The sequence below is a fragment of the Muscardinus avellanarius genome, assembly GCF_963383645.1.
Source record: "Muscardinus avellanarius genome assembly, chromosome: 12".
Lineage (NCBI taxonomy): Eukaryota > Metazoa > Chordata > Mammalia > Rodentia > Gliridae > Muscardinus > Muscardinus avellanarius.
In genome coordinates, this window is record NC_137798.1 from 84,127,103 (window position 1) to 84,199,191 (window position 72,089).

Here is a 72,089-nt window from a genome sequence, read left to right on the forward strand (position 1 = left end):
TTTCATTTAACTGCCACTACTCATCTGACCTCCATCTTGGATGAGGCCCAGGGAAGCTGTGCATCCTGAGATTTTCACTTCTTGTTGAGCTTCTAGCTTCAGCCTCCTGAGGCAGCTGGCCAGTCAGGTACTAAGAAGGCTTCAGGCAACCCTGAGCCCCTTTATTAATATGTATTATTTTGATATTTTTGTGGTACTGAGGTTCCTGGAAGCCGTTCTACCTCCGGGCTACACTCCCAGACCTATTTTATATTTTTTATTTATTTGGAAACAGGATCTCTTAAGCCAGCGAGGCTGACTACCAATCTGTGTGATCCTCCTGTCTCTACCTCCCAAGCATGGGTATTACAAGCGTGTGCCACCATGCCTGGCATTGATTTTGTTTTTGATTTGACTTTTTGTTATGGATGTGTTTTAAAATATTGACCAAAGTAAATATATTAGTAGAACAAAGCCCCATTTTCTATTATTTAAATTCAAAATTTATAATATTTTGATTATCTTATTTATCTCTTTCTATCTTCCAATGAAAGACTATCTTTTAATACTACATGATTTAAAAAAAAAAAGAAGTACTCAGAAAATAATACATGTTGAGACTCTAGACCTTGGTCTTGGTTCACTGTGTTTTGGGATAACTATATCTAAGTTTCTTTCTAATGGACAATTAATGGCACGATTCCAGTTCTTTATTCAATGACAAAATAAAAGAGGAGATTAACCGCTAAGTAGACTGTTCATCATTTAATGAGATTGCCTGAAAACTGAAAGGACTTTTCAGCTTGTCCATATTTCAATTTAACTGTGTTCAATCACCTTTTGAAATGAATAAAAAGCAGTCTAGAGATTATATACAGCTGCTATGTCTTTTATAAAATGTGACATTGTGGAATAGAATCTATGTGCTCCTTCAAGAGTAGGTAGGGAGGAATATGACTAATTTGCATCTGTGGAAGCTAAGACGTACTCACTTTTACCTCTAGAAATGTGATTGCAAATCTACTAGCATATTTCAGTAGAGTTGTATTAATATATTTGTGACAGCCATAACTAAGTAGAATTTACATGAGTCCACATAGGAGAAATATTCATTAAGCACATTTTCAAGTTACAGTTTTATTACTACTCCGTTGTCTGTTGACACCAGTGATTTTATTCTCTTTGTTCTCACTCACATCCCATTATTGACCTAGAATTCTTATTGTAATAGTGTTATAAGAGAGAGTCGAAGCAGAGAAAAGGAGTTCCATACAGACTATTTGATAGCACAGACTTCTTTATTAGAGTCAAAGTATCTAAGGTAAGTGTTGGGAAGAATGGATAACTAAAAATTTATTCTATTTGGTTTTAGGAAACAGAGCCCTACCTGATGAAAAACATAGAATGAAAAGTATAATAGTTGGTTTCAACAAGTTAGTAATTTTTCTATTAAATGTATAGAATTAAAAGCACCATAGTTGTTTTCAACAAGTTAGTATTTTTCTACTTATACACTGTGCTTAGTTTGTTCCATTTTATCTTTTTTATTTGGAAATATAGCAGAATACAAATAAACACTTTTAAAGAAGTATGTCTGGGTTTGCAAGAAAAGGGAGTAGGTAGAATGAGGTGTGGGGTCAGAAGATAAATAAAATTAGAAGTGAAGTGTCATTAAAGTTGAAAATCTAAAACAGAATTACAATACAGGTTTTCATTGTTCAAACATCACCCAGAAAAATGTGTTTATGTGCATGCATGCGTTTGAGTAGCCAGATAGTCTTATACCATAATGTAGTTTGATAGTGACATCCATGCACATAGCACTTGGTGGGTGTTCCTCCAGCTCCCTCCCCACTCCCCCTTCCCCTTACAGGATGTTGAGATTGACTTTGGTATTCTCAATGGAAGTGATTTCTTCATTGATTCTCCCTCCCTCGTCCCTTTCTTCTTCTACTCCACCTCCCTGGCTCCACTAAAATTTCTTCCTCATTATCTGAAGTCCCTCTGGTATCCTGATAACTCACTAGCCTCTACATATGAAAGAAAACATAGGCCCCTTTACTTTCTGTGACTGGCTAATCAACAATAGATGCTGGTGAGGAGGTAGGGAACTCTTTTACACTGTACATGGGATAGAAAATTAGTATAACCACTATGAAGATGGGTGTGGAGATTCCTCTGGAAATTGAGAATGGATCCACTATATGATTCAGTTATACCACTCATGGGTTTCTCTCCAAACGGATTGAACTCATAATATTATAGTAATATATGTATACACATGTTTATAGCAGCACAATTCACAATAGCCAAATTACAGAACCAACTTAGGTATCCATCAACAGATGAATTGATTAAAAACTATGGATGGAATTATATTCAATCAGATTTGTTTTGATGCCAAACTTGAAATGAGAAGGCGAAGGTACTTCTCCTCATCATCCAAACAAGAAAAATGAAAAGGTGGGCAAAGGTAGGAGAACATATATAAAAGAGCTGCTCCTAAGCTCCCAAGTGGTCTGGAATTAAAGCATCTAGAATAATAATGTAATAATGAGATATCTCTCTCCTTTCCTCTCCTCTCCTCTCCTCTCCTCTCCTCTCCTCTCCTCTCCACTCTCATTTCAGAAGTAACACCATACACACAATTTATATTGGAAGAAAGAAAAAAATTGAGGTGTTTGTATAGTTATTAACTATTAGTATAATGCTTTAGCTATTTTGCTTTTTGTAGTTTTGTGGTATCTTTTTCCATTTCTTGTTTTAAATTTAAAGCTAATTTAGGCACTGGAATTGTAAATACCACTTTCCTTATACTTTTTATGTGTGGTGCTGGGGATTAAATCCAGAACATCGTACCACTGAGATACAGCCCAGCCCTTTCTGTTTTGAAACAAGGTGCTACTAAGTTGTCCAAACTGGCCTTGAAACTGCAATCCTCCTGCTTCTATCTCCCAAGTACTGGTATTACAGGTATGTACCATCAAGCCTATCTCCCTAAAATACTTAAAGAAACGTTCATGTGTCTGCTTAGGTGAACAGAACCACCTTGCCTTCCTCTAAATATTGATAACATAGATATATAGGAGGACAATCACCTTTATAACGAAGGAGGTTGGTGTTATGTACCAATATCTGGCAAGTGCTTATCATTCAGAACATCAGGTATTAGGAAGTTAATGAGCTTTAAAATAGAAATAGAGGCCGGGTATGGTGGCACACACTTGAAATCCCCACGCTTGGGAGACAGAGACAGGAGGATCACACAGGTTCGTAGTCAGCCTTGCTGGCTTAAGAGACCCTGTTTCCAAATAAATAAAAAATATAAAATAGGTCTGGGCTACACAGCCCAGAGGTAGAAGGGCTTCCAGGAATCCCAGTACCACCACCAAAAAAAAAAAAAAAAAAAAAAATAGAAATAGAGGAAAGATTAAAGAAAAAAGGAAATTTTACTACACTTTAATCATGGTTAACGCTAAAAACAGTAACTGTTTCTTTTTTTAGCTCAAGGCTTTTATGGGCCAACCATATGTTGACATGTGACTTTGCTATTTTCATTACATTAATCCATTGAAATGGAGCCGTCATTGCAGTCAACCTCATACCAAGAGGCCCTCTTTCTGTGCAAATGAGCAAGGGAAAGTTTTCAAAGCTCAAAATTTTCAAAGCCTGTCAGACAATGTTCAGATGAAACGGTGGACTACAAGCGCCTCTGTTAATGAGGCTCGATGTTCCTGGCCAGTGGGCATCCAAGTGCGGACGTTGGCAGGCACATGCTAGAGATGACACTCAGAAGGGCTGTTTCCCCTCATGCCTCCTCAAAGAAGTTCAAATTTTTAATTTATTTTTGAAAGCAGATACACAGTAAACAGGGGAATGTGAGTTTTATGCTAAATACATTTTGGTTTCAGAGCAGTTATCTCACGCTGCCAGAATAGCCCTGAGGATTAAGATGTTTATTGGGTTCAAATGCCTAGGAGATTTATTATAGTGCATACTGTTTACTCGTTTCCATTAAAATGCTGATTATGCTTATTTCCTTGCCACTCTCCCACCTCCTTACTTCTTTTCATAACCCAGATTATGTTTTTTTATTTCCTTGCTTTCAGATGAATCTTCTTACATTTTTAAACTTTATTAAAATTGAGTCCACGGAAGCTCTCTGACTTTACAGTTGCAAGGAGTGGCAAGGACATTACATAGCTCATTGACATTTGGGAATGCTGAGTCCCTGGTTACCAAGCCAGATCTATAGAAAAAGCATTTTCCAGGACTGTCTCTAATGATCAGGGAGATGGATGTATGCTTGGAATCACTCTTCTTGAAGGATCACAAATACCTTGGGGGTCATTATAATATTAGAGCTATGTAAGAGCAAAAGTAATTTTCTTTCAGGTACATGCCTTCCTTGGATCAAGAGGGAGATTATCTATTTTATAGCCGAATTCTATGTAAACAATTCAACAGAGCAGATAAGTTTTCACACAATATATCAGCTTTTGGGAAAATAGACATGAGACAGAAAATATAATCATTTAAATAAGAAAGACAGAGACTAGGAAAAAATCCTGGAGGGCTTAGTACTATAACCGCATATATAAGAAAGCCAATCACTGAGTCTATTAGGCTGATCAGAATGATTTTATGAAAATCGTGGTAGACGAAGCAAATGTTCGCTAGACCCAGATAAATTCATTTTGAATCCTTAGTTACTATGACAGTGTCTGGCATGGAGGAGGTTCCCAGGAAACATTAGTGGAAGGAACAATTGAATAAAGCTGAGCTGCTACTTATAGGATGTACAAACAAATCTCAATATTTTAATTTTTTTCCCTTTTCTTCCTTTCTTTCTTTTTTTTTTTTTTTTTTTTTGTCTGCTATTATCTTTGAAAAAACTAGAAAAGTCATTGTCAAACTTTAGCATGTATAAGTCACCCAGAAGAGGGCTCTTTCCAACTCAGGTGCTGATCCCTGACACTAGAGTTCCTAACCGAGTAGGACTGCAGTGAGGTCTGAGGATTTCTATGTCTAACATATAAAGGTGATAATGTACTACCGATCCATAGGCCACAGTTTAAGAACCACTGTAGTCTCTAAAGTCACATAACAGTAATTCTGCAGTTTAGGTCTGAGAAGAATTCAAAACCTATCGTCCCCTAAGACTCCGACCCGCAGGGGCTTAGTGAACGACACAGACACCTCTTCAGCTGAAATATGAATTCTTCTTTAATGGATCCTTAATATGTCTCAATAATATGTCTCTTCTTCTTCTTTCTTTATGTGTACAGCAAGCACAATATATATCAGCATCAAAATCCCTCCCTCTATTCCCTACCAACCCCAAGCTTCCCACAGCTAGGGCATGCACACTTCTGACTCTCTCATAGGCAGACTGGTGGTAGCATGAGGCTTTGCGTCACTGATCATTCTGCAGGCACGTAGCATGGCACACTGCGCATGCTCAAGGAGACATCCATCTTGTGAGTCTCGTGACTTGGCTGCAAGCCTAGGCGCCATCTTGAATCCACGCTGGCAACAAGCCTGGGTGCCATCTCGGTCCAGCCGAGTGGGCCCCGACATCTCCCCCTTTTTGTTTTATTAAAATAAGGCTCGGGATCGTGCCTGTCTTAGGTTGTCAACCCTCAAGGACCATTCTTACCCGTCATTGGGAGAACAATAGCATGATTGTTTCTCTGTCTTAGGTTGATATGGTCCCGGGGACGATCTTACCCGTCACTGACTACCGATCCAGCATACTGAGCCATACATGGGGAGATGAGCCAGCTTCAAGGGCTGCCATAGCTTGCACCAATATGTGCTGTTGTTGCAGTGTGCGTTGTCGAGTTTGCCTGATATATCCAACCAGGAAACAGCATGCTACCACCAGCAAGAATGCCCAGAATGCCATGCCACCCCAATCTTTTAAGAAACCCAATGTTCCATGTATCAAGTCCATCCATTGTTATACTGTGGCGACTTCTACACGGGTAGAATTAATTGCAACGATGGATGCTCGAAGCTCAATCATGGTGTGTTCAAATTCACGGCTCCAAGTCCCTAGAAGCATCTTGCTTAATTGCCGAGACAAATTACCTGCATGGGAGAAATTCTGATACTGCACATACGTTATACATAATCCAGATAATTTATTAAAACATGGTACCATCGCCATTTTTCCTAGAATGTCAACCTGTTCTTGTAACAGGTCTACTCTTTGATTTACCATTAATATGCCAGCTTTAAGTTGTCCATTTATTTGAGCTTGCTGAGCCATGGCAGTAGCCGCATGTGAGGATAGGGCATTCATAGTGGCTGCAGTATTTATAGACGTCGCCAAAGCGGCAGCAGCTGTAACTGCCGCGGTCACAGAGGCCAAAATTACAGCAATAAGAGCAGAAATTCCAAAATCTCTCTTTTCTCGGTTCAGCAAAACTGGAAGGGAATTTACATCCACTCTTACTGGCCAAGGAACTGCTATAGGCAGTCGCATTACTACTGCCCAAGGGTGCATAGAAGCATTCCAGCAGAAAGTTAGAAAACAGGTATCAATAAAAGCATCAGACAAATGAAACTGTTATGCGAGATTATCATTTTTAATTTTGGATAAATTGCTATAATACTAGATGTCAACCACTAAGCCAAGCATGGGAAGGAGGGATGGGGAGGGAATGGGGTGGGGATCGGGTGGGGGCTGACTGGGCGATGTGTGCATGTATGTCTACAAAAGTTTGTATCCCACTATGATGTATGAATACAGTGCACCAATAAAATAAAAAAAATAAATTTATAAAAAAAAAAAAAAAACAACCTAGACTATCATTAACCAAGGAACTATTAGAAACAAGCCAAAAAAAAAATGGAGTGGTTACACAAACAGGAGTGGGTCCAAACGGGAGTTGTGGTCCCATTGAACAATTTACTTTGACGCTCTCCTCAAAAGTATTGGAAAAATTCTGAGAATAGCTGCAATTTTTTATAGTTCCCCCTAAAATCATAGACATAGCTGTTATATCAGTACAGCCTCCTGCTATCCCACAGAGAAGCCAAATATTAAAAGGATTGGGTGGCTTATACTGTATAGGATTTTGATATGTATAATTATATTCTGCCCAAGTATGATTGCGCATAGTAGATATGTCTGGAGAAAAACTTAAATCATAGCGTGAAGAGGCCAAGACTACCTTGGAGTCTTGGCAGTCAGTCCATTTAAATGGCCAGCTACATGGGCTATAACATTTTGGAGCCCACCGCGGCTGCAAAGGAGCTGTTTTATTTTCGGGATGTTCATATCTAGAAAATGCTAAAGGAGCATATTCTTCTAAAACAGTAACATTTCCTATGGGACTGGAATCATTAAATGGCTGAAATTTTAACATAGTCTGATTATATAACTGTACACATGGATTAGGACTATCATAGGTATCATTCAAAATTTTATTAGCATAAAAACATAATCTGCCACTTAAAGTTATATAAAAAAATGCATAAGGCCTAATTTCTTCATCAAAGGGAATCCATGGCAAATTTAAGGAACTATTGGTCATAAAGAACCGAGGAAAAATGGTGGCAGTGGTGGACACAGGTAAAGGAAGAGGGAAAGCAGAAATAATTCCCCAAAGATCTTTTTCACCCATTCCAATGTTGAACATTACCAACAGAGTTAGCCATATCCATTCATTGCTTGGCATCTTCCATTGGTTCCTGTGCATGGTGCACCAATCTTTCAGGAACCCAAATTGGCGAGTCTTTGTCCTGTGGGAAAACACACACCGACCCTCGAGCCCACGTTAGCACTGGATCCAGACCATTCCATGCTCCTGTAAGAATATCTTTCCACATTGCTTGCCCTGCATAGCGCTCATGAGGCCTGTAATGTCTTTCTGCTGCTGTTCGTCCATTGGCATCCAACGTTAAAAAATTTAGAATAAATAATATAAGATTTAGTTTATCTTTTGGTGTGGTCCATTGAGCCCCTATTCCCCCTTTTTGTTTTATTAAAATAGACTTAATAGTGGCATGGGCTCGTTCTACTATGCCTTGGCCCTGTGGATTATATGGTAATCCATGATTTAATTGTATAGCCATTTGGGCACAAAAATGAGAAAATCTTTGAGAAACATAAGCAGGTCCATTATCAGTTTTAATTTGGTGAGGGATGCCCCAGGCAGCAAAAGCTTGCAGACAATGGGAAATTACATGTTGGGCCTTTTTTTCAGTATGAGCAGAGGCAAAGATAACTCCAGAACATGTATCCACGAAAACATGTACATATTTAAGAGAGCCAAATTCAAGAATATGTGTGACATCCATTTGCCATAGGTGAAGAGGTCACAAACCTCGAGGATTTACTCCTATAGTAGGCTGTGGCAGTAATGTCAAACAATTTTTGCATTGCAATACAATGGGTCGAGCTTGTTCTTTAGTGATTTTAAATTTTAGACTCAGTGTTTGGGAATTTACATGAAATTTATTGTGAAATTCTTGAGCCTGTAACACTTTGTCTTCATTTGAAAAAATAAGTACAGTTCGAGTATGAAAATCTGCAATAGCATTGCCTTCAGCAAGCGGTCCAGGAAGTCCTGAATGAGCTCGTATGTGGGTTGCATAGAAGGAACATTTTCGGTTCCAAATATTTTGTTGTAACTTAGCCAATAATAAAAGAATAGTAGATTGTCCCTTAATATGTCCTACACATTCAAGGCTATTAAGTGCCTGTACCACATATAAGCTATCTGAAATTAAGTTGAATGGAGTGGAATCATAGAGCATAAATACTTGAATCACTGTCAAAATCTCTACTGCCTGTGCTGATGAATGGGGAAAAAGAAAAGTTTGTGGATCTGAGTCTTCTTTGAATATCACTCCCATACCTCCTTTGGATCCATCTGTAAAAATATTTGGCGCTCCAGCAATCGGTGCAGATCGAGTGATTTTAGGAAAAATAATAGGATGAGCCAAAACAAACCTGAGCCATGGATGTTGTGGATAATGATTATCAAATTGTCCTGTGGCCATTACATGGACAATGGCCCAGTCAGAATTGGTGGCAGCTAGAGTGGCAAGCTGTTCTTTAGTATATGGAGTGATGATAAGATCAGGCTGCATCCCAAATGCAGTCAGAGTTGCCTTTAATGCCTTAATAATTATTTGTGCAACACAGGCTGGATACCATGGCAACACTTTTTTGGGAGAATGAGGGAGGTGTACCCACATTATGGGACCCTCTTGCAACAACACTCCAGTGGGTGTGAGATCTGTGGTAAGAATACATAAGAGCAGTTTTTTCTGATAATCTATACGATCTACTTGTGCTTCAGATAATCTTTCCTCTACGAGTTGAATACATGCTCGTGCCTCAGGTGTTAATGATCGTGAAGAAAATAAATCTGAATCCCCTTTTAGCAAATCAAACAAAGGTTTAAGGTCAGCATTACTAAGCCTACAATATGGTCGAATCCAATTTATATCCCCTAAAAGTTTTTGGAAATCATTTAAAGTTTGTAAATTGTCCACCCTCAAGCTAACCTTAAGAGGATGAATAATAGTATCTTCTAATTTGGTGCCAAGGTATTGTTTAACATTTCTTTGTTGTATTTTTTCTGGAGCTATAATTAAATTCCATTGTTTAAGACATAGTATAGTTTTTATAAGCATATCATCCAAAATTTCTGGGGTTTTAGCACATAATAAAATATCAACCATATAATGACAAATCATTGAAGAAGCAAATTCTCTTCTAATAGATTATAGGGCTTTATCTACATATATTTGGCACAATGTGGGACTATTAGCCATACCCTGTGGTAGTACTGTCCATTCATATCTTTGATCCACCTGCTGATGATTAATGGATGGTATTGTAAAAGCAATCGAGGGGTATCTGCAGGATTCAGTGGAATAGAGAAGAAGCAGTCTTTGATGTCCAACACAACAGTGGGCCAATTGGCAGGGAGGGCCGATATAACTGGTAGCCCCAATTGCACTGGTCCCATGATCTCCATACTATTATTTACTGCTCGGAGATCATGTAACAATCTCCATTTACCTGATTTCTTTTTGATAACAAAAATAGGTGTATTCCATGGAGATGTGGAGGACTGTAAATGTCCTCCCAATAACTGCTCCTGTACCAGTTTGTGGGCTGCTATAACTTTTTCTTTAGGAAGGGGCCACTGAGAGACCCACACTGGCACATCTGTTTTCCATTTAATCTTTATTTGTTCAGTGGCCCCATAGAAAAACCCAGTCCTCTTTTATCTTTGGGATTATTTTTTCCCATCATGGGAACAGGGGACTTTTGACCTTGTTCAAATCGGCCAAGCCCACCTGTCCCTGAATAGCCTGCATTATGCATAAGTTGTTGACTTTGAGAGCTATATACAGATTCAGTAGTCAATTTTACTCCCATTTGTTGCAGTATATCTCGTCCCCACAAGGATACAGGAAGCTCCAGAACAAAAGGTTGGAATGTCCCTGAATGACCTTCTTGATCTGCCCAATTAAGGTGAACAGCACTGCAGCTTGGACTATTTGCATATCCTAACCCCTTAAGTAATTGATCTCTCTGTTGTAATCCCCAATCTTTTGGCCATTCAGATAATCTAATGATACTATGGTCTGCACCTGAGTCCAAGAGACCCCAAAAAGAGACTCCCTGTATGGTGAGCTGACACATGGAATGTGACCCCATGTCCATAGTGAGCCATGCTCCAGGAGGACCTGTAGAACCAAAGCCCTTATCTTTTCTTGCCTGTCTTTGGCTAGGAAAAAGAGAATGTTTACTAGGCAACAGAATTATCTGAGCAATTCGGTCTCCATCATTTATGACAGAAATCCCACGAGGGGAAGAAACTAATATTTTCACATTGCCCATATAGTCCTGGTCAATAACTCCTGGATGCACCACTAGACCCGATAAGGTAGTGGAACTTCAGCCTAAAAGCAGTCCTACAGTATTAGAAGGAAGGGGTCCATGAAAATCTGAATCTACTTTTTGAACTCCCATTTCAGGGGTTAATAAGAGCCGGGAGGTGGCACAGACGTCCAATCCTGCACTCCCTGGGGTTGCTCTCCGTATGGTAGGAGAGGCTGCTGAAATCGAGGCACCTGCCTCATCTGTGGTCCTGCATTCCCTGTCTCCTGTTGAATTGCCCCATACATTTGAGAGCCCTGAGGCACAGGGCCCCTCTGCCCGTTTTTTGGCCTAGCATTTGATTGTGGTGGAGGAAGAGGCTTTCCATCTACATCCCATCGAGATCTGCACTCTACAGCCCAATGGTTGCCTTTTCTACATCGAGGACACAAATTGGGAATCCTCTGGGCCTGTTTAGAACATGCTTCAGAATTAGTCTGTATACAATCTCTTTTTAAGTGTCCTGGTTGACCACATCAGAAAGAATTCCCTGAACTGCCTCTCTGCTTTTGATTATAAGGCTTGCCCTGCAACCCAGCAACAATGGCAGCAGCTATGGCTTGTCCTTGTATGACAGAGTCAGTTATGTCTCTGCATACCTTGAGCCATATTTCTAGGCCCTTATTTTTATAGGGACGTATTGCATCCCGACAAGGCTTATTGGCTTGCTCATAAGCTAGCTGTTTAATCAATGGCATGGCAGCGTCCACATCAGGGAAAACCCGAGAAGCAGTTTCCACAAGCCGTGATAAAAAATCAGCAAAAGGCTCATTGGGTCCTTGAGTAACTTTTGACAGACTGGCTCCTAAATCACCTGTCCCTGATAACATCCTCCATGCCCTTAATGCTGCTTGATTAATCTGCCCATACACCTGCTGTGGGTACCCATTTTGATTATTAGCAAATGGTCCTTGTCCCATTAGCATATCCAAATTCCAAGCAGGTTGCCCTGTCTGAGCATTAACACGAGCTTGATCAGAGCAATATTCTATATAGGCTGACTTCCAATTAAGATAGGCTCCACCAGACAACACAGCCCCGCACAAATTTGTCCAATCACTTGGAGTCATGGAGTATCTTTCAAAGGATTCTACCAGTGACAAGGTAAATAAAGCCTGCACTCCATATGTGGACACAGCTTCTTTTAATCTTTGAACAACCTTCCAATCTAATGGCTCATGATACCTTTGCTGATTCTGGTCAAGAAACACAGGAAATGCTCCTGGTGTAGGCAAAATCTCTCCCCACGGACTAGCCTCAGATGTCTTCCACCTATCAGACTTTCCTTTCTCAGTAAGATATGGCGGCGGACTAGGAGAGGAAGGGGGAGGAGCGGAAGGTTCAGGATGTTTCTTTTTACTGTTATAAGACATTTGGAACCTGCGCCAAGATTCTAACAAAGCTTCTTCCTCCTTATCTCTTTCTGGTGGAATAGGCCATGTCTCTTGTTCCTCGGAGGAATCGGAGGAGTTGCTCTCAGAGGACTCCTCGTCCCTGTGAGAATCTGCCTGTTGACCTTGCTCCGAAATCTCTTCTTTTGCTTCCTCTAAAGCATTAGAGCCTTCAGCCAGAACTTGACGATACCTTCCTGTTTTATCTGCCAGGCATGCTTTAATTAAACTCCAGATAGCCAATGTCCCAGGTGGGAGAGCCCCTTCGGCATCGGCCTTAAGAAGATCCTGACCAAGACGTTTCCACTGAGAAATATTAACATATCCTTCTTCCAAAAACCATGGAGCTACTGCTTTAACTGTGCTAAGAAAATTTTCTAAAGTGGCTGCTTTCACTTTCACTTCTTCCTTAGACAGAATGTTACAAAGAGCCTCTTTGACCTTCATGGTAGCAACCTTAGACCCCATGATAAGTTTTACTTTGTCACAAACTCCTACACACCTATCGTCGCAATCACCTGCAAGCCTATCGTCGCAATCACCTGCGAGCCTATCATCGCAATTACCTGCGAACTTTCACAGCTGTCCCTCGCTTATCCGCGAGCCTTATCTTATTTTGTCCCTTACCTGTGAACTTTTTGCTACATTGTTTTTCCCGGGTTTCCGCGCCACTTATCGTCCCCTAAGACTCCGACCCGCAGGGGCTTAGTGAACGACACAGACACCTCTTCAGCTGAAATATGAATTCTTCTTTAATGGATCCTTAATATGTCTCAATAATATGTCTCTTCTTCTTCTTTCTTTATGCGTACAGCAAGCACAATATATATCAGCATCAAAATCCCTCCCTCTATTCCCTACCAACCCCAAGCTTCCCACAGCTAGGGCATGCACACTTCTGACTCTCTCATAGGCAGACTGGTGGTAGCATGAGGCTTTGCGTCACTGATCATTCTGCAGGCACGTAGCATGGCACACTGCGCATGCTCAAGGAGACATCCATCTTGTGAGTCTCGTGACTTGGCTGCAAGCCTAGGCGCCATCTTGAATCCACGCTGGCAACAAGCCTGGGTGCCATCTCAGTCCAGCCGAGTGGGCCCCGACAAAAACCACCCAAGTACAAACATTTACTGGAGATCTTTATTTGTCTAATGGCTGAAATGCCTTATGACTTAAAAAAAAAATTCCTCGAGTTTCTGAGAAATTATTTGGATAGTACTGATCTGGCACAGAAGAAAGCTGATTCAATGGGGCAAGTGATAAAATAGAAAATGAAGAATACAGAGGACTGAACAATCAATACTTATTAAACTCTCTGCTAAATACTTTATCTGAAATTACATAGCTAGCAAGATATAAACTGAGGATTGTGGATTCGAAAACCTACATTGTTTATACAACACCATCAGTACATTTTATCAAGCAGTACCTCTCCTAGACCCTTTAGAGTCAATCCACATATTTGAGAAAACCATTACAGCACTCTTGCTCTCAGGTTCTACAAAGCAAAAGTTCTCCATTGAGGACAGCTGTGGTGAGCTGTTATCAGATTTTTATATCCACATGAAGGTTGACTGGATCCAAGCATATGTTTGTTTTTATACTTTCATTGTATTTTTATCAAAGCAATGCATGCACAGAGATTAACAGGAAGTCTAAAAACTTCATAACCTCAGGGCATGGTGATGCAAGTTTGTAATCTCAGCATTCTGGAGGCAGAGACCAGAGGATTGTGGTTCATGGACAGCCTCAGCTACTTAGCGAGGCCCTTCACAATTCAGTGAGACCCTGTTTCAAAGAATAAAAAGACTAAAAATTAGGGCTAGGGGTGTAGCTCAGAGGTACAATACCCAGGGTTTCATCCCAATAGAAAAAATAAATAAATAAATAAATAAAATTAAAAAAAGGACATGACCTGGAACCCTGGGACCTGTGAATGTTACTATATTTGGAAAAATAATTTTTGCTGATATAATTTGGTTAAGATTTTTGTGGTATCCTCTTGGATTGCCAGATTATTAGATGGGCTCTATTTCCAACAACAACAGAGAGACCCAACAATAGAAAAGAAAGAAAATGAAACAGGAGCACAGTGGTAGTAATTTGTGACCGAAAGATCACAGTTTGCAGATAGCATCAGCTACTTAGCAAGGCCCTGTGTAACTCAATGAGACCCTGCTTCAAAAATAAAAAAGGTTGAGGGGCCAAGATGGCAGCGGCCAAATAGGACAGGTATCCCTCTGAGAAACCCTGGACATTAGATTTTGGTTTAATAACTGATGGGGACAATAGAGAGAGACATTTATAGCCATGACTTCCTAACTAAAATATAAGAAGAGACAGACCAAGATGGCGGAGATGGTGAGGACGGCAGCAGCCAGTATTCAGGAGAGGTAGATAAAACCAATCCAACCCACCTTGAACTGTTGGATAAATCTCCCCCCAAAAATGACTGCTCCTGCCCACATGCTCAGGAATTCTGGACAACATACTATGTAATAAAAATTCTTGGGAAGAGGGCCAAGATGGTGGGGGAGGCAGTGGTCAGTATCTGGGAGAGGCAGGTAGATTCATTCTAATCCACCCTGAACTTTTGAGGAAATCTCCCAGTAGAAAGTAGACTGCACCTGCCCCACAAGCTTAGGAACTCTGGACAACATACTATGTAAGAAAAATGTTCAGCGTTAGTCAGATGGAGATCCCCATAGTCGGGTCAGCTGGCACCGCACTTCCCGGGAGCCAAGGTCGATCCTGGCTTCCAGCTCCTCTGTGCAGCACTGGAGCTGGGTGTGCTCAGAGCAGCCAAACCTGTTCTCCGTGGTGAAGCTGTGAGCCTCCGCTCTTGGCGGGGAGATAAAACACATTGCTACTAAGTACTTGGGCCCCCAATCCAGCAAAAGACATGTACTGTTTTTTTTTTTTTAATTAAAAAATATTGAAGAGGGAGGAAGATGGTGGCGGCTGCATTTGTAGCTGCAGCAACAACCATGGCCACAGCAGTGACCGTTAGCAGTGGCCAAATAGGACATGCATCCCTCTGAGAAACCGTGGACAACGGATTTTAATTTAATAGCTGATTGGTATAACACACAAAAACATTTCCAGTCATGACTTCCTATCTGAAATATAGGAGAGAAAGTGGAAAATGGCGGAATTAGAGGCAAGATGACAGCGCTGTGCCTGCCACTGCAAGAAAAGTGATTTTTGGCCGGGCGTGGTGGCGCACGCTTGTAATCCCCGCGCTTGGGAGGCAGAGACAGGAGGATCGCGCAGGTTCGAAGCTAGCCGCGCGCGCTGGCTTAGGAGACCCTGTTTCCAAATAAAAAAAATGTAAAAATAGGTCTGGGAGTGTAGCCCGGAGATATAAGGGCTTCCAGGAACCCCAGTACCACCAAAAAAAAAAAAGAAAGAAAAGAAAAGTGATTTTTGGAGGGTTATTCCTGAAGAGATCTGAAAGCAGAATGCTCCTGCCACCCATGCATAGGAATACTTAACAACAACAACAACATACTCTAGGAGAGACCAAGAAGGCAGTGGTGGCAGCCAGTATTCAGGAGAGACAGACAGATCCAACCAAATCCATTATGAATTTTTGAAGAAATCTTTCCAAAAGTAGTCTGTTCCTGCCCCACATGCTCAGGAACTCTAAACAACATACTGTGTAAGAAAAAGTTTCATGGAGACAGACCAAGATGGTGGTAGCAGAGGTGGCCAGTATTCAGGAGAGGCAGACATATCCAATCCAAACCACCTTGAATTTTTGAAAATATCTCCCCAAAAGTAGACTGCTCTTGCCTCACATGTGCAGAAATTCTGAACAACATACTATGTAAGAAAAATGTCCGGGCAAGTTGGAGGGATCCCCGCTCATATTGCTGGGCTGATTCACTATGCCAGGGGTCCCAGGAGACCTCAGCTCATGGCCGCTGCACTTCTCTGCCCTGCGCTGGGGGCCATGGTATGCTTGGAACAGCGGATCACACTCTCCATGGTGAAGCTGTGAGCCTCTACTTTCAGTGAGGAGATAAAATCCATTGCTGCTAGGGAATTGGGCTCTCAGTTTCCATATATATATATATATATATGAACCTCTGTAAATGTGCTGCCCACAGTGACAGGAACCAGAACTGGGCCCGCAGCCTGTCATGGGGCAAGGCCAGGTCTGGAGCCAGCGAGGCTGGGCCCGGAGCCTATTGCACAACAGGCCTGGAACCGGGGCCTGCTTCACAGCAAAGTGTCAGTGGGTTTCTTCAACTGTGTGGCCAGGAAGCAATAGAAGCTGCCACTTCCTCACCTAATCTCTCAGCAGATTTCCAGATCCAAGTGACCTCTATTTAAAAAAAAGTTGGTTGTGAGTGGATCTTCTTGTCAAAGGTACGCACCTTCTAGCTTTCAGGTTTTCAGTAAGAGGAAATAAGTGTGGAGAAACAGAAGTTCTAATACATTGTTGGTGGGATTGCAAGTTGGTGCAACCACTTTGGAGAACAGTATAGAAGATCCTCAGAAGAAGGAAAATGAACTTACCATATGATCCAGCAATACCACCTCTGGTATCTACCAAAAAGAATAAAAACCAAAACACCAAGCTAATGTATGAACAACCATGTTCATAGCTGCACAGTTCACCATTGCCAAACTGTGGGACCAGCCAAGATGTCCTTCAACGAATGAGTGGATTTCAAAACTATGGGATATGTACATAATGGAATTTTGCCCCATTCACAAGAGAGAACAAAATTTTGACATTTACAGTAAAATGTCACAAAAAATAAGAAATCAGATACTTTTCTTAATGTGCAAAATATTAGGGAGAAATGGGTAACAGGAGGAACTGTAGATAAAGAAGGGACCCTATAGAGGAGCAATGAAGGTGACATATCTGAGGGGATAAGAAGGAGGATAAAGGAAACTCTTTAAAGCACATGATGTACTTAAACATATCAAAGTCAGTCAGGAAGCCAAGCATGGGGGCAGGAAGGGGTTAGAGATTGGGTAGGAGCTGATTGGGTGATGTGTGCATGTATATCTCCACAAGTTTTTTTTTTTTTTTTTTATCTCATTGAGATGTATGACTACAATGCACCAATTAAAATTTATTTAAAAAAAAACACAAAAATAAAAAAGACTGAAAAATGGGACTGAGGGTATAGCTGAGAGGTACAATGCCAGTGGGTTCTACCCCAGTGCTGCAAATAAATAAATAAATAATAAATACATAAATAAATAAATATATAAAAATTTTATAACAACAGCCCACTCTTCTCCTTTTCCTTCCCTCTCTCATTCTGCTTGCCAGAGGTAGACACATACTCCCAGATATTACCTATGGTAATTACTCTGCATCCTGCCCTTTCTCAGTAAAACATATACCTATCCTTTGAATTACTGATTTAAAATATTAACTAACTTCCTGTTGATTCACACTAGGATTTTGCTCTTATACCTTCCTTTTTATTTCTGACTCTTCCAATGGAGTATATTACACATTATGATTAAAAATATTGTTAACTGAGCAGGATGTAGTGGTGTATGCCTCTAATCCAAGTACTTGGGAGGCTGAGACAGGACGATCCCAGGTTTGAGGCCAGCTTCAGCAACTTAGCGAAGCCCTCTGTAGCTTAATGAGACCCTGTTTCAAAATTTAAAAAAATTAAAAATAGGTCTTGGGGATGTAGCTCAGAGATAGAATGTTCCTAGGTCCAATCTGAAGAAGGAGGAAGAGGAGGAGGAGGAGGAGGAGGAGGAGGAGGAGGAGGAGGAGGAGGAGGAAAGATAATGAAGAAGAAATTACTACTAGAGTTCTAGACCAGAGGTGTGACTCTGGGGATTACACAAATGAGGTCCGCCCACCCATCTCATAAACCAAAACAGAAAGGCAATAGCAAAAATTATTAAAGAAACTCTACTCAGTGTAGCTACTCCAAGAAGATCAGGAAATCTGTTTTTAGCCCTGGATTTGAGTGAATTGCAATGACTTTGAGCTTTAGGAGAAAGGGAATGAAGTAAGGCTTGGGAGTTTGCTTAGCTGGGGGTTCTGCACAGCTGCCAAAGCAGGTGATCTTGAGCAAATGTGGTCTGGTACATTATTACCTGAGGATTGTTTAGAAAAGGTCTTGCCAGCTATAAAAATTTGCTGTTAGTGGGGCAAAGTGATACATGCTTGTAATCCCAGTACTTGGGAAACTGAGACAGGAGGATTACAGGTTCAAGGCCAGCCTTAGCAACTTAGTGAGCCCTCCACAACTTAGTGAGACCTCGTTTCCCAATAAAAGTAATTAAATAGGTCTAGGGGTATCACTCAGAAGTAGAATGGCCCTGGGTTCAGTTCCCAGTACCACCTGAAATAAAAAGGTTGCTGTTGCCTGGGGCAGGGTATAGCTTCCCTCATCCCAAGATGCTTTTCCATCAAACTTGTTCCTGGAATCCAAGATGACTCAGAGCAAAGGAGACAGATACAGAATGGAGGCAGAAATGCCACATTTTTAATCCTGATTTTAGCCACCCACTGGACATTTACAGGCAAAAGTGAAGAGTCTAGATAATAATCCCCCTTTTTAAAAAATCTTCTATTTTCTTGGATTCATTTGGACTTGTGACAAAGCCTGATCACTCCCATTAATGGCTTTGAAAAATGACTCTCAAGATTTTATATTGCTAAATATGTCTGATAAGCCATTAGTTTCCTTTGTTAATCCTTCAGACTCCCCTCCCAGGGCTCTCAAACGTTAACTAACTGCTCTTTTACCCTCCCTCACAGCCATATCTTTTTCAGCAACCTGGTATTTTTTTCACTCTTTCCTGCAATGGATTTTACTTTATTCCTTGTTGTGTAACATGCTCTCTCCAGTAACTTTCTACAAGAGGAAACATGGTATATACTTTTTGAGATTTTTGCATGCCTGAGAATGTCTCCACTCAGATTATTGACAGTTATATTTGAGTACAGACTCTAGGTACAAGAGCCTTTGTTCTGTTTGTTGTGCTCTTTTATGGTCATCCAGATTCTAATGTTGTTGTTGAGTGGGCCATTGCCATGTTGGTTCTCTGTCTTCTGTGTGTAACCTGGATTTGTCAGGGTATTCTCTCTCCCTGATGACTGAAATACCAGGGTGCCATGCTTTAGTGGCTGCTGCTGATTCAGCTACTATATGAACCTTACAATTTTTTCAGAGAGCAGAAATGAGATTATATTCTTGCCGGGCGTGGTGGCGCACGCTTGTAATCCCCGCGCTTGGGAGGCAGAGACAGGAGGATCGCGCTGGTTCGGAGCCAGCCTCGCTGGTTTAAGAGACCCTGTTTCCACATAAAGTTAAAAACTAGGTCTGGGAGTGTAGCCCGTGGGAGTGTAGCCCGGAGGTAGAAGGGCTTCCAGGAACCCTAGTACCACTAAAAAAATAAATAAATAAATAAATGAGATTATATTCTTCAGAGTTTATCAAAGGATTTGTTTGGACTATAGACAATGCAGAAAAGAAAAGAGGAGGAGGAGGAGTTTGGCTGAGACTGATAATCAGAAGGCTAAGCCTACCTACAGACCCTCACTTAGATCCCCTCCCTATGGGAAAGAATCGGAGACCATGCAGTTACTAAGGTGCTACGTGAAAAGAGTCCAAATATAATACACATTAGGAATCAGGTATCCAGAAGAAATATAAGACCCAACACATGGAAAGCTCCATGCTGTTTTCCTATTCCTGGGAATGGGCCACCCCAAACCATGTCTCAGTAGAGTAATTTTTGTCTTAGGTAATTTTTCAACCCCAGAAAATGTCCCCTCCCAGCTGCGTTCCTCTGGAGTTTGAGCCCTCCTCACATGGCAGCACTGCTTTTCTAAATAAACCTCCTGTGTTCTCCATTGGTGATTTCTGTTTTCCATGGTGATGAATGTTTTCCATGCAAAAGAGCAAGAATTGAGGTGAATGGAATAAGATTAAAATTTCCACTCAGTAGCACTGCTACTTGCTTCTTCTTTGAAAGACTCTGTACAAGGCATGGATCCTCCTTCCAGGGTGCTTGGAAGCGTAGGGCAGATGGGATAGGAAACGGAATAATAACAGGAAATAGGATTTATAATAGTGCATTCAAATCTTATAACAGTGTTTCAAAAAAAGAAGAGAAAGGAAACATGCTAAAAATGAGGGAGTAATGGGTGAGTTGGGAATGTGAGGAGACTGGCAGAAGACAGGAAGGAAGTTAACATTTGAGGACTCCTGCAGTCTGGGTGGTTAGTACTAGAAGAAGAGGCCACCCAGCATAGGCAACCACTCTGAAGGCATGACGATGGGTAAGTGAAAAACATGCCCACAGTCCTGTGCCCAGTGAATCCAATACAGATTCATAGGATGTGTGAATACCTAAATGAATATGCCATGTTCTTTCTTGCCTTTTTATTTTATTTTATTTTTTATACTTGATTACATGTTAATCTGTTATTTCCTTATTAGGTTTATTCCTATATATTTTATTCAGTTGTGATGGATTATTTTCATAAATTCCTTATCAGTTCTTTATTAATGCACAGAAATGAAACTATTGTGTTTTGATTTTGTTTCTTGCAAATATACTGACTTCATTAGGTCTGATGGGGAATGTTCTTAGGGAATAACTTATAAAGTAAAAAGGTAATCTATCAAAAAGGGAAAATATCAGCAAAACAGAGATGGTAAGGAGTTAATTTTAAAAACTGTGTGTAAGGAACTGTTACAATTTAATAGCCAAACTTTAATAACCCAAATGTCACAAAAAAGGCTTAAAGCCTTGAGTAGACAATTTTCTAAAGAATTATATATACAAATGCCAACAGGTATATGAGAAGATGCTTAATGTCACTTATCATCAGGGAAATGCAAATTAAATAAGATATCACCTCACCTTTGTGAGGATAACTGTTATTTTATTTTCGGGGGGGGGGCGGACTGGGGCTCAAACCCAGGCCATTCTACCACAGAGCTATGCCTCTATCTCTAGTTTTTGTTCTTTATTTGGAAACAGGTGTCACCAAGTTGCAGAGGGCCTCACAAGTATCTAAGGCTGGCTGTAAACTCGAATTCTCCTGTCTCAGCCTCCCAAGTACTGGGATGACAAGCATGGGTCACCATGTCACCATGCCCAGCTACAACTGTTATTTTATTTTATTTTATTTATTTTTATTGGTGCATTGTAATAATATATCACATTGGAATACAAGACTTGAGAGGATATATAAGCACACATCATCCAATTAGCACTCATCCACTCCTCATCCCATTCCCTCCCCTCCCTCAATCCCATGCTTGTTTGGTGATTAACTTTGATACATTTGTTTATGTACCTCCTGAGGTTTTTTTTTAAATTTTTTTATTGGTGCATTATATTCATACAACATATTGGGATAAAAAACTTGTGTGTACACACATGTACTCATAGCTGATTTAACCCCACCTCCTGAGTTTTAAAGAGGCTTCATCTTCCCCTATCCCATACCCTCTGATTGGTCACCTTAATTGCTTCACCATAGGGCCCTTTCTGTAACTCAACCCCTTCCTGTTGTCCCTTTCCTCCTAGTTATCGCTGATTAGGGGAAGCATCTGTTTTTTATTTTCTGCGATATTTCTCTGTGCATGCCGCGTTGCAAGTACTGATCCCACTCTTGACGGCCCCAGTAGTGGCCTGGCTACCCAGTGGACTGATCCAGACCTCACTGGCTCAAGCAGCGGCCTTGCCTCAAGGCAGGCTCCGATGCCGGCCACTGGCCCCATCACCGGCCTACCCCTCAGCAGGCTCCAATCCCAGCCTCGGAGGTGCCAGTACCAGCCTTGCCTCATGGCAGGCTCCGATTCCGACCTTGCTGATGCCAGCACCAGGCTAACCCTTCGGCAGCATCCAATCCCGGCCTCGGAGGCTTCAGCACCGGCCTTGCCTCATGGGAGGCTCTGATCCCGGCCTCATTGGCCCTGACACCGGCCTACCCTCTCAGCAGGCTCCAATCCCAGCCTCGGAGGCCTAAGTAGCGCCCGTGCCTCACGGCAGACTGCAATCCCGGCCTCACTGGCCCCACCACCAGCCTTACCCCTCGGCAGGCTCCAATCAAGGCCTTGGAAGCCTCACTAACAACCTTGCCTCAAGGCAGGCTCCGATGCTGGCCGCTGGCCCCAGCACCGGCCTAACCCCTTGGCAGGCTTCAATCCAGGCCTCGGAGGCCCCAGCACCGGACTTGCCTCATCGGAGGCTCCGATCCTGGCCTCGCAGGCCCCAGCACCAACCTAACCCCTCGGTAGGTTCTGATCCCAGCCTCAGAGGCCTCAGTAGTGGCCTTGCCTCACAGCAGGCTCAGATGCCAGCCACTGGCCCTGGCACTGGCCTAACCCCTCAGTAGGCTCTGATCCTGGCCTCGGAGGCCTCAGTAGCGCCCTTGCCTCATGGAAGGCTCCAATGCTGGCCACCGGCCCCGGCACCAGCCTATCCCCTCAGCAGGATCTGAACCCGGCCTCGGAGGCCCCAGCACTGGCCTTGCCTCTAAACGGCCTCCAGTGCTGGCCGGGGTCCCCGGCACCAGCCTGCCCCCCAGCAGGCTCTGATCCCGGCCTCTGAGGCCCCAGCACTGGCCGTGCTTCACAACAGGCTCTGCTCCCGGACTCACTGACCCCGGCACTGGCCTAACCCCTCTGCAGTCTCTGATCCCGGCCTCGGATGCCCCAGCATCGGCCTTGCCTCACAACAGACTCTGCTCCCAGACTTTCTGCCCCCGACACCGGCCTAACCCCGTGGCAGGCTCCAATCCCGGCCTCAGAGGCCCCAGCACCGGCCTTGTCTCACGGCAGGCTCCGATCATGGACATGCTGGCACCAACACCGTCCTAAACTCTCAACAGGCTCCAATCCCGGCCTCGGAGGCCTAAGTAGCGGCCAAGATCCATGGCAGGCTGCTATCCCGGCCTCACTGGCCCCGGCACTGGCCTTTCCCCTCGGCAGGCTCCAATCCAGGCCTCGGAGGCCTCAGTAGCGACCTTGCCTCAAGGCAGGCTCCCATGCTGGCCACTGGCCCAGGAACCAGCCTAACCCCTTGGCAGGCTCCAATCCAGACCTCGGAGGTCCCAGCACCGGCCTTGCCTCATGGCAGGCTCTGATCCTGGCCTCGTGGGCCCAGGCACCGGCCTAACCCCTCAGCATGTTCTGATCCCTGCCTCGGAGGCCTCAGTAGTGGCCTTGCCTCATGGCAGGCTCAGATGCCGGCCACTGGCCCCGGCACCAGCCTAACCCCTCAGCAGGCTTCTATCCAGGCCTTGGAGGCTTCAGTAGAGGCCTTGCCTCATGAAAGGCTCCGATGGTGGCCACTGGCCCTGGCACTGGCCTATCCCCTCAGCATGCTCTGATCCCGGCCTTGGAGGCCCAGCACTGGCCGTGCCTCTAGACAGGCTCTGGTGCTGACTGCTGGCCCTGGCACCGGCCTACCCCTCGGCAGGCTCCAATCCTGGCCTCGGAGGCCCCAGCACCAGCCGTGCCTCACGGCAGGCTCCAATCCCGGCCTTGCTGGCCCAGACACTGGCCTAACCCCTTGTCAGGCTCTGATTCCAATCTCGGAGTCCTCAGTAGTGACCTTTCTCATGGCAGGCTCCAATGCTGGCCGCTGGCCCCAGCACTGGCCTAACCCCTCAACAGGCTCAGATCCTGGCCTCGGAGGTCCTGGTAGCAGCCTTGCCTCACGGCAGGCTTTTATCCCAGCCTTGATGACCCCGGCACCGATCTAATCCTGCGGCAGGTTCTGATCCCGGCCTTGGAGGCCTCAGTAGCAGCCTTGCTTCACGGCAGGCTCAGATGCTAGATGCTGGCCCTGGCACTGGCCTATCCCCTCGGCAGGCTCTGATCCCGGCCTCGGAGGCACCAGCACCGGCCTTGCCTCATGGCAATCTCCGCTTGCAGACTTGCTGGCCTCGGCACCTGCCTAACCCCTTGGCAGGCTCCGATCCCGGCCTTGGACGGCCCAGCATCAGCCTTGCCTCGTGGGAAGCTTCGCTCCCAGCCTCTCTGGCCCCGGCCCCGGCCTACCCCTTGGCAGGCTCTGATCACGGTCTCGGAGGCCCCCGCACTAGCCTTGCCTCTAGACAGGCTCCAATCCCGGCCTCACTGGCCCCGGCACCGGCCTAACCCCTCGGCAGGCTGCGATCGCAGCCTCGGAGGCTCCAGCACCGGCCGTGCCTCACAGCAGGCTCCAATCCCAGCCTCGCTGGCCCAGACACTGGCCTAAAACCTCGTCAGGCTCTGATTCCAGTCTCGGAGTCCTCAGTAGTGGCCTTTCTCATGGCAGGCTCCAATGCTGGCCGCTGGCCCCAGCACTGGCCTAACCCTTCGGCAGGCTCCGATCCCGGCCTCGGAGGCCCCAGTAGTGGCCTTGCCTCATGGAAGGCTCCGATGGTGGCCACTGGCCCTGGCACCGGCCTATCCCCTCAGCATGCTCTGATCCCGGCCTTGGAGGCCCAGCACTGGCCGTGCCTCTAGACAGGCTCTGGTGCTGGCTGCTGGCCCAGGCACCGGCCTACCCCTCGGCAGGCTTCGATCCTGGCCTCGGAGGCCCCAGCACCAGCCTTGCCTCATGGCAGGCTCCACTCCCAGACTTGCTGGCCCCGTACCAGCCTAACCCCTTGACAGGCTCCGATCCTGGCCTCGGAGGCATCAGTAGCAGCCTTGCCTCATGGAAGGCTCCAATGGCGGCTGCTGGCCCTGGCACCAGCCTATACCCTCGGCAGGCTCCAATCCTGGCCTCAGAGGCTCCAGCATTGACCTTGCCTCTAGACAGGCTCCGGTGTTGGCCTTGCCTCCTGGGAGGCTCCGATCCCAGCCTCGCTGGCCCTGCACTGACCTAATCCCTCAGCAGGCTCCGATGCCGGCCTCAGAGGCCCCAGTAGCGGCCTTGCCTCATGTCAGGCTCCGATGCCAGCCTCACTGGCCCCAGCATCAGCCTAACCCCTCGGCAGGCTCCAATCCCAGCCTTGGAGGCCCCACCACCGGCCTTGCCTCACAACAGCCTCCGATCCCAGCCTGGCTGGCCCCGGCACTGGCCTAATCCCTCAACAGGCTCAGATCCTGGCCTCGGAGGTCCTGGTAGCAGCCTTGCCTCACGGCAGGCTTTTATCCCAGCCTTGATGACCCCGGCACCGGTCTAATCCTGCGGCAGGTTCTGATCCCGGCCTCGGAGGCCTCAGTAGCGGCCTTGCTTCACGGCAGTCTCAGATGCTAGATGCTGGCCCTGGCACCGGCCTATCCCCTCGGCAGGCTCTGATCCCGGCCTCGGAGGCACCAGCACTAGCCTTGCCTCTAGACAAGCTCCAATCCTGGCCTCACTGGCCCCGGCACCGGCCTAACCCCTTGGCAGGCTCCGATCCCAGCCTCGGAGGCTCCAGCACCGGCCGTGCCTCACGGCAGGCTCCAATCCAGGCCTTCCTGGCCCAGACACTGGCCTAACCCCTCGTCAGGCTCTGATTCCAATCTTGGAGTCCTCAGTAGTGACCTTTCTCACAGCAGGCTCCAATGCTGGCCGCTGGACCCAGCACTGGCCTAACCCCTCAACAGGCTCAGATCCTGGCCTCGGAAGTCCTAGTAGCAGCCTTGCCTCATGGCAGGCTTTTATCCCAGCCTTGCTGACCCCGGCACCGATCTAACCCTGCGGCAGGTTCTGAACCCGGCCTCGGAGGCCTCAGTAGCAGCCTTGCTTCACGGCAGGCTCAGATGCTAGATGCTGGCCCTGGCACCGGCCTATCCCCTCTGCAGGCTCTGATCCCGGCCTCGGAGGCACCAGCACCGGCCTTGCCTTATGGCAGTCTCCGCTCGCAGACTTGCTGGCCTCGGCACCGGCCTAACCCCTTGGCAGGCTTCGATCCTGGCCTTGGACGGCCCAGCATCAGCCTTGCCTCGTGGGAAGCTTCGCTCCCGGCCTCTCTGGCCCCGGCACCGGCCTACCCCTTGGCAGGCTCTGATCACGGTCTCGGAGGCCCCCGCACTAGCCTTGCCTCTAGACAGGCTCCAATCCCGGCCTCACTGGCTCCGGCACCAGCCTAACCCCTCAGCAGGCTCCGATCCCAGCCTCCGAGGCTCCAGCACCGGACGTGCCTCACAGCAGGCTCCAATCCCGGCCTCGCTGGCCCAGACACTGGCCTAACCCCTCGTCAGGCTCTGATTCCAGTCTCGGAGTCCTCAGTAGTGGCCTTTCTCATGGCAGGCTCCAATGCTGGCCGCTGGCCCCAGCACTGGCCTAACCCTTCGGCAGGCTCCGATCCCAGCCTCGGAGGCCCCAGTAGTGGCCTTGCCTCATGGCAGGCTCCGATGCAATCCACTGGCCCCGGCATTAACCTAACCCCTCGCAGGCTCTGATCCTGGCCTCGGAGGCCCCAGCACTGGCCTTTCCTCACGGCAGGCTCCGATCCCAGTCTTGCTGGCCCCGGCACCTCCCTACCCCTCGGCAGGCTCTAATCCCAGCCTCGGAGGCTTCAGCACCAGCCTTGCCTCACAGAAGGCTCCAATACTAGCTTTGCTGTCTCCGTCGCTGGCCTCACCCCTCGGCAGCCTCCGATTCGAGCACCCTCTTCGCCCAGGCATTTGTCCTGCATTCTCGAGGGTGCATGGTGGTAGCATTCTGCCTCTGGGGTTTTTACTTCAAAGGTTCTAGGTGTAATGCATCAGATCTCTGCCTCCCCTGAGTACTGGCCTCTGCCATTGCCGCTGCCTCCATCATTTCAAATCTTTCCCTAGCTCTTTTTCCACTCTGAATGTTGTCCAGTCTTCCTAAGCATGTGCGATGGTAGCATTTAACGTTTGTGTAATTTCTCCAAAAAATAAGGTTGGTAGGATCAGATTTCTGCCTCTCCTGGAAACAAGTCTCCACCACCATCGCGGACACCACTTCCAACACCGCCTTCCTCCTAGATCTCTGCTAAACTCTTTCTTTACAGGTGATGTCCAAGATTTTTAAGAATGGAGAGAAGTAGTCCTCCTTCGTGGGGAATTTTTTCAAAAGTTCCAGTTCATTTGGATAAGTTTTGTCTACATCTCCAGTATCCTGGCATGCGCCAGGCCTTCTTGACTCCTCTTCGATTTTTTTCTTTTTTCTTTTTTTATTTTCTTTTCCTTTTTTTTTTTTTTTTAATAAGAGAAGACAGTATGTGTGGTTTGAGGAGGTTGTGGGATCAGGCACTCAGTAGCACTGTGACCCAGGCCCGGTTTCCCCGGGGGTCCAGCGTGCTCTGCACGACTCCACCCGGGGCCCAGAGTCCTGTGACTTGGGCCCAGGTTCTTCCAGGGGTCCGGCGAGCCCTGCCTGACCCCCACCCGGGACCCAGGGCCTTGTGACCAGGCCCCGGTTTCTCCAGGGTTCTGGCATGCTCCACGTGATCCCGTCCGGGCCCCAGAGTCCTGCGACCCAGGCCCCGGCTCTTCCAGGGTCCAGCGTGCCCCGCCTGACCCCTGCCCCAGGCAACCGGGCCCCCTTTCTTGCCTTTTTAGATGTGTGGTTTCTTTTGCCTAGAAATTACCTACTCATGCTCATGACTTAAGTCTTCTGATTAGCTGGATCCTTGTTGACACAACAAGAAATGGAAGATACATAACAAGAAGATCAAAGCCAAAATATGGCAAGCTTTGGATACAAATGGAATTGGGGAAGTGTAATTTATTTCACTCATATATTTTCATTTACTAACTTATGTCTGCTAACACACTTATGTGAACCAGCCCCTGGTGGATTGCTGGGGAAGGACCTGAGATAAAAAAAGGTTCATTCCTGGCCTCAGGTAATTTTCTGCATGTGAAAACATATGGCATTATGTGTTTGTGCCTAGGTTCTAAGAATAAAGTAAAAATGAGCTATATAAGTTTCATTGGAGAGCTGGGCGTGGTGGCACATGCTTGTAATCCTAACATTCAGGAGGCTGAGACAGGAGGACTGCAGTTCTCAGACAACCTCAGCTACTAAGTGAGGCCCTTTGCAAATCAGTGTAACCCTGTTTCAAAATAAAGAATTAAAAATTGGACTGGGGTAGCTCGGAGGTAGAATGCCCCCGAGTTCCATCCCCAGTACTGAAAAAAAAAATCATTGGGAGAAAAGAAAAAGAACTATCCAGACTGTCTGAGTATTTAGAAACCATAAAAAAAAGAAGATGGCACTAAGATTAAAAAAAACACTGTAGAAGTTTATCATGACCATGAGTAGGTAATTCTAGGCAAAGGAAACCACACATCTAAAAAGGCAAGAGAACATGGCATATTCATTTAGTTACTAACACATCCTATGAATCTGTATTTGAATCACTGGGCACAGGACCAGCCATGCTAGGGGAACTAAGATCTTTCACCAAACAGCATGGTGTCTTTACAGGCTATAAGCTTCACAAAGAGAAATAAGTCAGTCTTACTCATTGTTGTTACAGTACTTAACAGTTGTTTATATATGTGAAATCATGGTAATTGATATCTATAGAGATGATAACACAAACTTATAAATAGGTGCATGAGATAGATATTCTGAGAATTATTAATGTAACTAACCTATGTTAACAGAAACTAGGAAAATTCAACAAATTGTTCAAGGGCTATACAGATATGTACATACACATATGTGTATACATAATTATTTCTTCAGTAACAAGAATGAAGACCAAAAAAAATCATGAATGCATAGGGATTTCAACATTTTGGAAGAAAATGAGAAAGCACTGTCATTAAATAACAATGAGTGTTTACCATGTTGGAGGAAAGTTTTATTTATTTGTACCTCATGTATGCATAGACTGATCAACTACTCATCTTTGGAAATTTTTCTAAGTGCCTTTTCCTAAAAGCTTCAGTGATCTCTTTCCTTTAGCTCCAGAAGATTTGGTTCTACAAACCAACTTGAATCCTTCTCTGGAATTTTTATTCTTGTTATATTGTTCTTTAGTCTTTGAATATTAGTTATGTCAGGTTGAAAATCATTCCATCGCCTGGACTCATGGGCCCATCTGCTTCAACCGATAGAAACCAATTCTGATGCTCTTTCCCTGTTGAACATGTCCCTCGTCTCAGCCACTTGACCATCAGCACAACAAAACAACCTGTCTCCTCTCACTGGGCCACTCTGATGCTGGAGGAGTGACCAGTGAAAGAACCAGTTTAGAACTTAACCATCAATGCCTCATGGAAGGGAGAGGCTTCAAGGAGGGAGATGTTTCTTCTAATAGATGTAGCTCAGAAATTTAGATAAGACAATATTCATACCCTCAAAAGACTCAAGGCCTATAAGAGACATTGCTCCCTATTGAGAAATAGTTGCAGTTCCCCTAGCAAACTTTGATGGTTATATGTGTGTGTTGTGTGATGGACAACATGTGTGTGTTTACAGAATGAATAAATTTACATGCCACATCCTCTCTCAGGTCTGTTACTTGAACTTGGTTTTGACAGCAAAGAGGTCATTGATGCCCCCACATAGAGAAAGTTCTACAGAAATAGGAATCGAAGCCAGGTAGCAGCAACTGGGGGCTGCATTGGAGACAAGAAAGAAGAACAGAGCCAATACAGCTGAGCAATCTGAAGGGACAATTTTTTTTGTTGTTTGTTTTGTTTTATTTTGGGTGGTACTGGGGCTCCTGGAAACTTTTCTACCTCCAGGCTACACTCCTATACCTATTTTTATATATATATATATATATTTTCATTTGAAAACAAAATCTCTTAAGACAGCGAGGCTGGCTTTGAATCTGCGTGATCCTCCTGTCTCTGCCTCCCAAGTGCAGGGATTACAAGCATGCACCACCACATCTGACCTAGGGACCATGTTTTTAAGAAAGAGAGAATTTATTTTCTCTCTCTCTCTCTCTCTCTCTCTCTCTCTCTCTCTCTCTCTCTCTCTCTCTCTCCTCTCTCTCTCTCTCTCTTTGGTGGTACTGGGGGTGGAACCCAGAGGCTTTCTTATCTCTGGGCTATACTTCCAGACCTATTTTATATTTTATTTGGAAACATTCTCACTAAGTTGCTGAGAGCCTCACTAAGCTGAAGCTGGCTATGAACCTGTGTGGTCTTCCTGTCTCAGCCTCCCAAGTGCCAGGATTACAAGAATGCGCCACCACGCCTGGCTGAATTTGTTTTCTTGATATATGCACTTGAAAATAAAAAATGAAATACACAATGAGAGGAGATTCTCCACAGGCCTTCCACCCCCATCAAAGACAAAGAGGTAAGTAAGGAATTTGCTAATACTGAGCAGCCTGAAAACTGGAGGAAAAGGATCAGGTTGAATTTATTATTGCATTTTCCTCAGTTGCCAGGTCAGTGCGTGGTATCAAGGAGACGATCAGTTAATCTTTTTTGAGAAAAATAACATATTAAATTCATGTGAATAAGTAGGATAATTCCACTTATCCTATAATATAGCCAAAGGAATAAAGAATAGTTAATAAAGTAATAAAGAAATATGGAAACAGGAAATATTGTATTACTTTGCCACATTTTGTTTTTCAGTACTAGGAATGGAACTCAGGGGCATCTACCTCCAGGCTATACCCCAGACCTATTTTTTAATTTTTTATTTGTTTTTTAAATTTTTTATTGGTGCATTGGAGTTGTACATCTTAATGTAGTACAAGATGTAGAGGCATACATGCACACATCACCCAATTAGCCCTTATTCAATTCCCACCCCATTCCCTCCCCCACCTCCCTCCTTCTCATGTTTAGCTTAGTGATTGACTTTGATATGTTTGTTAATGTACATCATGTACATTAGGGAATTTTCCTCTTCCCCCTCCCCTCCCTCTCAAGGTCTCTAAATTGCTGAGAACCTCATTAAGTTGCTGAGCCTATCTGACTTTGAACCTACAATCCTCCTGTCTCAGCCTCCCAAGTACTAGGATTACAAGTGTGTACCACCATGTCCAGCTAACTTTGCCACATTTTACACATGGAGGTCCCTATGAAGATATGTATACTGTTGAGTTAAGTAAATGAATAAGTGCATGAATGAAACATATAAGAAATGTTAAACATATTTACAACATCAGTATTCTTCAGTTATTTGAATGATCGCAGGACCTTAATGGTTACTGATGTGTTTGTTTAGTCTATGTGTATTTATCAGCATGTTACCTATGACCATCCATCAAGCTTTTGGGTAGATGTTGCAGAATTGACTTTAAGTAATCTTCAAAGATAAAACACAAACCAAAGGTGATGAGAAGTGTAATTCCAGTACTTGGGAGGCTAAGACAAAAGATTGCAGGATCAAGGCTAGTCTCAATAACTTAGGAAGACCCTCACCAACTTAGTGAGAACTTGTTTTAAAATTAAATAAATAAATAAATAAATAAATAAATAAATAAATAAGAGGCTGTGAGGAATAGCTCAAAGGTAGAATGCCACTCAGCTTAATCCCCCAGAACACACACACACACACACACACACACACACACACACACACACACAGAGAGAGAGAGAGAGAGAGAGAGAGAGAGAACACAACTGCAGAGACCTCTTCACTTCATAGCTTTATTATTAAGTACAGCATTGCACCATCTCCTGTATCACCCATCCAGAGACATGATCAATAACTGAGTAATTGCTGTTGAAACTAAGAACAGATTATCATGATTCCTTCACTGGTGTGAAAAACAGTGCATGCATCACATAATTTGTTTTGTAGGCTGATTGAGTGATTGACACTACGGGTTACGTGGTGTTGTTTTCCCTTTTCTGTGGGTAAGAGTGCATAAGTCCAGGTTTATGTTTGCCATCCTGCACCATGGGACAATTTGGCTCACCTTGAGTTCTTTCTAGACTCTTCCTTCTAAGAAAATTGGGTGGTCCTGTCTCTCCATGGTGACCCATCACTTTAAATTCCTGTTTGGAAAAGAATATACTGACCTAAGTCCAAGAGAAAGGGACTCATTAGAAAAAATAATTGATATGTTTTGCCATGTGGTCTCTAGCCCAGTGATAGAAATATCTACATGGTCACTTCCACTTTATTTACCATAGAAACCAACACCTCACTCTGAGACCAGAAAATAGCAATGGATAGCCCTATAGAGAATCAAAATCATTTGCAGAGTAGAAAAGAAAATATCATGTCTCTTCACAAATATCAATTTTGTGTTCCAAAATAGTATTACTGTTATAGGGAAACATATTTACAAGGTTAATAAAATACATCTTCAACTGGAGTTAGTTATTATTAATTGCAGCTGGCCCAACTTTGCTAGGCTGACGTGAGTCTGCGCTCACCAGCAACACATCTCAAACCTCATGTACTTCTCACTCTCTATACCTTGTGCCTCTGTGGAGAAAAATGTAAACTCACTCACCCATGAGTTTACTCATTTGTTCCTAAAATGGACTATGCTACTAGACTAGGTAGGATAGCCATTATCATCACCTAAAATGTTTCCTGTCTGACTGTTAAGACAGGAATTCTGGAAAACAAGTGATTTCAGAAAAAGATTAGTTATTCCATCAATATTTTGACAAGGACAGATGACTGATGATCGAGAGTCTTCTAGAGAAATGGCCAAAGAATACCAAGCTGGGACATTGGGTTGCTTTCTTCATTTTAAAGTACTAAAAGCAGGAAATGATAGAAGAGAATAACAGTGTTTGTATGGAAGGGTATTTTTTAAATAACTGATAAATGGAAAGGATTCCTGTCTGCATTTAGAGTAGGTTCCATTTCACTCTTAGGCGTTTCCAGGGATTGGAAATCTAAGCATTTCCAGGAATTAAGAATTTTTTTTATTTAAAAATAAAACCCAATTTAAAAATTACTGTATATTTCTCTTGTTTTATAAGTAACAGTCTATTTCATTTTTTATTTTAATAGCTCAGAATATAATTTCATAAAAATGGGATATGATTTTCCCACACAAATTTTACCTTTTCCTAGTTTTACACCTAATTAGATTTTCTCTTCCAGGAGCTAAAAGAAGATCCACCTACCCTTCAAGGTGGACTAAAGGTGTTATACTATTGGCAAGACAGTTAATCAAGCATAGGATCATGTTCATTGTCCCAGTAATATAGAATATTACTTAACTTTAAGGTAGCATTTGTATAATGTCCCGGTAGAAATTCTAGGGAGTTTGTTATTTTAGCTCAACTCAAACTACTCTTTGGATTGAATACTAATGGCTCCAGATTCCTACATTTTCCTGAGTGCTAAGGGTCCATTTCTATTTCTTTTACCTTTTTTTGTTTCAGCTTTAATCCTCTAAAATACCTTTACGAGGGCATGTTTTGCTTCGCTGCACTTTTTTTTTTAATGTCCTGTTTTCCTTCTCCAATCCAGCTTCCTTAAAAAAGTAAATGTGCTGTCAGCAACTAAAACTTTGCATGCTGGGGCCTCAGTGCCTTCCAGAGGCAATGACTGATTCTTTACTGGCTCACTATGTTCCAATCCTAATTCAGTGCAATGCATTCTATGATTTTATGACTGAGTGATAGTATCTCATGAATAACAATGAAAGAATGAAAAACTATCCTATCACTGTACACTCCCTTACAAAGTAGTGACATATACATGCAAAGATAATTACCATTTTAAAATAAAGGCTCTTGCAACACACACACACACACACACACACACACACACACACACACAGTTGAAAATAAAAACCAGTCAAAACATGCATTCACTTTTAGCATTTAAAAAGGCTGCCTTCAGTCTTCTTAATGTAAACAGGCTTTGACCCGAGGACATTATCTCTTAAAGAATGTTACTGATGTTTAGAGAAAAGTAAAAGTAACAAGATTTCTACTTAAAAATTGGCAATATGCATTAGATGCAAGAATATATTTAATAAAAAGAGATCGGTATATATGCAGTTAGGGACTCAAGGATCAATTGTGCTTTTAATTACTCAGTACATAAGGAGCCTGATCTCAATAATCCAAACCACGTAGACAAGTCTTGATTCTATGGCAAAAATGATCTGGGTAGTCAGAATAATTAAAACTCACAGATAATTCCAAACCCTTATGGCAACAATTTATTAAAATCTCCTCCCTTAGAGAAATGGTTTTATAAGAGCTACAAATCATTACAAAACTGTCTGGCTTATGTCTCTTCTCCTTTGATTATCTGGCTGCAATCTCTGGGGAACTCCATGCAAAGCAATGAAATAGCCAAGTCAGGAAAAAAAGGGAATGGGACAGAGCTTCAAGGAGAAGCCACAAAACTTCCAACAGACCTCCGTGTGATGCACAGGACTGCCACTGGGGAGCCTGTGCTGAAGAATAGTTGATATACTAAAGTTAGGAAAAATTGCAACACTCTTTTGTTATATATATATATGTTGCAGATCACTTTTCTAACTTCAAATTTATTGAATTTCTTACTTAATCATTATTTTTATTTTGAAATTTTATTTTACGAAGCCTAGAAAAATGTCTCCAAGCCTTGTCTTCATGTTCCTCAATCAACAAGACTCCAAAAGAAACTAAGCAGGTTTCATTCTTCTTCTCTCTTCTAGAGCAGCCTGCCAACATCTACTTTTATGCATGCATGTGGCAGTAACTTTCTCAGAATGTTATAAATACATTTCCCATACTTGATAAGTAAAATAGTGCTTTGTAATATCAAAAGAGCACAGAGACTCACAGATAATTGGCCCAGAAAGGGCTTTCCTCTTTCAGTGATAATCTCTGCAGCCAAAAATACAACTTGCAGGAGAGGCTTGGGTGGAGGGCACACACAGAACATCAAGGGAAGAAAGAAAATAGACCCAGCTTTCTGAGATAATCAGCCACAATCTGGGTAATCGATACACAACAAATACATTAACCCCACTGTTGATGCATTCTGAAATTATGCAAAAATATTTTTTTTCTGTCTTCTTTCCCCAAGGGCCTCATGTCCTATGCCAGATACTGTTACATGGGCAGCCCCAGTCTGCCTGCTGTACAATGGAAATCAATTAGTTGATAATTAAAATGATGAAAAAAAAATTATTATGATAAGCTGGCTAATTGAAAGATGGCAGAGACTCTTATCCTAAAAGTATCTTTTCAAGTGGCTAATTTATGGGCAGTTTATACAGGAGATGGGTGATCACAGATGAGTGGACTGGGGGTACCTTCTTACAGGTGAGGTTTGTGGCCAAGTGAAGCACATCTGTCATAATTACCTCATCTCAAGATACATTTCAGTTCTGCAGATTTTGATTTCATGTGGGAGTCGGCTATGAAATCTGGTCTCAATGCTCAGCTTTAATGCCTTGAGAGGTGCTGATAACACAGTAGGGGAGACGACTCAGGCTTTGAGCTGAAGGTAACAGTCCCATAGGAAAGTCACAATTTAAAAGCAAAATAAAACAACAGGGTAAAATTGGAGCACTCAGCTATTTTATTAGTTGCAACTAATTTAGTCTAGGGTCAGAGAAGATTTTTTCTAAAGAAGTAACTTTCAAAGTAAAACCTGAAGGTTGAATACAAGTTAATCAGCAAATGGCACAGTAGGAAAGAGGAGACATGGGCAATAGAAGCCTTTCAGAGAGAGAGAGAGAAATGGATAGAGAGAGGAAGCTCACAGAGCTTGAATCCCGTGAGAAACAGACCTGGATGGGAGCACAGAGTGGAAAGGAAGAAAGTGGGGAATCATAAGAACATAGATGGGCAGAAACCAGGGCATAAGTATTCTCCTGAGCTGTGTATTTGTAGTAAAATGAAAAATACTTAATTTTATTTTACTTCTACAAACCCATTTGTTCACTTGAGGGCTATAATAAAAATTAGCTAGCTGTTTATAAAATCTAGCTCTCATTTCTCCCAGACATGTGACTTAGACAACATCATCCAATCTCCCTTGCCATTGTGTTTGAGTTCTGACTAAAGGAAATGAGAGATTGAAATGTACCCTTCTGACAAGTCAGGTCCCTCCTCCCTTCCCTACAGGAGGCAGAACCCTGGAAAAGGAGGAGACTCTGCTAAGCAGGCAGGCGATATCACGAGGCAGGAGGCGATATCACGAGAGAAGCGGAGTTCCCATGCATAGTCCCACCTCCAAGATGTATACCTTAAAAAGAGAGACATTTCCCCCTAGCCTCAGATGGGCCTGCAGGGCTTCGGGACTGTCCAGCCTCTCATCCCTGAGAGGACCGCAATAAATAAAACTGGTATCGCGCTTCCTGGTCTCACTCGCTGCGTTTTTACTTACCGCTCAAACCTAACACCTTCCTACAGGCATGACCCCTACAAACCTCCATGCAGTCAATCAAAACAGCTGGTACTGATGCTTAAGGTGACTTAGGAGCTATGAGGAACATAGCATCACCCCACACACACACACACACACATACACATGCTATCTCATTGCACAAATGCTATAAGTAATATGTTTCTATTTTACTAAACCTTTGAGAGTTTGTGTTATCTATTATGTGTGATTCTTAAAATATGGTTTCCAAAGCAGCAGCAGCAGCAGCTGCTGGAAACTTATAAGAAATGCAAATTCCTAACTCCCACCCCAAAGCTACTAAAGTAGGAATTCTAGAGGTGAAGCCAGCAGCTTGTGGCTTAATAAGGCCATCAGGTGATCCTTATTCGAGAACATCTTACTATATTATTTTACACAACCTGTGGCAAGAATAAAGTGTGGATAATCCATGTAAGCTGAACCCAACTCAATGTTTTCATGGTCAACTCAATCCACATGCAAAGACATGTTTCAGTCCAGGTGGCCGTATTTTTATTGGTATCTTTCAGTTTCTTTTTTTAATATATTTTTATTGGTGCATTGTAGTCAAACATCACAATGGAATGCAAGATGTATGAGGATATCCAAGCACACATCATCCAATTAGCCTTTATCCAATCCCCACCCCATTCCCTCCTCCTCCCTCAATCCCATGCTTGATTTAGTGATTAACTTTGATATATTTGCTTATGTACATCATGTGTTTTTAAGAGGTTCCATCTTCCCCCATCCCATCCCCTCTGATTGGTCACCTTAATTGCTCCTCTATAGGGCTCTTTCTTCAACTAGATTTCCTCCTATTACCCATTTCTTCCTAGTTTTTGCATGTTAGGGAAAGCATCTGATTTTTTATTTTCTGTTATATTTCTCTGTGTATGCCGCATTACAAGTTCTGATCTCACTCTTGAAGGCCCCAGCATCAGCCTGGCCAACTGGCAGACTCTGATCCCAGCCTCGCTGGCTCCAGCACTGGCTGTGCCTATGTCAGGCTCCAATCCCAGCCTCCGAGGTCCCAGCACTGGCCTTACCTTAAGGCAAGCTCCTATCCAGGCCTCGATGGCTCCAGCTATGGCCTCACCTCATGGCAGGCACCAATCCTGGCCTTGCTGACCCCAGCACCAGCCTTGCCTTACAGCAGGCTCTAATCCCGGCCTCGCCAGCCCCAGCACCAGCCTCACCCCTCGGCAGGCTCTGGTTCCAGCCTCGGAACTCCCAGCACAGCCTTGCCTCATGGTAGGCCCCAATCCCGACCTCGCTGGCCCCAGCACCGGCCTCACTCCTTGGCAGGCTCCAATCCCAGCCTCTGAGGCCCCAGCACTGGCCTTGCCTCATGACAGGCTCCTATCCTGGCCTTGCTGGTCCTGGCACTGGCCTTGCCTTAAGGCAGGCTCCTATCCTGGCCTTGCTGGCCTCAGCACAGGCCTTACCACATGGCAGGTTCCAATCCTGGTCTCACTGGTCCCGGCACCGACCTAGTCACCTGGTAGGCTCCTATCCTGGCCTCAGAGGCCCCGGCACCAGCTTTGTTGTGCATCGGGTTCTGGTCTTTGTCACTATGAGCAGACTGTCTCCAGATGTTCCCTTTTTTCTCCTTTTTAAAATTTTTTGGTGGTCCTGGGGTTCCTGGAAACCCTTCTACCTCTAATTTGGAAACAGGGTCTCTTAAGCCAGCAAGGCTGGCCTCGAACCTGTGCAATCCTCCTATCTCCGTCTCCCAAGTGTGGGGAGTACAAGCATGCACCACCATGCTCGTTGCTCATATAGATAGATAGATAGATAGATAGATAGATAGATAGATAGATATAGATAGATAGATATAGATATTAATATAAGAGAGCAGTACATGTCTTTTGCAAAAGCTGGGACCCCAAATACCTAGTGGCAATGAATTTTATCTTCCCTCCAAAGGCAGAGGTCCACAGCTTCACTTCAGAGAGCAGGCTCTGCTGCTCCATGTGCACCCTGGCCTCCCACTCTGCACAGGGTAGTGCAGTGGCCATGAGGGCTGATAAATCCCAGAACACAGCGTGGTGGCCCATACCAGCTATGTGGGCCTCCCACTGAAACCTCCCAGGCCCTTTTACCACTTAGCATGTTGTCCAGAATTCCCAAGCGTGTGTGGTAGGAGCAGTCTACTTTTGGAGAGATTTCCTCAAAAGTTCAAGGTGGACTGGACTGGCTCTGTCTGCCCCTCCAAATTCTGGTCACCACCACCACTGCTACCGCCACTGCCATCTTGGTTCTCTCCTGAACACCTTTTCCACACAGTATGGTTTCCAGAATTCCCGAGCTTGTGCAGCAGTAGCAGTATACCCTTGAGGACATTTCTTTAAAATTATGAGGTGGGCCAGGCATGGTGGTGCATGCTTGTAATCCCCGCACTTGGGAGGTAGAGACAGGAGGATCGTGCCAGTGCCAGCCTCGCTGGCTTAAGAGACCCTGTTTCCAAATAAAAATATAAAATAGGTCTGGGAGTGTAGCCCAGAGAAAGTTTTCCAGGAACCCTAGTACCATCAAAAACAAAAACAAACAAACAAAAAAAAACATCTCAGTGAAATACAAGACTTGTGAGGATATACAAGCACACATCAGTGGGGTTAATGTATTTTTTGTGTATCGATTACCCAGACTGTGTTGATCCAGGAACCCCAGTACCACCAAAAAAAAAAAAAATTATGAGGTGGACTGGATTGCATCTCTGCCTCTACCAAATACTGACCACTGCTGCTGCTGCCATAGCCATCTCAATTCTCTTCCGAGCACCTTATTCACACAAAATTTTGTCCCAAATTCCTGAGCATATGCAGTGGTAGCATTCTGCTTTGGGGACAATTTCTTCAAAAGATCAAGGTGGATTGAATCAGATCTCTGCCTCTCCTGAATACTGGCCACTTCCATTGCTGCTGCCTCTGCAATCTCAATTCTCTCCCAAACACTTTTTCACACTGCATGTTGTCCAGAATTCCTGAGCATGTGTGGCAGTAGCATTCTACCTTTGGGGCAATTTCTTCAGAAGATCAGGGTGGGTTGGATCAGATCTCTGCCTCTCCCAAATACTAGTCTCCACTGCCACTGCCACCACCACCACCGCTGCTGCCACCACCACCTTCCTTCTGGTTCTTCACTGAGCTCCTTCCTTACATGATATGATGTCCAGAATTCTTAAGCATGTGCAGCAGGAGCAGTCCCTCTTCGTGGGAATTTTTTCCAAAAGTTCCAGGTGAATTGGATAGGATTCATCTGCATCTCCTGAATCCTGGCTGCCGCCACCGCCGCCATCTTAGCCCCTCTCCAATATATTTTTTTTTAAGAAGAGAAGACAGTATGTGTGTTTTGAAGAGGTTGTGGGATCAAGAACTCAGCAGCAATGAATCTTATCTCCCCTCCAAGAGCAGAGACCACAGCCTCACCGCGTAGAGCAGGATCTGCTGTTCTGAGCACAACACGAACCCCAGTACAGCATAGAGGAGCAAGGCAGCCAGGTGTGCTGAGTTCCCCGGGATGCAGCTGGGCTTCCTGACTGGCACTGCTGGGCTCCCACCACCACGTCTGGATTATTCTTTCTTACAAGGTATTGAAACAGGGGGTTTCTTCTGAGCCCCCAAGCTGAAATGGGGTTTTCTTGAGAAGAAACCTGGCGTTTCATCAAAGATGAAACGGAGTTTCTTGAGAAGAAACTCAACGTTTCCTTACCAGGTTCTTGTCTATGGTGAGCAAAGAATGACACCCACAGACTGCAGAAAGGGGAGTAAATGGTTTATTGGAAGCAGCAGGGAATGGGGAAAGGTGGCCGAACACCCCAAAGGGGCTGTCGGAACTCTGGGGTCCAGCAGCTGCCTTCAGGACAATTCTTGAGAGTATCCCAAGCTGAATGCCTTCAATTACAAGCTGCTTTCTTCCTGAGTCCACACGATCTGCCAGAAAGGAATAGGGAAAGGTGGCCGAACACCCCAAAGGGGCTGTGGGGCTCTGGTGTCCAGTAGTTGCCTTCAGGTCACTGTCCAAGTGTTTCCTGAGCCAAGTGCCATCAGTTGCAAACTATTTTCTCCCAGGGTCCACGCGATCTGCCAGAAAAGAGGTGCAGGTCACCCCTAGGGGCCCTGGTCAGCCTTGATGTCCAGCAGAGGCCTTCAGGTCACTACCTGAGAGCAGCCCAGGCCAAATGCCTTCATTGCACTCCACCTTCTCTCAAGGCTAACATGGCCTGCAAGAGAGAGAAAAGCTCCCCAAAAGGGGAGGGGATCCCCAAGAGGGAAAATAACCAATTTGGTGGCTGTGCTAGGGGCTTTGCTGATGTCTGTTTGTCCTCTTTTGGTTGTGGTGAGTTTGGGATCCTGGGAATTCTGAGAAGCAGCTCTCAGAATTTGCATAGGGTATTTGCAAGTCCTTTGAAGAGTCTCCTTTCAGTAAAGTGTCAGACTTGCTCCAGTGATGTCTCCTGGCTTTGTTGATTAGGAACCAGTTGGTTTTGTGAAGCTTTAGTCCTTCTTATCTCTGAACCTTGGCCCCTCACCCCTCAGGAAATTAAGTTTTTTTCTACTGAGGCCTTTTCTTATCTGCCTATTTCTTTCTACATCCTCAGTATGTTGGTTAGAGTCACCAGCATATGCAGCTGAAGAGGTCTTTTCTCTAAGCCCTTCTGGGATCTTCTTCCAAAAATCACTTTTCTTGTGTGGCGGGTGCCTCCTTTGTCATCTTGCTTCTAATTCCGGTGTTATCCACTCTATCCTGTACTCTAGATAGGAAGTCACGACTGGAAATTTCTCCTTAAGTTGTCCCAATCAGATATTAAACCAAAATCTGGTGTCCAGGGCTTCTCCAAGAAATGCATGTCCTTTTCAGTGGCCGCCATCTTCCCTGATCTCAACCCAGCCTGTTTTTAAACCTTTCTTCAACATTCCCTTCTGGTCTCTATCCAGTTCTCAGGGGCTAGAGTGTTCTACTACCATCTCTGGGGGTTTCTTCCAAGTTTCTGATGCCCTTCTGCAAGTGAGGCCGCTGACCCCTTGTATGTTCCATGTGGGGAGGCAATGAGAACTGCACCAAGCCTGCCTTCCGGTCAACAGTGAATGTCAGCGGCCAAAACAGGGACACACACTCTGAAACCATGGCTGTGGAAGGCCACCAGCAGTGGTGGCATGTAGGTGAGTGCAGCGGGCAGCAGCAGGAAGAGCGCGGCCTTGGAGCAGAGCCCCGCATGGTAGCTGTGCTGGGCTGGGTGGGAGAAGAGCTCATACAGCCCAGTTACTTTCTTTTTGTTGTTGTTCTTTATAGTGCTGTGGATGGAGCTCAGATACAGTCTACCTCCAAGTTATAGCCACATCTCTATTTATTTATTTATTTATTTATATATTTAATTTTGGAACAGAGTCTTATTAAATAACTGAAGACCTCCCTAAATTCCTGAGGCTGACCTCTAATCTGCAATCACCCTGTCTCTGCCTCTCACATACTGGGATTACAGGCTTTAGGCATGCACCACCATGCCCAGCTCACTCCCATACCTTTTTTTTGTTTTATTATTATTTTGAAATAGACTCTCACTAAGTTGCTAAAGGCCTTGCTAAGTTGCTGAGACTAGCCTCAAACCTGCGCTCCTCCTGTCCCAGCTTTCCAAGAACTGGAAATATAGGGATGTACTATAGCACCCAGTTTTTCTTTCTTGACAGGCTGTGGTTGTTTTCTTATGAAGAGTGCTACTTATTTTGCTTATTCAAATGTAAAAGCCTGATCAGGTGGGGTCTCCAATTACTCTTGCATATTTCTTTCCACCTAAGAAGACCCCGTGTATTCCCTTCAGGGAAACCAAAATTCCTGTATGGTTGTCTCTACTCTCCCTGTGCTCTGCTGAGAATAGAACTCTTTGCTTCCCACTCCCACAGGCTCTTTCTCAGAGTGCTCTGTATTATGATTTCCGTTTTGATCATCTCTGAGTTCTGTTCTCCTCCCTGGACCAATCTCACCTAGTAAAGAAGTAAAGCAGGACAAGGACCTAGACTTTGTGGCAGATATCACAATATCATTGTATGTCTGCTTTTTATTTGTGTGTGGTATTTGGCATTGAACACAGAGATATTCTGCACCCCCAACCCCATTTTTTAGTTTTGAACAGGATCTCACTGAGTGGCTAAGGATCTTGTTAGATTGCTGAGGCTGACCTCAAGGTTGCAGTCCTCCTGTCTCAGCCTCCCAAGAACTGGGATTACAAGTATGTGCCACCATACCCAGCTAAGGTATATCTACCCTTTAAACTGTCTCGGCAAGTCTCCTTTCTCATGCCTCTATGAAATAAAGAAAACTGGCATTTAACTGTGATGTGTTTTCACTTATTTGGCAAAATTTATTATTTATATTATAAAGTTTCTGTCTTGGTTTCAGTGATTTCAAAGACTCACAAAAGAAAAAACTGAAAGGAGCAAACTAGGATAATATATTTGCAATGTGTATAACTATAAAGAATGATAGTATGAAAGTATCTAGACATAGATATATACATGTATATACACATTCATAACTATGTAGCTATATGTATGTTGGTAAAAAAAAGATATCCTAGAAATCAATGGAAAAAAACAAACAAGCCTCTATAAAAAAATGGGGGAAAGCAGTAGCAACAGGGAAGTCCACACAATTAGCTAATAAATCTGTTCAGCTAGGTTAGTGTTTTGAAGGTACATATCAAGAACACATGAGATCTAATTTGGTTCCTGTTAGTTGATTAAAAAAAAAAAAAGTCAGGCTAAAATTCACCTTAAGAGATTCAAGATGGCGGCGGTGCGGTTGTTCCTACAACCATGGCTACCGAAAACAACATGCATTTCTCGGAGAAGCCCTGGACACCAGTCTTTGGATTAATATCTGCTTGGGACAACTCAGGGAGACATTCCCAGCTGAAACTTCCTATCTAGAAACCAGGAGAGAGAGTAGATAACAGTGGAATTGGAAGGAGGATGACAAGGAGGCACACGCCATGCAAAAAAAAAGTGATTTTTGAATGCCAGGTGTGGTGGTGCACGCTTGTAATCCCTGCGCTTGGGAGGTGGAGACAGGAGGATAGCACAGGTTCGAAGCCAGCCGCGCTGGCTTAGAAGACCCTGTTTCCAAATAAAAATATAAAAAGTAGGTCTGGGAGTATAGCCCGGAAGTAGAAGGGTTTCCAGGAACCCCAGTACTACCAAAAAACAACAACAAAAAAATGTGATTTTTGGAAGAGCACCCCAGAAGAGTTTAGAGAGAAAATCACTTTGGCCATGCATGCTGGGGACTCCTAACAACAGACCTTGTATGAAAAAACAATCTGGGCATGGGAAATCAAGCTGAGCAGTGCCCCTGGCGGGAAGTTGAGCCCGGCAACCCAGGAAGCCCAGCGCCCGGTGGAAAGTTGTGCCCGGCATCCCAGGCAGCCCAGTGCATGGCGGGAAGTTAAGCCCAGCGTCCCAGGCAGCCCAGAGCACAGAGAGAGGTTGAGCCCGGCATCCCAGACAGCCCAGTGCACAGCGTCCCATGTAGCCCAGCACAGAGCGTCCCAGGCAGCCCAGTGCATGGCAGGAAGTTGACCCCAGCATCCCAGGCAGCCCAGCGCACAGAAGGAAGTTGAGCCCGGTGTCCCCAGTAGCCCAGTGCCTGGCATCCAGGGCAGCCCAGCACCTGGTGTCTCGCGAAGCCCAGCACTTAGCGGGAAGTTGAGCCTGGCGTCCCGGGCACCCCAGTGCCCGGCGGGAAGTTGAGCCGCACTACTGGGCAGCTCAGTGCACGTCCCAGGCAGCCCAGTGCCCAGCGGGAAGCTGAGCCCAGTGGCAGGCAGAAAGCCAAGCCCCCCCTGTCCTGAGAGGCCCAGCGCCTATGTGCTGTGCTGGGGCCCTTGGTAAGCTCCTACCAGCAGTTCCTGCTTAGGCGGTGAGGCTTTGGGCCTACCACAGCCTTAAAAGGGAGATAAAATTCATTGCTGCTAAGTGCTTGATCCCACAACCACTTTAAAACACACATACTATTTTCTCATATTTAAAAAAAAATATATTGGAGAGGGGTTGAGATGGCGGTGGCGGCACAGGATTTGGGAGATGCAGACAAATCCTATCCAATTCACATATAACTTTTGGGGAAAAAAAATCCCCGTGAAGGGGGGCAGCTCCCTCCTCACATCCTTAAGAATTCTGAACATGCCGGGCATGGTGGCGCATGCTTGTAATCCCTGTGCTTGGGAGGCAGAGACAGGAGGATCACGCTGGTTCAGAGCCAGCCTTGCTGGCTTAAGAGACCCTGTATCAAAATTTTAAAAAAAGCATAAAATAGGTCTGGGAGTGTAGCCAGGAGGTAGAAGGGCTTCCAGGAACCCCAGTACCACCAAAAAAAAAAAAAGAAAAAAGAAAAAGAAAAAGAAAAAGAATTCTGAACATAATCTGTAAGGAAGGAGACCAGTGGAGAGAACTAGGAGGAAGGCAGTGGCAGGGCGACGGTGGCAGTGGTGGAGGCTGGCATTTGAGGAAGTGTCGGGGCCCACTCGGCTAGACCGGGATGGGGAGGTGGCTCAAGATGGCACCTAGGCATGTTTCCAAGTCACGAGGCTCACGAGGCTGGTGGTGCCCTGAGCCTGCGCAGTGAGCCCTATCAGGTGCCCTACAGATGATCAGTGACGCAGCGCCTCGTGCTACCACCAGCCCGTCTATGAGAGGGTTAGAAATGTGCATGCCCTAGCTGTGGGAAGCTTGGGGTTGGTGGAGTGATGAGGGAGGGGTTATGAGACTGATATATATTTGCCTGCTGTGCGCATTGAGGGGAAGCATTAAAGAGGAAGCATCATCATAGATTCGGCGTTTGTGTCTTCTTTCCCACGGCTCTGCAGGACGGAGCCTTAGGGACAGGACAGGGAAGCAGGGATATGATCCAACCCACCTTGATCTTCTGAAGAAATTGCCCCAAAGGTGGAAAGCTGCCACTGCATATGCTCAGAAATTCTGGACAACATGCAGTGTGGGAAAAGTGTTGAAGAGAGAATTGAGATGGTGGAGGCAGCAGCAATGACAGCAGCCAGTATCCAGAACAGGCAGAGAGCTGATTCTACCCACCTTGATCTTTTGAAGAAATTGCCCTAGAGGTAGAATGCTACCACCACGCACACTCAGGAATTTGGGACAACATGCTGTGTGAATAGGGTGCTCACAGGAGAACCAAGATGGCAGGGGCAGCAGAAGCGGTGGTCAGTATTTCGTAGAGGCAGAGATGCAATCAAATCCACCCCATAATTTTAAAGAAATATTCTCAAAGGTATACTGCTACTGCCACACATGCTCAGGAACTATGGAAAACAAATAGTGTGGGAAAGGTGGTCAGGAGAGAACCGAGATGGCAGTGGCAGCATCAGTGGTGGTGGTAACCAGAGTTTGGAGGGGCAGACAGATCAAGTCCAGTCCACCTTGAACTTTTGAGAAAATCTCCCCAAAAGTAGACTGCTCCTGCACACATATTTGGGAATTCTGGTCAATATGATAAGTGGTAAAAGGGTTTTGGAGGTTTCAGAGGGAGCTTAGCATGGCCAGAATGGGCTGCCATGCAGTGTGTTCTGGGACTTATCAGCCCTCATGGCCACCACGCTCCTCTGTGCAGAGCAGGAGGCTAGGGTGTATGAGGAGCAGCAGAGCTTGTTCTCCTGAGTGAAGCTGTGGACCTCTGCCTTTGGAGGGAGGACAAAATTCATTGCCACTAGGTATTTGGGGTCCCAGCTTTCACAAAAGACATTTATTGCTCTCTCATATTTTAAAAAAAATCGAAGAATGCTGGGTGTGGGGGCGCACGCTTGTGGTCCTCGTGCTTGGGAGGCGAAGACAGGAGGATCACACAGTTAGTGGTCAGCCTTGATGGCCTGAGAGACCCTGTTTCCAAATTTAAAAAAAAGTGGGTCCCCAGGGTAGAGCCTGGAGGTGGAAGGAAGGGTTTCCAGGAACCCCAGTATCACAATAAGAGGAAGAAAATAGGGAACATCTGTATATGACATGATCATAGTGGCAGAGAACAAAGCCGGATGCACAACAAGGTAAAGATAACAAGGCCAGTGCTGTGGCTTCTGAAGCCAGGATGGGAGCCTACCCAGATGGGTAGGCTGGTACCGGGGCCATTGAGGTTGGGATCTGAGCCTACTGTGAGGCAAGGCTAATGCTGGGGTCTCTGAGGCAGGGATTGGAGCCTGCTAAGGGGTGAGGCCAGTGCCGGGGTGAGGCCAGGGCCAGGGCCAGCGAAGTTGGGATCAAAGCCTGCTGTGAGGCAAGGCCGGTGCTGGGGCCTCTGAGGCTGGGATCAGAGCCTGATGAGAGGTGAGGCTGGTGCTGGGGCCAGCAAGGTTGGGATCAGAATCTGCCAAGGGGTAAGGTTGATGTTGGGGCCAGTGAGGCTGGAATCAGAGCCTACCATGAGGCAAGGCCAGTGGTGGGGCCTCTGAGGCTGGGGTCGGAGCCTGCTGAGGGTTGAGGCGGGTGCTGGGGCCAGTGAGGCCAGGATTGGAGCCTGCCATGAAGGAAGGCTGGTGCTGGGGCCTTCGAGGCCAGGATTGGAGCCTGCTGAGAGGTGAGGCCAGTATCGAAGCCTGCCAAGGGGTGAGGCTGGTGCCGGGGCCAGCGAGGCTGGGATTTGATTTTGCCATGAGGCTAGGCCAGTGCTGGAGCCAGCGAGACCAGGATCAGAGCATGCCGTGAGGCAAGGCCGGTGCTGGGGTCTCTGAGGCCAGGACTAGAGCCTGCCAAGGGGTGAGGCTGGTTTCAGGGCCAGCGAGGCTGGGATCGAAGCCTGCCTTGAGTCAAGGCCAGTTCTGAGGCCTCCAAGGCCAGGATCAGAGCCTGCAGAGGGGTAAGACCAGTGCCTGGGCCAGTAAGGCTGGGAGCAGAGCCTACCATGAGGCTAGGCCAGTGCTAGGGCCTCTGAAGCTGGGATCAGAGCATGCCGTGGGGTGAGGCCAGTGCCAGGGTCAGCGAGGCTGGGATTGGGGCCTTCCCTGAAGCAAGGCTGGTCCTGGGGACTCTGCAGCTGGGATTGGAGCCTGCAGAGGGGTGAGGCCAGTGCTGGGGCCAGCAAGACTGGGATCAGAGCGTGCCATGAGGCTAGGCCAGTGTTGGAGCCAGCGAGACTGGGATTGGAGCCTGCCACGAGGCAAGGCCAGTGCTGGGATATCCAAGGCTGTGATTGGAGCCTGTCAAGAGGTGAGACCAGTGCCAGGCCAGCGAGGCATGGATTGGAACCTGCCGAGGGGTGAGGCCGATGTCGGGGCCACTGAGGCTGGCATCAGAGCCTACCATCAGGCAAGGCCAGTACTGGGGCCTTCGAGGCCAGGATTGGAGCCTACCGAGGGGTGAGGCCGGGGTCGGGGCCAGTGAGGCAGGGATTGGGGCCTGTAGTGAGGCAAGGGTGGTGCTGGGACCTCCGAGGCCGGAACTGGAACCTGCCGAGGGGTGAGGCCAGTGCCGGGGCCTCCGAGGCCGGGATCACAGCCTGCCAAGGGGTGAAGCCAGTGCCAGAGCCAGCAAGGCCAGGATCAAAGTCTGCCGAGGCAAGAATGGTGCTGGAGCCTCCAAGACTGGGATTGGAGCCTGCCGAGGGGTGAGTGAGGAGCGGGGGTCAGCAAGGCCAGGATCAGGGCCTGCCGTGAAGCAAGGCCTGTGCTGGTGCCTCTGAGGCCGGGATAGGAGCCTGCCAAGGGGTGAGGCTGGTGTCAGGGTCAGCGAGGCCGTGATTGGGGCCTGCCATGAAGCAAGGCTAGTGCTGGGGCCTCCGAGGCTGGGGCCTCAGAGGATCAGAGCCTGCCAGTTGGTGAGGCTGTAGATGGAGCCAGGAGGCTGGGATAGGAACCTGCCTAAAGGCAAGGTCAGTGCAGGGGCCTCTAACACCAAGAGTGGAGACTGCCATGAGGCAAGGCTGAGATTGAACTAGCAAGGCCTGGAACAGAAACTGCCAGGTGACCAGGCCGGTGCCAGGGCCTTCACGAGTGGGATCAGAACTTGCAATGCAGCATACACAGAGAAATAGCAAAGAAAAATAAAAATTCAGATGCTCTCTGTAATATGCAAAAACTAGGAAGAAATAGGTGATATGAGGGAATCTAGTGGAAGAAAGGGCCCTATGGAGGAGCAATTAAGGTGACCAATCAGAGGGGATGGGAAGGGGAAAGATAGCATCTCATTAGAACATAAGATGTATGTAAACAAATATATCAATGTTAAACACTAAATCAAGCATGGGATTGAGGGAGCGGGAAGGAATGGGATGGGGATTGGACAAAGGCTAATTGGATGATGTGTACTTGGATATCCACACAAGTCTTGTATTCCATTATGATGTTTGATTACAATGCACCAATAAAAATTTATAAAAATAAATAAATAAATAAATAAATAAAATTCTTCTTAAATTCTTAAAATCTAAACAAATAAGGCCAGGCATGGTGGCGCACACTTGTAATCCCCGCACTTGGGAGGCAGAGACAGGAGGATCACACAGGTTCGAAGCCAGCCACGCAAGCTGGCTTAGGAGACCCTGTTTCCAAATAAAAATGTAAAAAGAGGTCTGGGAGTGTAGCCTGGAGATAGAAGGGCTTCCAGGAACCCTAGTACCACCAAAAAAAAAAGAAAACAAAAAACAAAAAACACTAAACAAATAAATAATAATAGTACCAAAAAAAAAAAAAGTCAGGGAATACCAAAGAAAAATCAACAGGATTTTTTACCCAAAGCTCTCTGAAGTTAGGCAAATTGATACAATCACTCTAAAACAATTTAATAAAAATAAGTCAAGCAATACCAAAGAAAAATCAACAGGATTTTTTTACCCAAAGCTCTCTGAAGTTAGGCAAATTGATACAATCACTCTAAAACAATTTAATATTACCTATCACGGTTGGATATAGAGTAAAGCTGCTATGTTCCGGCAATTCTTGTCATATATCACAAACAACTCTGGCTCATGTGTTCAAGTGTCAAATTACAAGGGAATGATATACAAAATAAGAAGTAAAGTTATGCCGGGCATGGTGGTGCATGTTTGGAAGGCAGAGACAGGAGGATCGTGCAGGTTTTGTAGTCAGCCTCGCTGGCTTAAGAGACACTGTTTCCAAATAAATAAAAAATATAAACTAGGTCTGGGAGTGTAGCCTGGAGGTATAAGGGCTTCCAGGAACTCCAGTACCACCAAAAAATAAATAAATAAATAAATAAATAAATAAATAAATAAATAAATAAAAAGTAAAGTTACCTCTGGGGAGGAGGGAGGACAATGAGATAGGGGAGAAGCAGATGTAAGTTATTGGTAAGTTCCTTATTTCTAAATGGAATAGTGGGTTTATGGATGCTCTTTACATTACTAAAAATAAAATGAATGGGAATCTTGTATGAACTAGTGATAGTACATTTATGAACCAAGAGCCATGACTTACTCAAGTCTGAAGAACATAAGGTTCATAAGAAGAAAAGGTATCCTATGGCTTTTATAAGTAAAAAACTTCGGTTTTTAAAATAGATATGATTTATTCCGAAGTTATATTTATCATTATTAATACTATTTTTACAATTTTATTTTCTTTGACAGCTTCTCCCTTAAGGAAATGGATGGATTCAAATATACAATGAAAAAAGATTAAAAAAAGCATTAGTAAGAGCAAAATAAGCATTTGGCTGGCATATGATAATATTACCTTATTATTAATGGTATTTAGATTTATACTCTCAAGGACTTTTCATTTAAGCAGAATTATAGGATTTTCATAAGTTATCCTGAAAATTAATAATTAATATAGCCAATATTTTTCAGAAAGCCTGAGATAGGTCAATTTGCATGATTTGCTACTCTGTAGTCATTTATCTTGAGAAAAAATGATTATTCTATTCATTATTTGTGAAACATGAGTATAATGTACCATCTGGTTAACTTCCTCATAGGCCTTCAGAAAAGAGGAGAATGTTCATTCTTTTAAAGAAATCTAGCCAGGCATGGTAGTTCATGCATGTAATATCAATACTTGTGAGGCTGAGACAGGAGGATTGCAGGTTCAAGGCCAGTTTAGCAACTTAGTGAGATTCTCAGCAACTTTGGGAGACCCTGTTTCAAAAATTAAAAAAAATAATAAAATAAAAAGGTCTTGGAATGTAGCTCAGGGGTAGAATGCCCCTGGACTAAATCCCCAGTACAACAAACAAACAAACAAAAACAGCTAATATATGAAAATTTCACTAAAGAATGGAATTCCTACATAACAGAATGCCTGGTTAGCTTTTTACCCCAGTAAAAGCCATAATTTATGGGCCATAAGGTAGTTCTTAGCCAACAATATGACACACATTCTTAAACTGTAAATTAGTACTCATGATAAAAGTGCTTTTTTGTGTGTGTTTTTGAAGCATGAAAATAACATATTACTTTAATTTGAAAAATAGTGTAAATATTATATAGAGAAAATGTTAGGATGCTGTGAACCCTTGAAAATCATTATTCAATGAACATGGCTTTAAGAATATAAAATGAAAAGATCACCTCCATTGATAAAGGCCTGGCTATATTAATTCAAATTTTTAAAGTTGAGCTGAAGAAAGCTGTCAATAACTAAACTTAAGGTTAAAAAATAATAACAATATGAAGTTCCATATAAATTTTTAAAAACACGTGACTTAGATAAATAAATTTAAATTACTATATGTTATTTAATATATATATATATATTTTAAATGTTTTATTTTCTTTATTAGTTTTGTTTTTTTAATGATACATCACTTTGGAATACAAGACTTGAGAGGATATACAAGCACATATCATCCAATAAGCCCTCATCCAATCCCCATCCCATTCCCTTCCCCTCCCTCGATCCCATGCTTAATTGGCAATTATCTTTGATATAATTGTTTACACACCTCATGAGTTTTAAAGAGATTCCATCCTCCCACATCCCCTCCCCTTCTGATTGGTCACCTTGGCTGCTTCTCAATAGGGCCCTTTCTACTACTCGACCTCCTCCTGTTACCCCTTTCCTCCTAGTTCTTGCTAATTAGGGGAAGCATCTGGATTTTATTTTCTGTGCTATTTCTCAGTGCATGCCACATTGCAAGTTTGGATCTCACTCTTGACGGCCCCAGTAGTGGCCTGGCTACCCGGAGGACTCTGATCCTGACTTCGCTGGCTCCAGCACCGGCCTTGCCTCATGGCAGGCCCGATCCCAGTCTTGCAGACCCTGGCACCAGCCCAAAACCTCGGAAGGCTCAGATTCCAGCCGTGGAGGCCCCAGCACCGGCCTTGTATCACAGCAGGCTCCAATCCCGGCCTCGGAGGCCTCAGTAGCGGCCTTGCCTCACAGCAGGCTCCAATCCCAGCCTCTCTGGCCCCAGCTCTGACCTAACCTCTCAGCAGGCTCTGATCCCGGCCTCAGAGGCCCTATCACCTGCCTTGCCTCACAGCAGACTCCGATCCCAGCTCGCTGGCCCCGGGCACCGGCCTCACTCCTTGCGAGGCTCTGATCCGAGCACCCTCTTCACCCAGCAGGCTGTCCCATGTTCCCAAGGGTGCGTGGTGGTTGTATTCTGCCTCTGAGGTAATTTCTTCAAAAGTTCCAGGAGTATTATATCAGATCTCTGCCTCCCCTGAGTACTTGCCGCTGCCAATGCAACTGCCTCCACCATTTCAAATCTTTCCCAACCTCTTTTCCCATACCTCATAATGTCCAATATTCCTAAGCATGTGCAACAGTAGCATTCAACCTTTGGGGTAATATCTTCAGAGGATCAGGGTGGGTTGGATCAAATGTCTGCCTCTCGCATATCCAAGTCTCCTCCGCCATCTCAGCCACTGGTGCCACCACCTCCTTCCTTCTAGGTCTCTGCTAGACTCTCTCCTTACAGGTGATGTCCCAGATGCTTAACAATGTCAAGAAGCAGCAGTCCTCCTTTGTGGGAAATTTTTCCAAAAGTTCCAGTTCAGATGGATATGTTTTGTCTACATCTCCAATATTCTAGCTGCCACCGTGGTCATCTTAACCCCTCTCAAATATTTTTCTTTTTTCGTTTCCCTTTTTTTTTTAAATAAGAGAAGAGTATGTGTGGTTTGGGGAGGATGTGGGATCAGGCACTCAGTAGTGATGAAAAATTTTTTTTTCTTTCCAGGTGGAGGGGGTCTCCTAAGGGTTTCCCGCCCATGCCCGCCACCTGCCCAGAGTCGGGGCATTGCGGCCTGGACCTCCCAGCCCTTCAGGGTGGGGGCGGGGGGGTCACCTAAGGGTGCCCCACCTGCACCCACCTACCTACACAGTGTCAGGGTCTTGCGGCCCAGGCCTCCAGGCCCTTCCGGGTGTGGTGGGGGTTGCCTGAGGGTGTCCCATCCGCACCCGCCCACCCTACCAGGGTATGGGCCAGGCCATGCAGCCCTGACCTCCTGGCTCTTCCAGGTGGGAGGGGTCGCCTAAGGGAAGTCAGGCTCTTCTGGGTGGGAGGGGTTGCCTAAGAGTGCCCCACCTGTGCCCGCCCACCCTCCCAGGGTAGGGGGCCATGCGGCCTGGACCTCTGGGGCCTTCTGGATGGGCAGGTCGCCTAAGGGAGCCCCGCCTGCTCCTGCACCCACCTATCCTCCCCGGGTCTGGGCCATGCGGCCCATACCTCCTGGGTCTTTCGGGTGGTGGTGAGTCACCTAAGGGAGCCCCGCCTGTGCCCGCCCACCCTCCTGGGGTTGGGGCCATGCAGCCTGGATCTCTGGGGCCTTCCAGGTGGGGGGTCACCTAAGGGAGCCCCGCCTGCGCCCACCCACCCTCCCAGGGTCTGGGCCATGCACCAGGACCTCAGGGGCCTTCTGAGTGGTGGGGAGATGCCTAAAGGTGTTCTGCCCCCGTCTGCACCTGCTCACCCTCCCAGGGTGGGGCTATTTAATATATTTTTATTGGTGCATTTTAGTCAAACATCTCAGTGGAAAACTCCGGGTGTGGTGGCTCATGCTTGTAATTCTTGCAGTCAGGAGGTGGAGACAGGAGGATCGCACTGGTTCAAAGCCAGCCTTGCTGGCTTAAGAGACCCTGTTTCCAAATAAAAATATAAAATTAGGTCTGGTAGTGTAGCCCAGAGGTAGAAGAGTTTCCAGGAACCCTGGAACCACCAAAAACAGAAACAAAGGAAAAAAAAAATCTCAGTGGAATACAAGACTTGTGAGGATATACAAGCACATATCATCCAATTAGCCTTTATCCAATCCTCATTCCATTCTCTCCCCCTCCCTCGATCCCATCCTTGATTTAGTGATTGAGTTTGATATATTTGTTTAAGTACATCATGTGCTTTAAAAGGATTCCAACTTTCCCCATCCCATCCCCTCTGATAGGTAACCCTAATTGCTCCTCCATAGGGCCTTTTCTTCAACTAGATTTTCTCCTATTACCCATTTCTTCCTAGTTTTTGCATAGGAAAAGCATCTGATTTTTTATTTTCTGTGATATTTCCCTGTGGGTGCCACATTGAAGGCTCCAATACCAGCCTTGGAAGCCCCAGCACAGGCCTTGCCTCATGGCAGGCTCCAATCCCAGCCTTGCTGGCCCTGACACTGGCCTCACCCCTCGGCAGGCACTGTTCCTGGTCTCGGAGGCCCCGGCATCAGCCTCGCCCCTCGGCAGGCTCCAATCCTGGCCTTGGAGGCCCCATCACTATCTTGCATCATGGGAGGCACCAGTCCCGGCCGCAGAGGCCCCAGCACCAGCATTACCTCATGGCAGGCTCTGATCCCAGCCTTGCTGGCCCTGGCACCAGCCTCACTTCTCAGGCAGGCTTCAATCCTGGCCTCAGAGACTCCAGCAGTGGCCTTGCCTCACAGCAGGGTCCCATCCTGGGTTCACTGGCCCCACAACCAGCCTGACCCCTTGGTAGATTCCAATCCTGGCCTCACTGGCCCCAGCACTGGCCTTGCCCCTCAGCAGGCTCTGATCCTGGCCTCAGAGGCCCCAGCACCAGCCTTGCCTCATGGCAGGCTCTAATCCCAGCCTTGCTGGCCCTGGCACCAGCCTCACCCATCAGTGGGCTCTGATCCCAGCCTCTGAGGCCGCAGCACCAGCCTTGCCTCACAGCAGGCTTGGATCCTGGCCTCACTGGCCCTGGCACCGGCCTCACCCCTCAGCTGGCTCTGATCCCAGCCTCGAAGGCCCCAGCACCAGTCTTGCCTCATGTCAGGCTCCTATCCTGGCCTCGTTGGCCCCAGCACCAGCCTTGCCTTAAAACAGGCTCCTATCCCGGCCTTGTTGGCCCTAGCATGCTGCCTCACTGCATGCCAGGCTCCGATCCTGGCCTCAAAGGCCCCAGTACCAGCCCTGCCTAATAGCAGGCTCTGATCCCTGACTCACTGGCCTTGGCACCGGCCTCACTGCTGGGAAGACTTTGATCCCAGCCTCAAAAGCCCCTACACCAGCCTGGCCACCCAGCAGGCTCCTATCCTGGCCTCAGAGGCCCTGGCACCAGCCTTGCTGTGCAGCGGGCTCTGGTCTCCATCGCTGTGAGCAGGTCATCTACAGACGTTCCCTTTTTTCTTCCTTTTTTTTTGTTTTGGGGTGGTACTGGGATTCCTGGAAACCCTTCTACCTCCAGGCTACACTCCCAGAGACCTATTTTATATTTTTATTTGGAAACAGGGTTTCTTAAGCCAGAGAGGCTGGCTTCGAACCTCCATGATCCTCCTGTCTCTTCCTCCCAAGAGGTGGGGATTACAAGCATGGGCCACCAGGCCCGGCGTTTTTCCATTTTTTTTTTTTTTTTTTAATATGAGAAAGCTCCGTCCTGCAGAGCCCCAGGAAAGAACACACAAATGCCAAGTCTGTTGATGATGCTTCCTCTGTAATGCTTCCCCTTTAATGCGCACAGCAGGCAAATATATATCAGTCTCATAACCCCTCCCTCATCACTCCACCAACCCCAAGCTTCCCACAGCTAGGGCATGCACATTTCTAACCCTCTCATAGGCGGGCTGGTGGTAGCACGAGGCGCTGTGTCACTGATCATCCATAGGGCGCCTGATAGGGCTCACTGCGCAGGCTCAGGGCACTGTCAGCCTCGTGAGCCTCATGATTTGGCAACATGCCTAGGCACCATCTTGAGCCACCGCCCCATCCCGGTCTAGCCGAGTGGGCCCCGACAAAGCAGTACATGTTTTTTGCAGAAGCTGGGACCCTGAATACCTAGTGGCAATGAATTCTGTATCCCCTCCAAAGGCAAAGGTCCACAGCTTTCACTTCAGATAGCAGGCTCTGCTGCTCCATGTGCACCCTGGCTCCCATATTGCATAGAGGAGCGCAGTGGTCATGAGGGCTGATGTCTCCCAGAATACGCAGCATGGTAGCCCAACCTGGCTATGCGGGGCTCCCTATCATACACCCCAAACCCTTTTACCACTTAGCATGTTGTCCAGAATTTCCAAGCATGTGTGGCAGGAGCAGTCTACTTTTGGGGAGATTTCCTCAGAAGTTCAAGGTGGATTGGACTACATCTATCTGCCCCTCCAAATATAGGTCACTACTGCCACCGCTGCCTCCACCACCATCTCGGTTCTCTCCTGAACACCTTTCCCACACACCATGTTTTCCGAATTCCTGAGCATGTATGGCATTAGCAATCTACCTTTGGAGAAATTTCTTTAAAACTTTAAGGTGGAATTGGATTGGATCTCTGCTTCTCCCACCATTCCCCACTGATCTCCACCACTGCCGCTGCCACAGCCATCTCAGTTCTTTTCAGAGTACCTTTTTCACAGGCATGTTGTTACAAATTCCTGAGCATGTGCAGCTGTAGGATTCTACCTTTGGGGAAATTTCTTCAAAAGATCTATGTGAATTGAATCAGATCTCTGCCTCTCCCAAATACTGGCTGCTGCCACCGCCCCTGCAACCACCATCTCAGTTCTCTTCCAAACTTTTCCCACTGCATGTTGTCCAGAATTCCTGAGCATGTGTGGTGGTAGCATTCTACCTTTGGGGATATTTCTCCAAAGGATCAAGGTGGATTGGATCAGATCTCTGCCTCTCCCAATTATTGACCTCTGCCACTGCCACCGCTGCCGCCACAGCTGCCACTGACACCGCCGCTGCTACCACCATCTCAGTTCTCTCAAACACTTTTCCCACACAGCAAGTTGTCCAGAATGGCTGAGCATGCACAGCTGTAGAAGCCTACCTGTGGGAGGTTTCTTCCAAAGTTCAAGGTGGATTGAATCAGATCTCTGCCTCTCCCAACTACCTGCACCCACCACCATCTCAGTTCTCTCCCAAACAACTTTCCCACACAGCATATTGTTCAGAATTTCTGAGCATGCACAGCGGTAGCAGCCTACTTTGGGGTGATTTATTTGAAAGTTCAAGATGGATTGGATCAGATCTCTGCTTCTCCCAAATACTGACCGCCGCTGCCCCTATGGCTGCCGCCACCATTTTCCTGATTCTCTGCTGAGCACCATCCTTACATGGTATGATGTCAAGAATTCTTAAGCATGTGCAACAGGAGCAGTCCCCATCCGTGGAGATTTTTTTCCAAAAGTTCAAGGTGGATTGGATAGGATTTGTCTGCATCTCCTGAATCCTGGATGCTGCTGCTGCTGCCACCTTAGCCCCTCTCCAATATTTTTTAATAAGAGAAGACAGTATGTGTGTTTAGAAGAGGTTGTGGGATCAAGCACTCAGCAGAAGTGAGTTTTATCTTCCCTCCAAGAGCAGAGGCCACAGCATCACCTCATAGAGCAGGATCTGCTGTTCCAAGCATACCATGGCCACCAGAGCAGCATAGAGGAGCGCGGTGGCCAGGCTCACTGAGTTCCCCAGGATGCACAGCTGGGCCTCCCATCCAGCACTGCTGGGCTCCCTCCACCATGCCCAGGTTATTTTTCTTACAAAGTATGGTGTTAAGAGTTCCCCAGCATGCACAGCTGAAATGATCTTTTCTCTAATCACTTTTCTTTCATTGCAGTCATCTCCTGTCGTCTTGCTTCTAATTCTGCCATTATCCACTCTCTCTCCTGTATTCTAGATAGGATGTCATGACTGGAAATGGCCCCTTAAATTGTCCCAATCAGATATTAAACCAAAATCTGGTGTCCAGGGCTTCTCAGAGGAATGCATGTCCTTTTCAGCAGCTGCAGTTGCCACTGCAACCAAGGCTGCCGCCATCTTGCCAGCTCCCCAAGTAAGTTACTGTATTTTAAATAAGGGACTCCCAATGTGATTTATGTAATTTTATTTGCTTATGTTAAAATCTGCATATTTACAATTTTGAAAATAAGTTCTATATGTGAAAAAACTACCAAGAGCTATTAATAACTCTATTGAACAAAAGATTCAATTGTTTATATTATTGTTTATAATATTAAGCAAAGCTGGGTGTGGTGGCACATGCTTGTAATCCCAGCATTCAGGAGGCTGAGACTGGAGGATCATGGTTTGCGGACAGGCTCAGCTACTTAGTGAGGCCCTCTGCAACTCAGTGAGACCCAGTTTCAAAATAAAGAATAAAAAATAAGGCAGGGGGTGTAGCTTGGAGGTCAAATGCCCATGGGTTCCATCTCCAGACCCACAAAAATAAATAAATTAATTAATATTAAGCAAAACAAAAACTATATTCTATAAAAAATTATTTAAATTGTGTTACATGTAGAAATTTAAGTTAAAAATAACTGTTAGCCTTTCCAATACTTGTTTAAATCTTTTCACAACATTAAACTTCATGTTTATCACAAATTTAAGCATATGAACAAAAGCTTATAGCAACAATAAATTAAAAAGGATATAAAATAATAAAAATTAAGTACAGAAAAAGCTAATAAAACAAAATAAAGACTAGAAGGCAGACCTATCATGTTTTATTATTGCCATGTATCCATATTGGAATAAAAATTAGATTTTTTAATATTTTTGAAATTTTTTATAGAAATTACCAGCATCCTTGAGGAAAAACTCTTCATATTATGCATCACTGTCTTACAACTAATTCCTATAAATAGGTTTTCTAAATCAAAGAACATTTTCAAAGCTTCTTATTTAGTGCCAATTGTCATCCAGCAAAGTGTGTGTAAAAAAAATAGTTCAGCCATTAATAAAGAAGGGTGCCTTCATTGTCACTGTAGGGGAAGATGGTAAAAGGAGCCATCAAAATTTGAGCTCCCTTTATTTTAATGTGGTTCTAAGGTAGAAAATATATGAAAGAATCATCAAGTCACATGTTGCGTGAGAACATGGTAGCAAGTGTGCCTGGAAACTGCTCAGTGTCTTCTCTGATAAAAATCTTTGTAAATATCCCCAAGAAGTGTAAACCTCCCAGTCAATGAAGACAAAGTAAAAGAAAAAAAAAAAAAAAGCTATCACAGGTCTGAGTGAGACCACGTGGAAATCACTACCCTACTACAAGACCACTTCTGGTCTCTGTGGGTTATATAAAGTAATTTATGGTAAATTTTTCTTCTTATAGAAAGTAGTTTTTACTTTCATTCAATTGTATTTTTGTGGTTATTGCATTTACTATGAAACTTGAAACTTAAGTCAGATTTTTAGTTAAATATTTTAATAAACTGTAGGACTTTTTTTTTTTTTTTTTTTTGGTGGTACTGGGGTTCCTGGAAACCCTTCTACCTCCGGGCTATACTCCCAGACACATTTTTTAAAAATATTTTTATTTGAAAACAGGGTCTCTTAAGCCAGCGAGGCTGGCTTTGAGCCTGCACAATCCTCCTGTCTCTGCCTCCCAAGCACAGGGATTACAAGCATGCACCACCACACCCAGCTAGACTGTGGGACTTTGACAATGTAATAACAATATAATTATGTTTCTTCTCATTATTCAGTACCTTAGACAAATAAAAGAATTCCTTCATATTCAAAATGAAAGTTTTATTTTATTTGTATATATTTTTTACTATAAATTGATTTATCTTTACATTGGGCATCACTGCACTGAAATGGTCTATAATTAAAATTAGCAGATACAATATAGAGGTTAAAAGGCATACTAAACTAGATACTTGAATTTAACTCTTTCTTTATGAAGCTGTGGGTTACTTCATGTAATATGAAGATAATTACAGTCATTGCCTCCTAGAATATTTATGGGTTTAAGCAAGTTAATACATGTAAAACATTCAAGCGATGTGTATGTGGCACTGAGTATGTGTGACTCAGTATTTGTCATCATCAACATCATTCCATGGTGGGAAAACTTTACAATGAGTCATTCTCAAACACAGGAGAGTGGTTTTAATGAACAAAGGCCTGGTTCAGGCCTAATCATTTAACTGTGCTGGACTTCCTCTCTCAGGTATAAAATAAGAAACTAAGAATGCCTAACTTATAGCATTGCCATGAAAATTAAACGATGGGAATTTGCAATAGTCGACTACAATTAAAGTGCATCTTAATTAATCATTTTTGTCCAGCTGTCTTCCTCCCAAAAGGTAGGCAGTCATTGATCAGACAATGTGTCCTCTCTCCTTCTCTCCCTGGCCAAAGATGCCGTGTGTGATAAAGAATGCAAATCATAAAAGAAACCATGGAACACTGGTCAAGCAAAATGTAGTGCTTGGCCTGCAATTTCCCCTTCTCGGCTTCACATATTAAAAACTAATTCTTTCAGTTATTCATGGCTGGCAGAGATGATTAATTTAATCTTCATAGATAAAATAAAATGTTGGGATGAAAAGAAGCGAATACTCTCCAGAAGCTAATTGTAAGACACATTCGGGCGAATAATTCATTGTGTGCAATATAATGATATCATAGATGGCTAGCCAAGAACAATATCAATTCTACAAAAAGAATTAAACTAACACCAAGTCCATTTGGCAGCAGAAAATGGATATAGCTCTTTTCGCCGATATGGATCTCATTTTGGTGTCTCTTACGATGGCCTGGGAATATTCCATTTTTACCCATTTCTAATAATCTATAAAAAGTACCTTTATTCCTTCTCTGCACAGATAATCTACATTAAGTAACATAGAGTAGCTATGAAATGTGCTAGAATAAGAGATATATTAGTAAATAAATAAATAAAAATAATGAAAACATGCAGCTTGTAACTTAACTTTATGAGCTTTCAGTATCTTACCAAAAAAGAAATGATGAAAACAAAGCATCAGGTTGTTGAGAGGATAATATGGGATTTGTTTAAGGTAGCATTTAGTACCATGTGGGTTTATAGTAAATAATGAGAGAGAAATATGGAATTGTATACACACATACATGCATATATATATATATATATATATATATATATATATATATACATAAATGCATATGCTCATTCTAAATAATATTTTACGTATTTGTCCTTCTGTTATCTAGATATCTTCATTTTAACTACCCAGCTCTTTTAATTGCTGTTTTTCTTCAAGGAATTTTCATTTCTTTTCCTTTGTATACCTTATAGTTCTCATCAACAAATACAAAAGAAAACAGGTGGAAAGATCCTTTTCCTCATTAGTAGTTAAAAATGGAAATTATAGCACCCTGGAAACTAGAATTTTTTTAAAGGTAACATTAGCTGTGTGGCTAAGACAAACCAGTTCCTTACTAACAAGACTGTCAAACAGGCACAATAATTTTAAAAAATAATTTTAAAATGAAGAACCATGCCGGGCATGGTGGTGCACACTTGTAATCCCCATGCTTGGAAGGCGGAGACAGGAGGATCACACAGGTTCGAAGCCAGCTGCACTGGTTTAAGAGACCCTGTTTCCAAATATAAAAACATATAAAATAGGTCTGGGAGTGTAGCCCGGAGGTAGAAGGGCTTACAGGAACCCCAATACCACCAAAAAAAGAAAAAAAAAAAAAGTAAGAACCATAATAAATGTACTTACAACCAGCAATCTTTATCTAAAGGTGGATAAAAAAAACAGACTGAAGGAAATTTATACTAACACAATATCTTCATGAATAAATCTAAAATAGCAAAATAATAAGATTTTAAAAGCTTGAATATAAAATTTTAAAAAACGTGGCACAGCCAATGAAATATAGTACAGTCAGTAAAATGACAGTAATAAAAATATTTATTTTTTTAATTTTTTATTGGTGCATTGTAATCATACATCACATTGGAATATAAGACTTGAGAGGATATACAAGCACACATCATCCAATGAGCCCTCATCCAGTCCCCATCCCATTCCCTCCCCTCCCTCGATCCCAGGCTTGTTTGGTGATTAACTTTGATACATATGTTTATGTACCTCCTGCTTTTTAAAGAGGCTCCATCCTCCCCTATTCCATACCCTCTGATTGGTCACCTTAATTGCTTCACTATAGGACCATTTCTATAACTTGACCTCTTCCTGTTGTCCCTTTCCTCCTAGTTATTGCTGATTAGGGGAAGCATCTGGTTTTTATTTTCTGTGATATTTCTCTGTGCATGCCATGTTGCAAGTACCGATCCCACTATTGATGGCCCCAGTAGTGGCTTGGCTACCCAGTGGACTGATCCAGACCTCGCTGGCTCAAGCAGCAGCCTTGCCTCATGGGAGGCCCCGATTTTGGCTTTGCCCGCCCCCACGCTGGCCTAACCCCTCAGCTGGCTCCAATCCCGGCCTCAGTGGCCCCAGCACCAGCCTAGCCTCAAGGCATGCTCCGTCCCAGCCTCGCTGACCCTGGAGCCAGCCTAACCCCTCGACAGACTCCTCTCCTGGCCTCGGAGGCCGCAGCACCGGCCTTGCCTAATGGCAGGTTCCGATCCTAGCCTCGCTGGACCCGGCCTAACCCCTCCTCGGCAGGCTCCGATCCCGGCCTCGGAGGCCCCAGTAGTGGCCTTGCTTCACGGCAGGCTCCAATCCTGGCCTCGCTGGCTCCAGCACTGGCCTAACCCCTCGGCAAGCTCCAATTCCGGCCTCGGAGGCCTCAGTAGCGGCCTTGTAATAAAAATATTTAAAAAATAGAAATGTAAATTTTGTGTCATTATTGTGATCATTTAAATTCCATATCTGTAAAAACTAAAGCAAAATAAAGAGCTTTTAGACAAAGAGAGAATTATGAGAAAATTTTGGAATCACAATTTTTGGAAACTTCTTTATGTTGGCTTTTTCTTTACTGAAAAGTGAAGATTAAAGTCTAATATATTCTGAAAAAGCTTCAAATATAATGAGATTATATGCATTTTTTACCTTTAAAAATGGTAGTGCAAAATTGTAATCCCCACGCTTGGGAGGCGGAGACAGGAGGATCACGCAGGTTTGAAGCCAGCCTCTCTGGCTTAAGAGACCCTGTTTCCAAATAAAAATATAAAATATAGGTCTGGGAGTGTAACCCGGAGGTACAATGGTTTCCAGGAACCCCAGGACCACCACCCCCCAAAAATAATATAATCCCATTTAGCCAGGCATGGTGTTGCACGCTTGTAATTCCTGCATTTAGGAGGCGGAGACAGGAGGATCGCGCAGGTTCGAAGCCAGCCTCGCTGGTTTAAGAGACCCTGTTTCCAAATAAAAATATAAAAATAAGTCTGGAGTTGTAGCCCAGAAAAAGATGGACTTCCAGAAACCCCAGTATCACCAAATAAATAAATAAATAAATAAATAAATAATAAATAAATAAATAAATAAATAAATCCCATTTAGTCCCAGCACTTTTTCTGAACCTTACATTATTTTTTTTTATCAATTCCTTCTTACTTCTACGATCCTTTTTACCCAGAAAGACTCCAAACCATTTGAAGACAAAGGTAAGATGGTTTCAATTTTAAAGACATCATAATACCTAGCCCAGAGACAGAAACTTTTTTTTTTTTCTTTTTGGTGGTACTGGGGATGGAACCCTTCTACCTCTGGGCTACACTCCCAGATCTATTTTTTATATTTTATTTGGAAACAGGGTCTCTTAAGCCAGTGAGGCTGGCTTCAAATCTGTGAGATTTTCCCCAAGCCCGGGGATTACAAGCATGCACCACCACACCCGGCAGAAACTTTGTTTTTAAACCTTATGTCAGAATACTTAGGGGCCTTTCATACCGTCTGATAAAACTGAGGTTAGCAGTAAATGAAGATACATTACTTGGTGTTTAAAAATACCCTGCTCTGCTGGGTGTGGTGGTGCATGCTTGTAATCCCCACGCTTGGGAGGCTGAGGCAGGAGAATTGTGCAGGTTTGAAGCCAGCCTCAGCTGGCTTAAGAGACCCTGTTTCCAAATAAAATATAAAATAAGTCTGGGAGTGTAGCCCGCTTGTAGAAGCCCCTGGGTTCCATCCCCAGTACCACCAATTAATTAATTAATAGAAATACCCTGCTAGTTCTATCCCTAGGAAACTCTATATTCATGGGAATGGACTAAAGGCTAAAGGTGAAGTAATTAGTAGACCAGTGTTACTGAGGGGATAGAAATGAATAACTGGTTTCAGTAATGGGGAAAATATAATAATTTCTTCAACACCTAGAGAAAGAATCAGAGTAAGAAATGACACTGGTTCTTAGCTAAGTTATTTTTGATCCTTTAAGAGGTGAAGTCATATTGACTGACACCATTTTTGTCTTTGCAACCAGACAAGACTGAAGGCAGACTGCAGACTCTCAGGCCTCTTCCCTGAGAGACTTTGTCATAAAATATAATGATAGACTGCACTAATTATAAATTACTAAATAGGAGTCTAGTAATGTGCCAGTATTATTTTTCTTTTGAGTTGCATATTCTTTTTCCCCCCTTTTTAAAATTGGTGTATTGTAGTCATACATCTTAATGGGGTACAAGATGATAGAGGCATACATCACACATCACTCCTTTAGCCCTTCCTCATTTCCCACCTCGTTCTCTCTGCCCTTTTTCCTTCTCATATCATGATTTTCTTGATGTGGTTTTGAATGTGTGTTGGTAGTATTTTGTTTAACAGTTTTGCATCTAAGTTCATCAAAAATATAGGTCTGTAGTTTTCTTGAGCTGTTTTTATTTAGCTTTGGTAATAATGTGATGTTTCTTCATAGAATGTGTTTGGAAGAGTCCTTTTCCTTTCCATTTCATGGAATAAATTGAGAAGTTATTGGTAACACTTCAATAAAGGTTTTATAAAATTCACTTGATAAACCATTTAGTCCTGGGCTTTGGTTTGATGGTAGGCTTTTTATTTCTGCTTTAATCGCTGTAATTGCTATTGGTCACTTCAAATTTTCTATATCTTCTTGACTCAGTTTAGGAAGGTTGTATGTATGTAGAAATTTGTCAGATTTCTTCTGTATTTTTCATTTTGTTGTAATTTAGTTTTTCAAAGTAGTTTCTGATAATATTCTGGATTTCCATGCTATTGGTGGTAATCTTGTTCACCTCTTATTTTAGCAATTTAGATTGATTCTTTCTTTTAATTAGGTTGGATAGTGTTTTATATATCTTGTTTATTTTTTGAGAAACAAGCTTTTAGTTTTGTTGATTTTTTGTATTTTTTTATTCCCTACTTTATTGATTTCTGCTCTGATTTTAATAACTTCATTTCTTCTACTTGTTTTGGAGTTAGACTGTTTCTGTTTTTCAAGGACTTTGAGGTGTGTCATTAAGTTATTTATTTGGTGATTTTCTGTCCTTCTGAACGCTCAGTTGTGGGCAATCAGTGCTATGAATTTTCTTCTTAATACTGACTTCAAGATGTCCTAGAAGTTTTGATATGTTATGTCTCTATTTTTGTTAGTTTCTAGAAATTTTTAAATTTTCACCTCTTACTTCTTCTATGACCCATTCAGCAGGTTAGTTTTCAGTCCCCATGTGTTTATGTGGTTACTCTGGGTCTTCTTATAGTTGGTGTTTACTTTCATTCCATTGTGGTATGAAAAGATGCAGGAGAATATGTCACACTTTTTCAATTTTCTAGTGTTCGCTTTGTGGCCCAGAATTTGATCTCTTTTGGATAAGGTTATGTGAGAAGCTGAGGAAAATGTGAACTCTGTTGTAGTTGGATGGAATATTATGCATGTTTCTAATAGGTCCATTTGGTTTATGGTGTTCTGTAGGTCTGCTGAGGCATCTTCACTGACTGTTGCATCTTTACTGAGACTGTTAAAGTCTCCAAGTATTATTGTATTGGCATCTTTGTGTGACATAATGTCACAAAGAGTTGTTTTTATTAAAGTGGCTACACTAATATTTTAGAGTAGATGTTGACTATTTTCATTTCCTCTTGTTGTACTGTTCCTTTTACCATAAAAATTACCTGCCTTGTTTCTTTTGATAAACTTAGGCTTGCTGTCTAAATTATCTGATATCATAGTTGCTACTCCTGCTTGTCTTCTAGTTTCATTGTCATGGATTACCTTGATTCAGACCTTTGCACTTAGTTTGTGAGTATCTTTACTTGTAAGGTTTATTTTTTGCAGGCAGCATATAGATAAATTCTGGGTTTAAATCCATTTGCCACCCTTTTTCCTTTTATTGGGGAGTTGATATTCAGTGTGAATATTGAAAATTTATTATTTTTAATTTCTAACATTTTGAGTTTCAATGTCTATTTGAAGTAGTGTTTATTCTTCTTTGCTTTGTTATTTGTTTGATGGAAATTATTGATTTTCTGGTTCTGAATTTATTACTTATTTCTTTTTGGTAATCAATCTTTTGGCATATTTTCTTTAGTGTTGGCTTGGGAGACATAAATTCTTTTAGTTCATGTTTATTTGTGGAAGATTTTTATTTCCTAGTCAAATTTGAGAGAAATTTTGATGAGTAAGAAATATTGGGCTACAAACTGTTTTCTTTCAGAGTTTGTAATATGTTGTTTCAAGCCCTCCTGGCATTCTTAACTTAGTTTAGGAAGTCTAGACTGATTCTAATTGGTTTGCCTTTGAATTTTATTTGGTCATTTTCTTTGGTTGCCTTTAAGATTCTCTCCTTGGCCTCTGCATTAGTCATTTAGACTATTATGTGGTATGGTTTACCTTTTCTCTGATCTTGTCTAAAGCAAGTTCTATGTGTTTTCTCTACCTGTGTTCTAATCTATTTTTCTATATTTGGGAAATTTTCTGATATTACTTCTTTGAAAAGATTGTTAATTCCTTTGGCTTCACCTTCTATTCCTTCTCTTATGACTATTATTTTTAGGTTAGCTCTCTTAAAATTGTCCCATATCTCTTCAATGTTCGATTCTTGCTGTCAAATTGTTTTTCTAAATTACATGCTATATGTTCCTTTTTGGAGTGGTAATCTTCTAAAAGTGAGATTCTATTTTTTTATGTGGTCTAATCTATTGTTTATAGTTTGTATGGATACCTTCACTTCAATGATTGCATTCTTTACTTCCTTCAGAACTTTCTGATTCTAGTTTAAGGTGTCAAATTCTTTGTTTATTTGTTCCTTCATTTCTGTCAGGCTCTCTCTTAATTCATTTTGGAAATCCTGAATTATTTCTACTACTAAAGTTTTTATTTGTTTTTCTGATAATCTCTGCAATTCTTTGTTGGCAGGTTCTGTTATTGTGGTGTTATGGGAGCTCATTGCTTCCTTGCTATTCTTCCTTTTTATGATTTTAGGTTTTTTGAGTTTGTATCTTTGTTATTTTGGTAGCTTTCTTTTACTCTGTATGTGTCAGCTGGTATATACAAGGGCAAGTTGTGTTATTCAAAGGTGAAGGTGGGTGAGAAGTAAGGTGCTAGAATACTAAATGCAATAACAGGGTAAAGTAGCAGATAGGATCGAGTAGAATGAAAGATTTGAGTGTAGTAAGGTAATATACAGTAAATAGTAGAGATAGTGAATATATAGAGGTAGTCTAATAACTAATGTATTTAGGTATCATGATATCAAGTGGGTTTAGTATAAAACAAGATAAAGAAAAGAGGATAGAGAAAAGAGAGTAGATATTAAAGAGGAAAGTACTTGTGAAAGTGGTGGGGAAGAGAGTAAATAAACACACACACACACACACACACACACACACACACACACTACACAAATATATGAGTTCAGAGCAGATGCCTCTGCAGTCCTGCTGTGTCTGCATGTATTCTTCAGCCATTTAAGGTTCACTTTTGATATTAGGTTCCCCAGCATGTACTGAGCACTCTCATTTCATCTGTAACCTATTGCAGTGATGTCAGTTTGTAACCCCATATTTTGATCTCCTTCAATGATTGGTACCCTTGCCTGGTGTCCCTCTCTATTCATGCAGGCACTGAGTGCCACTGGTGCCTCTTCCACTGCAAGCCTGGGTCTTTGAGCTCTCCAAGTCTCTCTCTCTGAGTATCTCTCTCTCTACACAGGTAGCAAGTATTACTGGGGCTAGATCTAGTGTAGGCACAGGTCTCCATGCTTTCCACAGACTCTGAGTCTGTGTCTCTCCCCACTTATGTAGGTGGTAGGTACCACTGGAACCAGATCCAGTGTATATGTAGGAGTTCATGTTCTCCACAGATAGGGCTACGTTGGTCTGACTTCTCCCGGTAACCATAATTGAGTGGTCTGTGGCAATCTCTGGAGTTTCTATTATGGCACAGTACCATTTGGACTGTAGGCTTTTTTCCCTGCTTGGCCCTGGGGGCTGTCTGTGAAGCCATTCTTTGGCTGTGTCCAACAGCAGACTCCACTCCTACCTTCACCAGTAAACTGCAAGGTCTCAGACCTTGCAAGTCTATTGCTTGCTGTGATAGTCCCTGCAGCTGTGTTGGGCAGTCTCCCATGGGATGACTAGTTCACTTCCAGCGATGTTGAGCACCACTCTGTATCTCTGTTGGATGAGGTAGACTTGGCCACCACTGCTGCAAGTCTAGCTAGGTGTCCAGGCAGTAGAATCTCTGTGGAACATGGAGCATGCCAACCACAATTCTGATGAACTTCAGCCATTTATTTTGCATCAAGTCATTCGCTTTTTTTGCTGGGTGTCTCTGGAGGCAGCAGTGCCAGCAGTCATGGCGCAGTTAGGTAAGATGGCACCACCTCAGCCCTGGTGGCCACAGCATATAGGGTACTTTGCTGTCTTCTCCTCTGTCTTCTGGCTTTGTTTCTCTACCTTTCAATTTTTCATTGTTTTGCTCAACTTTTTGTTCATTTTTTTTTTCTTGTTGAGACACTGTTTTCACAGCAATAGAGGTTGAGTGTCAGCAAGATTTAGACGTGCTGCTTTCCTCAGTCACCATCTTCTTAGATGTTCTTGCATATTATTTTGATGTAAAGAATTCATGTTTGTTTGGAGACTGAGAGCAGAATGTGATAATGGGATTTGTAAAAGTATAAATATATTTGGTCTTCGTCTCATTACTAGGCAAAAAGTTCTTAAATCTCTCTGAGATGAAGAGAACTGGCAACAAAAATGAATGAATTACAAGTGTTACCAAGGTTCTTAGATAAAATTAATTTTATCAATTTGATAACTGATTAACCAAACCCAAATGTTTATTAATCACCTTAGTATGGGTTGTGGGTACAGAACAACTTTGGGCTTTGATTCTCTTGAGGATTTCAAGGTTCATCTTCTATATTTGTTGGAATCTAGTGTTAATGTGTCACCTTCTGAAACTCTCCTCTCTGTCCTGCATCCTTCCAGATGTGTGCATTTTCTTGATCTACCCCATACACAATTCAGCCAATTTATCTGTGCTAATTTGGCTTATTAAAGATTTGGTAAAATAGTTGTAAATAAATAAACCATAGAAACTTTAAAAATTGAATATTAGACTCTACTTATCTCAGAAGCTGTTCAGAAAAACAGAAACCACATGATAGCTTCCAGTAAACAGAACTTAATACAGAGAACAAACTAAACAAGGCTTAGAACTGAGCAATTGAATGTATAAAAGAACATTGTTTGTCTATCTATGATGGTAGAACCCTGACCAACAACCTCTGCAGCAACCAGTACAGGAAGCCAAACCACAATATTGTAGCAATCTCCCCAGGATGGTCAAGACTTGGCCAATGGCTACCAATTTCCTATTTTTGTCTGTTATCTCCCTCTACTTTGGGAAGCATGTTATTTCATTGCTATAGCAGGATCTGAATAAATAGTGATGGTCTGTTCTTATTTGAGTGGTCTTTATTGGTTTCCATAGAGGAATAATAGTATTGAAGGATGCTCTAAGATAATACAAAGGTAAATAATAGAAGCAAGCATCAGCATTGGCAAAAAAAAAAAGGGAAGGACAATTATTCCATTCTCATTATGAAAAAAATAAAAGTTCTTTAGAAAAATAAAATGTTCATGACAAAAATAAAATAAAATTTTTAAATTTAAAATTTAGGATTGAGGGGCAAGATGGCATTGGCCATGGTCACAGTGGCCACTGAATAGAGCATACATTCCTCAGAGAAGCCCTGGACATGACACCAGATTTTGGTTTAATATCTGATTCAGACAACTTAAGGAGGCATTTCCAGCCCTGACTTCCTATCTAGAATACAGGAGAGAGAGTGGATAATGGTGAAACTAGAAGCAAGATGACAATGAGGTGCCCACCACACAAGAAAAGTGACTTTTGGAAGAACACCCCAGAAGAGATTAAAGACTGCTTTAGCCACCCATGCTGGAGAACTCTTAACAACATACCTTGTAAATGATCTGGGCTTGGTGGAGGGATCCCAGCAGTGCTGGGCATGAAGCCAAGCTGTGTGTCCCAGGGAACTCAGTGCGTCTGGCCACCACACTCCTCTATGCTGTGCTGGGGGCTGTGATGTGCTTGGAACAGCTCTACGTAGTGAGGCTGTGGGCTTCTGCTCTTGGAGGGGAGATAAAATTCATTGCTGCTGAGTGCTCGATCTCACAACTTTTTCAAAACACACATACTGTCTTCTTTTATTAAAAATATTGGAGAGGGGCCAAGATGGTGGCAGTGGCAGCCAGTATTCAGAAAATGCAGACAAATCCCAGAAAAAGCAAGTGCATAGTCATGCAAGCAGGATCTTCAAGGACAGGAAATGTTATTATTTACATACATCAGGGTGGGTGTCAGACATTTAATCAGTCATAGTATGCTTTGTCTCACTTCACAAAGCTGACTCAAACCTAATCTGATAGTGGCTCAAACTAAGGTCAGTTTGAACTTAATATTTGGCCCAATAACTTTATCCTTGGGCTTTGCTGTCTGAGTCTCTCACAAGCCGCTGCCCATCAGTTTTAGTCATAATGTTGATACATAAGGTTTCAATTATACATATTAATCCAAATAATCCTAAAATAATTTTATGAAGAAAGGAATGCCAGACATACTTCATGGGGGATCTATGCCGTCGCGGATTCCCTGATCGAGCTTTCTCAAGATCTGCATGATATTGCTGTGGCAGTAGCATGCTTCTATTCTACCCCTGAACGAACTTTAGCCACCCCAAACTATCACTTTTATCTTTGTGTTTGTATATGTGTGTGTGTGTGTGTGTATGTGTGTGTGTGTGTGTGTGTTACAGGGTATTGAACCCAGGAGCATTCTACCTCTGAGCTACACCCCCAGCTTTTTTTTTTAAATAGGGTTTTGCTCGATTGCTCAGGTTGTCCTCAAACCTACAATCCTCCTGCCTCTGACTCCCAAGTACTGGGATTACAGGCCTGTACCACCAATGCCTGGCTCCTTTTAGATTTTATTTTCATGTTTTCTCATTTTTCTTTGATCTCCATTTTCTTTTCAAACCTGTTCACAAGAAGTTTGACTACCTTGTTTTGTACATTGTATCTTTCTCATATTAGCCAACCAAAGCTGAATGTTTGCACACCAAATCAGCTAATCAAGCTTTACAAAAGGCTGTGTGTGCTTTAAAATTAAATTATACCCCTTCCTTAGGGGAAAAAAGCAGGTGCAGCCAATTAGGATTTCTAAAAGGCTTTTCACCCTTGTTACGTTGTTATGCATGTTTCCTGGATATCTGTGCATATATGCTGGCAGATGCCCAGGGTGACTGCAAAGGTGAGGTTTCTATGAGGAGGTGGGAATCTTGCAGCAGCTCGCTGTCAGAAAATGCACGTTTAACAAGGGTGAGGGCATAAAGATTCAGTGGCTTGGGAGGGTAGTATGTGCAGATGCAAAGAATGAAATCAAGCAAACTTAGTTCATAACTGCAAAAGTACAGTTTCTTCTATTTACTTTTTGAAACAAACAGTTTGAAAAAGTACTATATTTTTGTTGTGTTGTATGTAAAGAAGTAAAATTCTCTTGTATCCTCCACTATTTCTAGCTCTTGGGTAAAGCCACTACTTCCATATTGTGGTTATACATTTTTAGACATTTTGCTTTGGGTTGTCCCAAACCCTGACTTTGAGATTGACTTCATGATTTACCTTAGCCAATATTATGATAGCAAATTTGGTAGAAGTAGAATATTGAATAGCACTGGAATTTGCCCTCTGCCTACTGAGATTCTTTGGGCTCTTTTATGAGCAAGCCTAAGCTGGCATCCTGGAAGAGAAACCTCATACAGAAAGGCCCCACACATTAATCCTTTAATTTCAGCTGAGTCAAAACAACTCCTATATCAGGCCATTGGATCATGATTTCATCTAAATGTTGTTTTATATAACTGAGTTTTACAGTGTTTTGTTGGACAATTATTTAACTCTTAGAGATAGGTAGATTAAGATGGAAAGAAATAAATAAGTAAACATGACTTTATTTTTATATATATATTTGGATATACCATTTAAAAGACATTTTTATTCATAATCACCTAAAGAGCATATGACTACATTATTTTAAAACTCTGAACATAGTGGTGGGCATGGTGGTACATGCCTGTCAT